This window comes from Gossypium arboreum, chromosome 3, assembly GCF_025698485.1.
Source record: "Gossypium arboreum isolate Shixiya-1 chromosome 3, ASM2569848v2, whole genome shotgun sequence".
Taxonomy (NCBI): Eukaryota; Viridiplantae; Streptophyta; class Magnoliopsida; order Malvales; family Malvaceae; genus Gossypium; species Gossypium arboreum.
This window is the reverse complement of record NC_069072.1, coordinates 132,853,235-132,925,323: the sequence shown is the minus strand read 5'-3', so window position 1 is coordinate 132,925,323 and position 72,089 is coordinate 132,853,235. Positions and strand designations below refer to the sequence as shown.

General features: G+C 35.3%; 1 non-coding gene across 1 annotated transcript; it reads right to left on the bottom strand.

Moving 5' to 3' along the window:
- Positions 1–63,165: 63,165 nt before the first annotated feature.
- Positions 63,166–63,272, bottom strand: LOC128291133 (small nucleolar RNA R71). Its single transcript, XR_008280909.1, has one exon. It is a non-coding gene; the product is annotated as a small nucleolar RNA R71 (small nucleolar RNA).
- Between the last annotated feature and the right edge of the window lie 8,817 nt (positions 63,273–72,089).

The window sequence follows — 72,089 nt, the reverse complement described above, 5'->3', positions numbered from 1 at the left end:
TTTATATTTAAAACTATTTATAATCTTTTTGAACTTATAAATAAAAAGATAATACGTTTGATACACTTAAATCCACATCATTCTACATTGACAACAATATACTTGCCAATTGAATTAATACTTATTTTCCTGACTTTAATAGGAAAAAGAAAATCTAAATTAGCCAAGCTTACGACCTAAAATTTATAAGAATAATTTACTTTTTTTTCTCTCCAATTAGCTTTAAAATATTTAAAATCTAACCTCATAAAAATTAACTTGCAGCAAAATGAAAAGACAAACATCTACAAAAATTAATGTCAATGAAATAAAATCTTAAAAATCAAAAGTCTATAAAGATTGGTGTGACTGTGAAAATTAATTATAAGTACGTAAATAATTATATTCAGTGTGGATTTAGATGGGTGGTAGAGTATGATATGATGAATTTAATTTATTTTTATTTTACATTACAATATTGTTATAGTATTTAATCTCACCACTATTACTATTTTTACAATAATCACATAATAAATATATCGTCTATCTAAACTCACCTTTAATAATATATATATTTGTCTAACTCATTCTTTTCTATCTTTCTTCGTCTCAATCCTGTCTCTTTTAATTATAAAAAAAATTATAGAATGAGAAGGTCAAGACAGCCTAGCAACTTTACCAAAATAGAATGAAAACATCACGATTCATTTGGCAAAAGATCAAAGTTTTTTTTTTTTAAAAATAACCCCTCAATTCTTTTAAAAAAATAATTAAACCTCGATATTTTATTTTACTTAATTGAGACTTTGAATTTTAAAATTACAATTAATTATATTGCCACGGGTAATCTTGTGACCATTCTGTGGGGTCAGGTATGCTTTTTCGATATTCACGGAGGGCATCCAACACTTCTAGATGATAAGGAGTGTATGATTGAGGCCAAGTGTCCCATGGTGCATCGATATCTGGAGGTGGCCATATCTCAATTGGAACAGTTCTGTTGAGTTGGCATAGGAACTTTTGAAGCTCTCGATATTGTGTCTTATCTTTGAAGACTTCATCTTTTAGGGTTTTATGAACCCAAGAGGAGGGGAAGGAATTAAGCTGAGCTGCTTTTTCATATTTGACAAAGTATTGAGGCTTATAGAAAATTATAATGATATAACTTCCATAAGTACCTCTTGACTGGTTGCAGTACTGTTCAATTACCTGGAGCCATTGTGGTAGAGGATGAAACCAGCTGAGAAAAGTAAAGAAGTTTTGATGTTCTGGTTCAATATTTCCTCGGATGGCTTTTTTCAGATAATAAAGAAGGTCAATTGTGTTGAACTGAATGGCGATATGATAAAGATGGGTAAGGTACCATAAAAACCATTTTAATTCATTTGGTTGTTCAACAAACTCGAACCTTATTGGGTGGATGAAAGGATAATCAGGATTGATTCCCCAAGGTTTAAGAACAAGACCTCCAAAATTTTTGAAAACTTGGGTTTGGTATTCGAGCATCATTTCTTTAGCTTTCTGGTGGAAACAGTTTTTTTCTACGAGAGTAATGACCTCTGGTGGGAATTCTGGGTGAAGGTTTGGGGTGACAGTGTAAGGAGTAGGTGATGTGGATGTTGAGGAATAGGGCCTGTACATCATGATGGGTCTGGACCAATAGACTCTTTTATAGGCAAGGACTTTTGGATTTTCTTTGGGCCTGGAGAGTAAATCTGCAAGAATGTTTTGTTTGCCAGGGATGTGCTTAACTTCGAATGAGAATTCAGAAAACCATTCTGCCCATCTAAGAAGCTGTGGATGAGGGACTATTTTTTGTTTGAACTTGAGCATTTTTGGAAATGAGGACATATCCATTTCTATCAGAAATTGATATCCTCGAAGGTGAAATTCAAACTTTGTGATACCTTTTTTGACTGCAAGTATTTCCTTGAATGTAGAGTGATAATGGATTTCTGCATCAGAAAATCTTCCACTCTTGTATCCACAGAGATATCTTTTTCCATCAATCTCTTCAAAGAGAATTGCTCCCCAGTATTTGTCACTGGCATCTGTTTGTAGAATTCTTTTTCCTTCTGAGGGGATCTTCAAAGGAGGTAGATCTTGTGACAGTTCTTTCAATTTCTGAAGGGCTTTTGTTTGTGAGGAGGACCAATGAGGAGGGTCTTTTTTCAGCAATTTTCTTAAGGGATTAGTATATTTAGAAACTTTAGGAATAAAGTCTCTAATATAGTTGACTATCCCAAGAAATTGTTGGACTTGCTTGTAAGACAAATTCTTTTATGGAAATTTGAGAAGCTCTTGAGCAATATGCGGTCCTGGAGAAAACTTGCCTTCTTTGATATCCATTCCTAAGAATTGGATCTCTGACCTGTTGATCTGCATTTTCCTTTCTGATAACATTATGCCATATTTGGAGATGAGGGTGCTGAAGCTTTCAAGGAGCTGTGCATGAGATTCTTCATCCTTACTATAGAGTAAGATGTCATCAATGTAGATGAGAGCATTTTCCATCAGTGGATGAAAGATCTTTATCATGGCCTTTTGGAATAGAGAAGGGGCGGTCTTTAATCCAAATGGCATGACTTTCCACTGAAAGTGTCCATTGGGAATACAGAAACCTGTCTTGGGTCTGTCATCTGGATTGATTCCCAATTGCCAAAATCCTGCTTTGAGGTCAAACTTTGAGAAGATTTTTGCTTTTGCAATACTGGAGAAAAGCAAATCTTTATTTGGAAGAGGGAACTTGTTGTCTTGAAGGAAATGATTAAGAGGCGATAATTTATTACCGTCTTAATTTTCCTCTTTCTTTGTTCTGATCTTTTGTTCACATAAAAAGCTTCACATGCCCATTGAGAATCTGATACTTCAATCAAATCTTGCTGCTGCAGTTCTTGACATTCCTTTGTCGCGAGTAGCAGATGGTCTGGATTCATTCCTTGATGGCTGGCCTTTGTGGGATTGATGTCTTCATTCTTTTTGAATGGAAGTTGGATAAAGAAATCCGGATTTTTCCATAAAGGATTTGGGCATTTTTTCAAGAATTCTGAATGGGATTCTGCACAGGACTGCGCTTTCAGGTTTTGGATAATGGGGATGATTTTTTCAGACTTGATGAGGAATAGTTTTGGGATTTTTACAAAGGGCTGGAACAGGTTTTTGTACCTAATACCTTGAGGCAGGATTCTAAGGTATTGGGCCTTTTTGTAAAGGTCAAAGCCTATTACAATGTCTTTTCCAGGGTGCTTCGATCCTAATACTGTAGTGGTGATACTACAGTTTGGGAAAAACTGTATGGTAATGGGCTTGCTGATTATGCGGGTGATCAAAGGAACATTTGAGGCTGATTCGAAGATTCTTGTGTGAGGCTTCCACCAATTTGTTGGCAAGACGTCTGGATTCATGATTGTTTCAGCTGCTCCAGTGTCTATGAAGGCAATTATAGTAATGGGTTTACTATATTTGTCTAAATAGATTTTTACCGGTATGTGTGGGGCTGAAATTGCTTCATCAATGGATTTGTCAATGGTTCTGCTTTGTACCTTAGCTTGTATCATCAGGGAATCAGAATAATCTGATTCTGAGCAACTAGTTGAATCGTAAACTGGGATGGCACAAATTGTTTTCTCTGATGGTTGGTCTTCAATAGAGCAAACAGATTCAATATCATCATCATCTTGAATCTTTATTCCAGACTTCTTCATTATCTGAGCAATCTTTTTGCCTTTTTGATTCCTCGGACAATTCTTCGAGAAGTGCCCTTTTTGATTGCAAATGTAGCAACGATCTGACTTTGTAGATTTCCTTTTTCTTCTAAGGTATCTCCAACGGGGTTTGATCTTCTTTCTTCTTGAATAATCATGACGCCTCTTGAAGTGTTTCTTCTTTTTCGTCCGACAGTCACAAGCTTTATCAATCTTCTTGTCACCATGGAGATAATCTTTGAATATCATTCTTCTGTTGCAAATGTCTTCCAGGGCAACAAAGACTTCTTGTTGAAGTTCTCCAACTGTTATTTGGAGAATGTCTTTGTTTTGTGTTTGAAGAGCCTGATTGACTGCAACTTGAATTGGATTTGGAAGAGATGAAAGGATTACTGGCTTGAGGTTTGGATTGAGTCCCAAAGCACAGAATAATCTTTCCATTGTTTTGAAATATTTTTCCAAATCTCTTCTGGAATACGAACAGCACTTTCTTTTGTGAAATTCTCTTCTCTTCAATATGAGCAAATCATCAGGATTTCCGACGAAGTGTTGATGGATAATTCTGATGGGTTGTGCCAAATCTTGAAGTACTAGAAATTGCATTTGATTGTGCTGATCAATTGAGTTCCACCAGTCTCTAAGCATTCCTGTGAATCTGGAAACAAATTCCATGAGAATGTTGTAGTTGCTGTCCTCAGTGAGCTTTCGTGTTTCAAGCCAAGAGTGGAATTCTTGGATTCTCTCTGGCCATCTTGATGGTGGTAGATCATCTAAAGTGAACGTGATTCTGCCAATAGAACTTTTTGGTAGATGTCTTTGTGTTGAAGATGAACCTTCTTCTTGCATTTCATCATCACTTGGTTCTTCCACTTTTGTGGTGGTCTGGAGTACTTTTCCCAAATTTTCATTTTCCGATTGGGATGACAATTCCTCAGATTCTTCAGACTCAGATCTGGTTTCTTCTGAACTTGAGTTTTTGTCAGATTCATCAGATTCATCACTGGATTCTTAATCTTGGATGACTGAAATCTTTGGAGTCGAAGATTTTACATAATCCTTTAAGAGTTTTGATAAAGGATTTTGTTTTTCATCTTCTTGGATCATCAAAGATTTTGGAGTTTATTTTGGTGGAGAAGTTGGTGGCGTCTTTTCTTCAGAAACTGGTCTTTTTCCCAGTTTTTTCTGGATTTGTTCTTCCTTCTGGTCACTAGGTTCAGTAACCATTTGCTCGCATAATCACCTTTTCTTTCTTTTTTGCTTCTTTGCTTTTTGATTTCTAGGAAGATTTCATACGTACTTGGTTTAGTACGTTTGGGAGGTTCTGGAAAGTAATCTGTCATATACGTGGGGAGTAGATTTTGTTTTCACGGAAGGAAACAATTCAATTGTTTCTCGTCTTGGTGCGAGTTCAGAATCTTTCCGTCTCTTGGAGAGTCTTGATTTGGTCTTTGAGTTTCGAATTTCTTTTCTCTTTGTGCGGTGAGAAAAGAAATCTTGTCCAGTCTTCTTGGTTGCTTTGCTACTTCATCCGTCTTTTTGTAACAATTTGGATCGGATCTCGATCATCTTTGTGTTGTCATCCATTTTGGATTCAACTTTTGAGATCTTTGAATCAATCTTTTCAAGATGTGATTTTGAGCAATGGCATTTTCGGTTTGCCAATTGAGGGTAGCCTGCAAAGACCGATCTTTGGTGGTGTTCGAGTCTTGGTTTGTATTTTTGACGAAATTTTTGGGGCATGGACATAATTTTCACTTGAGTATTCTTCAAGTGGTGGAAACTCCTTGTCATATGACATTGTCGAGGTTGTTGGTTTAATCATGCAGGCAGTTGGGATTGGGTCTTGTGGTTCAAGAAAATCTGGGTTCTTTTTTACCCATTTGTTTATTTTCTTGTAACATGGTAAGGAGAAAGGTTTTGGTGTTTTGGATTGCTTTTCAGGGGATGGAAAATCTGTCTTAGGAGGAGGAGGAGAAGATGGTTTACAAGGTTCAGGAGGAACCTGTACTTCTGGTAAGGGTTTACAAGCTGAATAATCAACAAAGTAAACATATTTACCATTATCTTCACCGAGTGGACCAATATTTGAATCTCCCGCCATCCATCTTTTGTAGAATTCGTCCTGAGAAGACTTCTTCTTGTTTTTCTTTTTTCCTGGTTTGGATGCTGTCTTGTCCATGGCATCAACATAGGCAGCAAGTCTGTCATCGGTACATAATTCACATGAACAATTTAAAGCCCATGGACAGTGTCCAGTAATGGGGTCTTTAAACATGTAATGAAGCCTTCCTTCTGTAGAGAAGCTTTCTATCAGACTTCTTTCTGGGCCTGGTTCACATAGTGGACAACAGCAATCTGGGTCTTTTTTGTCATGCAGCTGGGCCGGACTTTCAAGTGGCTGCATCATCAGCTGTGTTGAGAAAATGCTTGAATTGGGCTGCTTTGGTTGAAGGTGGCTGTGGTCAAATTTGATTTCAGTGGTTCCATCTCCTTTTGAAGTGATTTGGCTCAGGGTTGATTGGATCGGTTCACTATGTTCATGGAACTGTTCATAGTTTGTGATCCACTTTTCTGGGAGAAGCTTTATGAGTTCTTTTTTGGGAATTTTTCTGGGGACATGGACACAATGAGGTTGGTCATTTGTGTTTACAGAGATAAGCAAGGAATCTTCTGTCCCGTGGTTTGAAAGGTTAAAGGAGTGATCTTGGATGCTATAGACAATCTGGTAATGAAGGGTAGCAGTTATAGCTGAAGCTATTTGTGGAGCTCCTGCTATTTGGACTTGGACCTTTAAAGCACTGGTAAGATTAGGGTCTGCCAGAGCCATGGTGAAGTTTGGAAAGAGAGTTACCATCACCAGTCCAGAGTTTAGTGTTGCTTCAATCGTTGCTATGCAAGCATTTTGGTATTCTAAGTATCTAGAATCCAGTAATGCTACTCTTGCCACAACAGGTTTGCCGGCTGTTCCATGATAATTTAGCGCCAACCGTATAGCACCAAAATGAATATGGGTATAGCCTGCTCGTTTCCATTCAGCTGGAAATTCTGCTGGGATTTCTAGAGCAACGAGCTGTTCAGGAGAAGAGACATATATGGGAAAACTGTCAAACCGTGAGGATTGAACATATTCCCTTACTTGCTTTGAAGAGCCTTTTATCAGCGTTCTGATAGACCTGATTGGAGAGAAGGCTGATTTTCTGTAGGCAGAATAAGGATTTACAACTGGAAGATCTGTGGGTTGTACTTTATCTTCTTCATTTAAGTACTCTATCTCGTACAAGGAGGAAATCTTTTTTGAGGAGTGAGATTTGAAGGGAGATTTTGGTAATGTAACTAAGGAGGAAGAGGTTGAAGGTTTTGTTGTCATATTTGAAAGATGATTTTCTCTAAATCCTTCTAGCTTCTAGATCATTAAAGATGAGTTTATAAGAAAACAGGGCTCTGATACCAATGGCGGGTGTGAGTTAATAGAAGAAACTAGAATCAAGAAGATGTAGCAGGTATGCTATGCCAACACTTAAGCCCTTAATCCACACGGGCATTCCAACAGGCACTGCCTTTTAGCTACAAGATCCTGACTCAAGAATCTTATATTAATCACAACAAGATTGACATCCTTCTGAGTTTTAATATTTCTGATGTGCAGGATCCATTAATAATGGCAAGCACAGAGCATACTCTATTAACGCTCTTTTGATAGCTCATCTAAAACATTCTGAGAAGAAGAGGATTCAGAGAAAATAAGAGGAAACTTAGAAAGACATGATGAGAAAAACAACTAAGGATTTTTATTATTTTCTGCTTCTTATCTTACACAAGAGGACTCATCATCCTTTTATAGCCAAAGGTGATGTAATACGACAAGATAATATTACAGTGGTTTAGATAAGCTTCAGATACTAACAGTCTTAAGATAAGATCATACACGCATGACTCACATATCAAACAAACTATAATTAGACATAAAGTAAAGCAGATCTTCAGCTGTTGGCGTTTGAGTGGGGTAGTTGCGCACTATCCAGAGAATCTTCACTGTTGCACATCATTTCTTCTTCATCTTTTTCATCATTGAGTTCCATTTTTTCTAGGTTGATTTGACTATATTGCCACGGGTAATCTTGTGACCATTCTGTGGGGTCAGGTATGCTTTTTCGATATTCACGGAGGGCATCCAACACTTCTAGATGATAAGGAGTGTATGATTGAGGCCAAGTGTCCCAAAGACATCCACCAAAAAGTTCTATTGGCAGAATCACGTTCACTTTAGATGATCTACCACCATCAAGATGGCCAGAGAGAATCCAAGAATTCCACTCTTGGCTTGAAACACGAAAGCTCACTGAGGACAGCAACTACAACATTCTCATGGAATTTGTTTCCAGATTCACAGGAATGCTTAGAGACTGGTGGAACTCAATTGATCAGCACAATCAAATGCAATTTCTAGTACTTCAAGATTTGGCACAACCCATCAGAATTATCCATCAACACTTCGTCGGAAATCCTGATGATTTGCTCACATTGAAGAGAAGAGAATTTCACAAAAGAAAGTGCTGTTCGTATTTCAGAAGAGATTTGGAAAAACATTTCAAAACAATGGCAAGATTATTCTGTGCTTTGGGACTCAATCCAAACCTCAAGCCAGTAATCCTTTCATCTCTTCCAAATCCAATTCAAGTTGCAGTCAATCAGGCTCTTCAAACACAAAACAAAGACATTCTCCAAATAACAGTTGGAGAACTTCAACAAGAAGTCTTTGTTGCCCTGGAAGACATTTGCAACAGAAGAATGATATTCAGAGATTATCTCCATGGTGACAAGAAGATTGATAAAGCTTGTGATGATTCTCATCTGAAGATCAAATGCCCAAAAGACAATCGTTTTGGAGAATTATTTTTGCCATGTGACATAATATAATTATGTCACATGACAGAAATATGGTGATTTACACTTAAAATCATTAAAAATTTTAAAAAATTATAAAATATTATAAAAATCATAAAATAATAAAATTAAAAAATAAAAAATAAAAATATATAAAAGTGAAAAATTTTAGGTTTTATATTAAAAAAGAATACAAAAAATTAATTAAAAAAAATAAAATTACACCTATATTATTTATGAAGATGAAATATTTTCTACTATAAACATGGATATCACCACGCTGTCAGGTAGCACCACCCTAAACTTCCTTCCACTACTACCATCAATATCAATGAAGCAAAAAAAAAAAAAAAATTTAATTGGTATCACCAACTGGTTAAGCGAAACTTAAAAAATACCAATATTTTTATAAATATGAAACATAAACTATATGAATATATTTTATAGTGGCGTCGCCTAACGCGTTCACAGTACCAGGGTTATTTTATTAAAAAAAAAGGGACATGACGTTTGTTGCGTAAGTGACTAATCGGTCATGGCTACCTATCTTATGTACAACGACTTTTTTTTTTCTATTTTTTTCGTTTTTCTTAATTTACCTGGTACCCTTATTTATGATACTGCCCTCTTCCCACGTACACATACAACTCGAGATTTGAGTGAAGTAAAGTGAAAAAAAGTTTTGTGGTAGGTTATTTTGTGTTAGAGCTTTGGGAGAAAAAAATATTTGTGTTGGAGTTTTAAAAAAATTGTAATAATTTTAAGGTATATTTTTATTGTTTATAATAATAATTAGTATATTATGTTTATATTTTAATTTATTGTTAATTTTAGATTTAATACTTAAGATTATATTTTATTTGTAAAATTTTTGTTTGTGTTCAAGTTTTTGTTTATTATTATTTTTATGTTTGTAATTTATATTTGACTAGATTTGTTATGTTTTTATATATGTTTTTAAATAAAGATACTTAAATTTTGCAAACATACAAACTAAAGTAATTTATTTTAATAATTTTTGTTTAGTTGGTGATTGATATTATTATATGGATATTTTATTTAAATAAAACAAAAATAAAATTATTTACAAAAATGAGTTGTGGTAAATATGATTATGTGGAAGTGTTTATGTTCTAAAATGATATGTTTATTTAATTTTATTTGTGTAAATATCAAAATGGGTTCATTGATTAGAACAACTGATCACATTGCAACGATGATTAATGTTACGGTAAAAAAATTTGCTACTTGCTCTATTCATAGGTATTTTTTAAATTTGTAAGTCAACAAATTTTCTAATTAGCATATTTAACTAATATGGTAATTTGTTATGGACAGGGTGCGTACTGCATCTTGAGAGCATGTGTCCATGGTCCAATCTACCGACCGGACGAGCATACTTTCCCTTATTTGGATGCCACGGGATTTAAAACGGCTATATTGATTAGGATGTTTGAGCTTAGGGTTAACTTGATATTCGCCTCGTTGAGAGGTGGCGCCCAGAGATCCACACATTTCATTAGCCATGTGGGGTGTGCACCATCACCTTAGAAGATGTTGCATTACAACTCAGGCACCTAGTTGGCAGTACTGAGGTCATAGGTTTAAGTAAAGTGATCAAACTTGAGTCGATTTGCTATCAGTTGCTTGGACGATCGACAGGTGATGGTGTTGCTAAGTTTACCAATATGACAATTTCCTAATTAAAGCAAAATTTTGAAACTTTATTGAGTAGTACCTCTGAGTGGGAGAAGATATGTAACACTCCAAACCCGGCATAGATGTTATGGCCGATTCCGGAAGTGCCACATGAAATTGGGTTGAAAACCGTTGCCGTTAAGTTAAACCATACTAGTTCATTAGCCCTTATCACCATTATCAATTTCAAACTCTCATTTTTTTAATTGCTTAGAGGTAAAACTTTTTGTAGCGGAAGCTTTAAAACAAATACACTGTGTTTAGAAAATCGTTCAAGATTTTGGAAAACCTTTGCTTTTAGTAAAATCTGAGTTATATACGTAAAATCACAGTCTAACCCAAATTAAAATAAACAGTTCGTAAAGTCCAAATCACAAAAAATAAATCCCAAATAAACTAGAACATAAAAATTTAATTGTGACTAAAGCCAGTTCGAACATGTGGTCACCAAGGGGCTCCGTAGCACCGATCTGCCTAAGACTGTGGATTATATGTACATAACAAACAGAAAAGAGGTGAGCTTACATAAACTTAGTGTGTAATCCCACAGAATTAAGCATACACAACCAAAAATTAGAATCAATCAGATAAAGATTTGGGCTTAAGCCCATTATAGATACATATACAAATGTGCAAATCAGAATAAAAAATCAAATGTCCTGCCCTTATCCTCTACACACCATCTTCGACCATCCCTACACACCATGTGGGGTTTAAAACACCCAACCAACCCTACACACCATGTTGCACTGATGCGGCACATAACAGATATAATGCAGCCATGCTGCCAGATAATAGGCTTAAACTGCCTTTCAGAACACTTCCTTCAATATACATCATCCCACCCCAATAACAATAATAGATGCAGAAACAGTTATTCAAATCAACATGCTCAACATGCTAATAATCAGATCATAGATAGTTATACAAATCAATAATCAGATATACACAGTACTTTCATGTTCAGTATAGAGTATCAGTCAATCAGATCATACAGTTTAGGGTTTAGTTAGCCTTTACCGATCTTACCGTAGGCTCACGGTCATTCGAGACGACTCGTGCAACCCTAGAAAAAAATTTAGATAAAGGGGCCCACACGCGTAGATTGGCCTTGCCCATGTGGATCACACGGCCTGGCCCAGTTACCACACACCCATGTGGCATGCCCGTGTGGCCCCACACGTCCATTTTGGCCTAACCCATATGGCTCACACGGCCACACTCCGACCATCACACGGTCATGCCTGGCGCACGGCCTGACCTTCATCGATCACACGACCATGTCATCACACACAGCCTACCACACGGCTGTGTGGCATCGATAATGGGGTTTTTTAGCTTTCGCTGAATCCTATTTTTCTGTGTTTCGGGTAGACACCTAGTATCAATAAGATGCAAAAACAGTCCTGAACCTCCAAAAGCCTAAATATTGACCAATATAACACCACATCAGCCATTAAGAACGACACTAAACTGAACTACAATGAATTAAGCAACTCCAAACACTACCAAAAACCTTACTTTCAAATGAAGATCGAAGCTTCTGTTCAATAAGAATACCGATTAGCACCCTTTAGCCTCTTGAACAACACCTAACTAGAAAACAATACATTACTAACCCAATATCGATTCTCATAAATCCAAAACTTCAAGAGGACTTACCTATAGAACCCAACAGCGATGATTCGTAAGACAGAATAGCGAGCAAGAACCAAAAGAACAATGATCAAAAGCGGAAGATTGAAGAAGAAAAATTTTGGGGAAGAATGTAAGAAAATTGCACAGAGAAATTCAGCAGAAGGAAAACAAAAAGAAAATAAAACTAATTGGATTTTTCCCCAACTTCCCACTATTACACAATCTCTACCACCTCAGCATTTGAATTAAATCGAAACTCTATCAGTCAATTGAGCAAAAATAATACCCACGCTCGTGCAGGGATTAGAACACAGGACCTTCAACACACTGACTCCCGTACCATTCGAACCAGCAGGCTCATTCTTATATGATATTACAGACCCTTACATATAAGCCCACTAAATACGGATAATGCTCAGTTCCAAAAATAACCAAAATTGCTAAAGGTAAGGCTTAAACTTGGGACCTCACACACACATCCAGAACACTTAACCACTGAAGCAGATACAAATATTTGTCAAAATTTTACAGAAGCAAACATAAGAAATTTGGGGCATTACAACTCTACCCCCTAAAAGAAATGTCGACCCCGAAATTTACCTGATCAGAACAGATGAGGATACTGCTGATGCATCGAATCCTCAGGTTCCCACATGGACTTCTCAGTACCATGATTCTGCCACAGAACATTCACTAATGGTATAGACTTTCTCTTCAGAACCTTAACATCACGATCAAGAATCTGAACTGATTCCTCCTCAAAGGTCAAATCTGGTCTAACCTCAACCTCCTCAACAGTAACAACATGGAAAGGATCAGACTGATACTGCCTCAACATCGAAACATGGAAGACGTTTGAGGAGGAATCAGTTCAAAATCCAATACGGCCTGATCCTTCCCATGTAGTTATTGTTGAGGATGTTGAGGTTAGACCAGATTTGACCTTTGAGGAGGAATCAGTTCAGATTCTGGATATTGATGTTAAGGTTCTGAGGAGGAAGTCTATACCATTAGTGAAGGTTCTGTGGTAGAATCATAGTACTGAGAAGTCCACATGGGAACCCGAGGATTCGATGCATCGCAAAGATCCTCATCCTGCTCGATCAGTAATTTCGGTCGAAATTTTTAGGGGTAGAGTTATAACGCCCCAAATTTCTTATGTTTGCTTCTGTAAAATTTTGACAAATATTTGTATCTTCTTCAGTGGTTAAGTGTTCTGGGTGTGTGTATGAGATCCCAAGTTCAAGCCTTACTTTTATCAATTTTGGTTATTTTTGGAATTGAGCATTATCCTTATTTAGTGGGCTTATATGTAAGGGTCTGTAATGTCATATAAGAATGAGCCTGCTGGTTCGAATGGTACAGGAGTCAGTATGTTGAAGGTCCTGTGTTCTAATCCCTGCACAAGCTAGCTCAATAAGCAACCAGCCCTATTCACTTCAAATCCAATACGGCCCAATGAACCTAGGGCTCAACTTGCCTTTACGGCCGAATCTCAGAACCTTCTTCCACGGAGAAACCTTAAGAAAGACGGAGTCCCCCACTGAATACTCAATATCCCTCATCGTCAGATCTGCATAAGACTTCTATTTATCAGAAGTCACTTTCAGACAATCCTGAATCAATCAAACCTTATCTTTGGTCTCAGAAACCAACTCAGGACCCAATACTCGTCGCTCACCCAACTCAGTCCAACATAATGGAGTGCGACACTTACGACCATATAGAGCCTTGTAAGGTGCCATCTGAATGCTAGACTGAAGGCTGTTATTGTAGGCAAACTCTACTAGCGGCAGGTAATCCTCCCAACTACCTTGAAAATCGATCACACAACTTCAAAGCATATCCCCAAGTATCTGAATCACCCTCTCAAATTGACCATCAGTCTGAGGATGGAACGCAGTATTGAAGTCCAATCTTGAACCTAGAGCCTCGCGTAATTTCTTCCAGAATTGGGACGTGAAGCGAGGATCCCTATAGGAAATAATCGAGACAGGTACCCCATGCAGTTTAACTATCTAAAAAATATAAAGTTTCACCAACTTCTGTAGAGAAAAATTCGTCTGAACCGGAATAAAGTACGCAGACTTGGTCAATCGATCCACGATGACCCAAACATAATCCTTATTAGTGGGTGTCAAGGGCAACCCACTAACGAAGTCTATCATCACTCATTTCCATTTCCATAAGGGAATCTTGACTGCCTGTAACAAACCTGAAGGCAACTAGTACTCAGCCTTAACTTGCTCACAAGTCAAATAACGAGCAATGTAATCAGTAACCTCACACTTCAAGCCAGCCACCAATATAATTCACGAAGGTTGTGGTATATCTTATTACCACCGGGATGCATAGCATAAGGGCTACTATGCGCCTCTCTCAGAATAAACTACCTCATATTAGAATTGTTCGGCACACAAATTCATCCTCGAAAACATAACACACCGTCACTATTTAACCCAAAATCAGAAGTAGTACCACTCTCAACCTGACGGAACCACACATCTAGAGTCTTAGGCACTAACTGTTTATCTCGAATATGCTAAACCCAAGTCGGTTTAACATGCAACTCGGCTAAAAAACTCCCATCATCAAATAGAATAAGGTGAGCAAACATTACCCTCAAATCAGACATCGCTCTTTGGCTTAGAGCATCGGCTACCACATTAACCTTACCAGGATGATACTCAATGGTCCAGTCATAATCTTTGAGTAGCTCAATCCAACGACGCTGCCTAAGATTTTACTCCTTCTGAGTAAGGAGATACTTAAGACTCTTGTGATCAGTGTAGATGATACTCCTCTCACCATATAGATAATGTCTCTAGATCTTTAAAGCAAAGACCACTTCAGCCAACATGAGATCATGCGTCGGATAGTTTCCTTCGTGTGTCTTAAGCTGACGGGACGCATAAGCCACAACCTTACCATCCTACATCAAAACACAACCCAAACTGACATGTGATGCGTCACTGTACACTACAAACCCCTTTCCAGATTTAGGCTGTATCAGAATAGGATCCTGAGTTAGAACAGACTTGAGCTTTTCAAAGCTCTCTTGTTGTGCATCAGTCCAGACAAAAGGGACACTCTTACGCAGAAGCTTAGTAAGAGGAGTTGCAATCAAAGATGACCCTTCGACAAGCCACCAATAATATCTAGCCAAACTCAGAAATTTATGAATCTTAGACACATTTTCAGGCTGTTTCTAATCAAGCACAGCCTCGATCATTCAAGGATCTACTCGAATCCCCTCAGCAGAAACCACGTGCCCCAGAAAAGTCACTTCACGCAACCAGAACTCACACTTGCTTAGGTTAGCGTAAAGCTGCTTCTCTTGAAGAATTTGAAGCACTATTTTGAAAGTCTCATCATGCTCATCCTCCGTCTTAGAATATACTAGAATATCATCAATGAAAATCGCGACGAACTGATCCAGATAGGGCTGAAACACTCGGTTCATGAGATCCATAAATGCAACCGAAGCAAATATCCAAAAGGCATAACTTGGAACTCATAGTGTCTATAACGAGTCTTGAATGCACTCTTATGAACATCAGCTTCCTTAACATCAACTGATGATACCCTGATCGAAGGTCAATCTTAGAGAATACTGAAGCCCCTCTGAACTGATCAAAAAAGTTGTCAATTCTTGAAAGTGGATACTTATTCTTCACGATCAACTGTCGATAATCCATGCACATCCTCATGCTCCCATCCTTCTTCTTAACGAGTAGAACTGGTGCTCCCCATAGAGACACACTAGGACGAATGAAACCATGGTCTAGAAGCTCTTGCAGTTGAGCCTTAAGCTCAGTAAACTATTTTGGTGTCATACCGTAGGGAGAAATATACACCGGAATTGTACCCAAAAGTAGCTCAATCCCAAACTCAACCTCTCTACTAGGATGCAACCCCGGTAACTCCTCAGGAAAGACATCCAAAAAATCCTTTACTGTTTTGATATTCCCAACAGAAGAGTCCCTAGAGTCAGAAACACTTATGTAAGCCAAGTATGCCTCACACCCTTTTTGGACCAGTTTTTCAGCTACAAGCACGGAGATCATGTTAGATAAATAAACTCGATGCTCTCCGATCATAACCACCTCATCATCCACCTCAGTTCTCAGAACGACCCTCTTACTTGCACAATCCAGACTAACCAGTGCTTGACCAACCAGTCCATACCCAGAATCAGATCAAACTCCCCAAATGGTAACTCCATTAGATTAGTCAGAAATACCGTCTCTTTCACCACTAACTGAACATTCCTATAGAGTTTACTAACCCAAATAGACTGCCCCAGTAGACTGCCCCAACGAACTCAGTACATAACCTCACTAGTAGTGTTCTCCACAGAAATCCCCAACGTTTCAGATACAGTACTAGTTATGTATGAGTGAGTAGACCCTATGTCTATCAAAGCCAAGTAAGGTAAATCAAATATAAAGAACGTACTAGTGATGATGTCAGGAACATCTCTGTCCTCTCGGTGACGTGCAGCATAAACCAAAGTAGGCTGCCTTACCTCGGTATGACCAGCACCTCTGCCCGGTGCTCTTTTTCCATGACCCAAACTATTACCACCCCTAGCCTGTCCACGGCCCCTAGGTGGCTGCTGAACTGCCCTCTGCGGCTACACAAAACTTGAAGCTTGCGTCTGATCTACCTGCTGCGGACAGTCTCTAATACCGTGCTCTAAGGATTCACATCTTAGATAGGCCCCAATTTTCCTCCAACACTCGCTCGAATGGCGCCTACCATAATCACCACAAGGCTGCAACCTAGCTGAAGCAGAAGGAGCCCCCACTCTAACTGGCACATCAGATCTGACCTTTTTCTTAGGCCTCTGCATAGAACTGGAGGGCTCTAAATCCCTCTTGTTCTTACCTCTCTCCCTATCTCTATTCCGGCGCTTCACGTGCTTAACATCTTTGGCGATCTTTACCTTCTCAACCAGAACAAAAAACTCGCGCTCCCTCTGCGGAGCTATCAAAACTCTCAAATTACGTTTCAACCCATCCAAAAAATGAACACACCTCTCATACTCAGATGCCACCATGCCTTGAGCGTAGTGGCTCAACGTTAAGAATTTGACCTTATACTCGACCATAGATCGGTCACCTTGCGCGAGGTTCAAGAACTCATGCCTGCAAGCATCGACGTAGCTAGCTCTCATATACTTGCTCTGAAATGTAGTCTTAAAGAATTCCCAAGTCAGACGATCCAGCTGAGTGCCCTCATTAACTGTCAACCACCACTGGTAAGCCTTATTGAGAAGTAAGGAGATTGCACCCTTCAATTTTGCTCGGGGTACAGTCTAAATCATCCATAATCCTCTTAGTGGCCTCCAACCAATACTCAGCCACATTAGGAGTGACTCTTGTGACACCTATAAACAACTCAGCTCCATTACACTGGATTCACTCAGTTACCGACCCTCGGCCCCTAGATCCAGAATTAGGTCCAGCGACCCTCTCCAATATCCTCAGCACGCTTGGAACAATGCATCGTCCCCAGCTGAACAACTTTAAGACCTCGTCTCAGTAGTAGGTGACATACGTGTCTGACTAGTGTCTAGATTTTGCACTCAGCTCAAACCCCTCTACGGCCTCTGCCACGGCCTCGAGTACCACGTCCGTGAATTCTACGAGCGCTCATTATCTAATTTGGGTTTAACTACATTAAGAGTTTTATGCATCAGTTCAATATTTTTAATAGATATTTTATGTAATAAATATCAAAAGTTCAATAATGTTTTCGAAAGTTTCAGTCTCTGTTAGTTTCACTACAGTTTCAGAGAATACTAACTATCGTGTTTTCAGAGTATGCTATTTACAGTATTTCAAAATAAACTATTTATATTTCAGAATACTTACCGGATCGGCACCGGAAACTAAGTGTACCACGTACTTAATCAGAGTGTTTAAAATCATTTGAAAACGAACTCTTTAAAACCAAATTTTGGAACCCAAAATTCACAGTCCAGTTTTGTAACCTGGCTCTGATACCACTAAATGTAATACTCTAAACCCGGTCTAGACGTTATGACTGACTTCGGATGTGCCACATGAAATGGGGTTCAAAATTGTTGTCGTTAAGTTAAACCATACCAGTTCATTAGCTATTATCGCCATTATCAATTTCAAAACTCTCATTCTTTAAATTGCTTAGAGTTAAAAATTTTTGTAGCGGAAGCTTTAAAACAAATACGCTGTGTTCAGAAAATCGTTCAAGATTTTCGAAAACCTTTGCTTTTAGTAAAACCCAAGTTATATCACGTTTTGCATATATATAAAAAATGTAAAATCGCAGTTTAACCCAAATTAAAATAAACAGCCCGTAAAGTCCAAATTACATAAAATAAACCCCGAATAAACCAGAACATAAAAATGTAATTGTGTCTAAAACCAGTTCGAACATGTGGTCACCGAGGGGCTCTGTAGCACTAATTCGCCTAAGTTTGTGGATTACCTGTACAGAACAAATAAAAAAGTGGCGAGTTTACGTAAAATCAGTGTATAACCCCACAGAATTATGCATACACATAACCAAAAATTAGAATCAGTCAGATATAGATTCGGGCTTAAGCCCATTACAGATACAGATATAGATGCGCAAATTAGAATCAGAAATTAGATATCCTACCCCCATCCTCTATACACCATCTCCGACCATCGCTACACACCATGTGGGGTTTAAAACACCCACCCAACCCTACACACCATGTTGTACCGATGCGGCACATAACAGATATAATGCAGCCATGCTGCCAGATAATAGGCTTAAACTGCCTTTGAGAACACTTCCTCCAATATACATCATCCCACCCCAATAACAATAATAGATAGAGAAACAGTTATGCAAATCAACATGGTCAACATGCTAATAATCAGATCACAAATAGTTATAAAAATCAATAATCAGATATGCACAGTACTATTATGCTCAGTATAGAGTATCAGTTAATCAGATCATACAATTTAGGGTTTAGTTAGCCTTTACCGACCCTACCGTAGGCCCATAGTCATTCAGGATGACTCTTGCAACCCTAGGGAAAAATTCAGATAAAGGGGCCAACACACCTGTGTGGGACACATGCGCAGATTGGCCTTGCCCATGTGGATCACACAGCCTAGCCCAGTTACCTCGCGCCCTTGTGGCCCACACGCCCATTTTGGCCTAGCCTGTATGGCTCAGGCGACCACACTCTGGCCATCACATGGTAGTTTCTTGTGCACGGCTTGGCCTTTATCGATCACACAGTCGTGTCGTCACACATGGCCATGTGGCGTCGACAATGGGGTTTTTCAGCTTTCACCGAATCCTATTTTTTTGCGTTGTGGGTACACACCTAGTGTCGATTCGATGCAAAAACAGTCCTGAGCCTCTAAAAGCCTAAAGATTGACTAATATAACACCACATTAGCCATTAAAAACGATATTAAACCTAACTACAATGAATTAAGCAACTCTAAACACTATTTAAAACCTTACTTTCAAATGAAGAGCGAAGCTTCTGTTTAATAAGAATACTGATTGGCACCCTCCAGCTCCTTGAGCAACACCTAACCAGGAAACAACACATTACTAACCCGATATTGATTCTCATAAATCTAGAACTTCAAGAGGACTTACCTATAGAACCCAACTGCATTTATTCGCAAGATAGAATAGCGAGCAAGAATCAAAAGAACAACGATCAAAAGAGAAAGATTGAAGAAGAAAAATTTTGGGGAAGAATGTAAGAAAATTGCACAGAGAAATTCGAAAAAAGGAAAACAAAAAGAAAATAAAACTAATCAGATTTTTCTGTAACTTCCCACTACTACACAATCTCCACGACTTTAACCTTTGAATTAAATTGAAACTCTATTAGTCAACCAAGAGAAAATAATACCCACGCTCGCGCAGGGATTAGAACACAGGACCTCCAACACACTGATTCCCTTACCACTCGAACTAGCAGGCTCATTCTGATATGATATTACAGGCCGTTACATATAAGCCCATTGAATAAGGATAAGGCTTAATTCCAAAAATAACCAAAATTGCTAAAGGTAAGGCTTGAACTTGGGACCTCACACACACACCTAGAACACTTAACCACTAAAGTAGATACAGATATTTGTCAAAATTTTACAGAAACATACATAAGAAATTTAGGGTGTTACAAGATATGCATTGCTCGGGCATATATGCTAGAGTTGATAGGGGGTACTAATGCCAGACTCATGTAATAATACAGTTCACCTGATGTATTTGCCTTTGTTGGTTGATTTTCAAGTTGTCTGTTCGTAGAGTTGGGGTTTAGCAATATTAGCAACGTTGTACCATGAGCTTTTTTGGGTGACAAAGAACAATATAGAAGATATAGGTGGGTGCTTGCTGTTGGAATATTGAATTTGGAAAATGCAATGAAAAATAAATTTAAGGAAAAACCAGAGTTAAATTTTTTTTTTCAAAACAAGAACTTGGTTGTGTTATCTAAAGTAATAAACATTTAATCAAAATTGTACCTTTTTTATTCATCTAGGATGAATGCTTCAACTGAGTAGTCTTTTCTGCTATCCTCAAGCTCACGTTTGTCGAGTGTAGGCTCACTTTGAATTAGAAAATTTTTCACAAAAATTACCAGTAGGATAATTTCAAAATTTCTCTAAAATTTTGGGGCAATTTGTAAATAAGAAAAATATCTTTAGAAATTTTCTGAAAAACTTTCTTTAAAGAATTTTCTCTCTACAACTTTCTCTTTAATTCAAGTGTGTGTAAATATTGACCAAAAACGCTTTTTATATAGGGAGAGTTTAGAAAGTTTAAGTACAAATTAAACATAATCAATTTAATATTAAATTAATATAATATTTTTCAAGAAAAATATTAGATTAAATTTGTAACCACTTAAACCGAGCCTAGATGTTACAGCCTAATCCAAGCGATTACATGGGCCATAAAAATGGCGAAAACCTTGAGTTGAAAAAAGTGGATCTAATTTTCAAAAATGCGCTTTAGTATTCCCTTTTTATATGTTGTAATAAAAACATTACTTCAAAGGAAGACTTATTTATCATTGTAAATCATTGTTTTGATCATAAAAAATTATTTGATTAATTAAGTTTGCGGAAAGCTGATTTTATTAAGAAAACCATTAAAATGTTTAATCCAAATAAAAGAATCCGTGCAAAAACATTCAATGTCCATAGTTTTAAAAACAAAATATCTCATGCCACAATTTACTAATTTTCCACAAAATAAAATCCAAAATATAATCAAATAGTCCATAAAAGTCCGAAATCGTCTTAAATCCCCATAACCAAGAAACCATTATTCTAAGAGCCTTTCTAATAACTGATTCTGAGTCCTAGTTACGAGGATTACTTGAGACACATGAGTAATATGAGTGAGCTTTAAAAGGTTTAGTGTGAGAACGATACAAAATATATACACATACAACATGACATACATTTCAACACATCGAATAATACATCCAAAATAATATATATACAATTTTCACAAAAATCAATATTACATATAAAAGAACATATCGAGACATGCTTTTGTAATAATGCACATTTTGAATAATTTCCTACCTATCTTTGTTAGACACCAATATCGAGTTCCCCAGATCCATCCAATAACACACCATTTGTGGACAAGCTACCACATCAATGCCGAAAATGACGACATAGCACATTGTGGACAAGCCACCACATAATTGCTGATAAACAACCACATAATTGCAGATAAACAACCACATATCTTCCTTCTTTCCCAAATCCCACCCCATGCATATGATATGACCATTTTCTCATTTTAATCTATTAACATTAACATGTTGTAAACATGCTTTACACATACGATCACATATCACATGGTCATATTCATATTTTCATATTTGCATAACGGAATCATAACGATAACACACAAGACATACATCATATGTCATGAGAAAGAGATCTACACATAGATGAAATTTTCACAAACATCACAATCACATAATATCATCACATCACACAATATACTTTTAAAGAACAACGGATAGGGTTACTTACTTGGGTTTCTCATTGATGGGGTTTTCAACCCTCTTTATGAGTACTTAGTGAACCCGCGCATAAACAATTATTAATATACTAATATAATAAAAATAAACACTTATCGCGTGACATAAGTTAAAGATCTCAAACCTTATTGTAGATCTAAACCTTACGCTCCTTTTGTAGAGGTTTCGCTTGGATCTAGTTCCAATCACAAATCTAATCACACGGATATATCTTTTTAGTCATGATCTAATGAAAAACAAGTCCTTTAATATAAGATCTAATGCAGGAAACCTCACCAATACTTTTCCTTAGTTCAACTATTGGTTTCCCGGAGGGTTGTTGTTCGGTCCTTCATAACACATGGAGATTGAAAGTTAATATTAATAAAGTAATTATAGTTGAGTCATTATTTGAGAAGGAGGGAAAAAAAAAGGAAAGATGATGGTTCCATCACTTTGCATAACTTACACTACTAAATAGCATAACGAAGTCGAAGATGAATCTCGGAGAAAGGTTCAGATGTTTAACGATCTACAAGGGACCATGTGATTGGTGAGATTCGTACACAACTGAAGTGAAAAAAAATAAAGAATGAGTAAAAAAAAAAGGTGAAAGAAATCGAAAATGAGAGAAAAATAGGAGAAAAACCCAAATCATGATGACAATTGGTGTCAGCGATAATGGCAGTGGTTCGGTGGCTGTTCATTACGACGATGGTGACAAAGAAGGTTGGCGACTGGAGGATAAGAAGGAAAGAAGAGGGGTGTAGACTATGGTGAGGTGGTGGTGCAACTAAGGTTTACGGTGGAGGAATAGAAGCAAAGATAAAGAGAAATTGTGGTGGTTGCCAAAAAGAGAGAAAATAGTAGAGGAAAAGAAAATAAAAGAGAAAATGGGAGGAAATGAGGGTGAGGGACGGTTTGAGAGGCTTTTGGGGTGGTCAACACCTTTGTTTTAGCAAGAAAATAGTGTAAGAAAGGAAAGAGAACAAATGAGCAAAAAGAGGGATGTGTCTGGGAGCAAGGAGATTTGAACTAGGAACCTCTAAGATAATTAATAAGGTTCCCACCATTAGGCCTCAACACTTCCTTGTTTTCATTATTGCGCTAAAACATAGGAGATGACAGTATCACTATTGTATAATTAATTGAAAAGTGGGATGTGACAAAATTTAATATTAAATCTTATTAAATTAATAAGATAAACATTAAATTAAATTTGATATTAAGATAATCACTTTAATATTAAATTAATAAAATACTATTAAGATAAATTTTAAATTAAATTAAATATTAAATCTATTAAAATAATAATATTTTTGGAAAGTTAATCTGAAATCAAATTCTCTGATAGAGTCTCAATAAAAGTGTAATTCTACCAAAGACCAACCCCATCAACCATTTTTTGGCCACTGGAATACTGTAATCACAGTCCTCAGTACCCCGAGCTGATTTGGTTTCTGTCGATTTGATCTAGGCCAGTGACGGCTCGACCAGTCTGGTGCTCGGTTTCACATACCAGATTTGTTTGACTAATTTTGGGATCTTGATCTCGATTTTGGGCTCCCAGGCCTAATTTACGATCTTAGGTCCAATTATCAAGTTCAATTACCCATTGGGCCAATTGTTTGACTTGAAAATTAATTTACAAAAATATCATATTAATTTTAATTAATTTTATTAATTTAATTTTACGTGATTAAAATTAATTTTCCCAAAAATGACTTAGGTTTTCCAAATTAATTTTTCAAGAAAATTCTTTAATTAAATTCTCTAGTTGAACAATTCTTACGACTGCCAAATTTAGTTCCACATCAAATAAATCGGCTCAACTAAATTATTTTCAAGGTTGTAGAATTTTCTTCTAATTCAAATGCAATCCGATTGAGCTTTTGTTAAGCTAGCGGAAGGACCAATCGAACATATACAATTAGATTCTAGTAATAACAATTATATCCATGAAGTCAGTCTACAAAAAACTACCATGATTGAAAACTCATTATCGTATACTCTTTACGAAAGCAATTCATCCAACTTCTTTGTCCAGTGACATCGTTATGTGTGTGTTACCCTAATATGATATCTTTGATTCTTTTGAGTTAAATCCATTCACTCAATACAATTCTATTTTATCTCATTGTCACAATTATGTCTTCTTAATGATTAATATGATCACTGTCAACAAATGACTCTGATAAATTGCTCGTTCGAGAACAAGCAGCCCATGGCCACGTTCCATATTTATCAATCCATACAATGCTAATGAGAGGATACCATTAACTTTTTAATTGAGCTAAGAATTCTACTATTGCTAGTAAATTAATTCCATACACAAGTCATGTACCAAACATACTGGCTATCAGCTCGATCATCTTTAGAGCATAAGCCTCCACTTATATCAAAGTACATAAGTTACATACACATGGTTAGTGACTAACTCAGGATTTAGGTAAATCACACCATGAATGTCACAAGTGAATTAGTTAACAAACATTCAGAATTAATTTAGCTTTGGTCCAGTCCAATGTATCATTCTGCCAATAAATACATTTATGTTTCTATTCATGGAGTCAATTGCTCCAATAGCCAAGTCTAGCCATCTCCTCAATTAGAATTATAGACGACATAATAATCCTTCTCAGCATTTGAATAAAATGTTTAATTTGATTATTTTAATTAATTATAGACTCATTTGGATTATCTACTGAAGTAAGTTGTTTTTCTTGCAATGTAAACATATTTAGAGTTCCACTTATCATCAGTTTGAACTTAGACAATTAATGAGCTAATATTTGCGTGTCACAATTTCACTATGCATGCAAAATCTTAAAGATAGAAATACAAAAGATATAACAGTGAAATGTGAAATTTCTTTATTCATCATTCAAATACAGAAAAAAACAATTACATGTTTACTATAATATGGGCACATTTCCCAACACTTGCTACTACTGTAGCCTTGGTGTTGTACATGATGCCATTTCTAGCATCACTAAGCCACCAACAATATATTTACCCATGTGTAAATAGGTAAAATAAAATTTAAAACATTTTATTAAGAATTTTTTTTATGAAAATGTTATCTAACAAGTTTACTTTATTTTCAGAAGGTGTGCTTGTTCAGGGATCAGGAAGCCCAAAACTCTCGTGCACAAACAAATGATAAAGGCATATGCTGAGGATGAGGTAAATTTTTTCAAAATAAAACTATATTCATGTCATGTAATTATTTTAGTTATGTTATTTTACCCATGTCACCAAAATCATATTATTAATTGTGCAATTCATGTCGATGTCATGTGTTGCATCAAACATTGCAGGTGTAATTCCTCAGTGGGCTTACCACCATTTATATGTGTGGTGCATTAATGCCCCCGTGTTGAAATTTTCAACCGTTGAGTGATACAACGGGGATCAGGTTTCACGACAATTTGAGAGGAAGCAAGATGTTCCAAACATTCCAATTTCAACAATGTCCAAAGCATTAATAAGCGGGGAAAATATGCAAAGAATTGGACATTGAAGTATCAACAATGGATTGTAATGTGGAATGCTCAAGTGGATAGGAGGCCTCGATTAGACTCTTGTATGGGGGATTTCATGCCCTTGGTCCACTACCTGTAACACCCCAAACCCGGCCTAGACGATATGACCGGATCCGGTGCGCCACATTGATGCGTTCAAAACGTTCCGTATTACTTAGTTTGGAAAACTTAGTTGGGGTTGTAAAAGATACTTTCTAAAGCAGGTTAAAGTGAATAGAAGCTGTGCACCAGGTAGGAAACCAGGAAGAAGAGGAGGTGAGTCCGTCGGACTGCTTAAGTACCAAGCTCCCTTCGGTTCCAATCCTAGACATGCACACCACCATTGCCACACATTAACGACTCGTATAATTTTGAGAAAACCGTCTGGTTGTGTCTATCTTAAGAAAAGGATTAAGTTTGAAAACGTTTGCTTAGCGGAAGTCTTACTTGTAATCGTGTTATTTTGAAATCCCTTGATGTTTTTGAAAACGCGTCCTAAAGCTAATCCATTTTCCTTAGTTATCATAGTTTTTTTCATCATAATAAAATAAAATAATAAAAATAAAACAAAACTATAAAAAAAATAATTAAAAGGCCTTATTACACTTAAAACCCAAAACCATAAATGAAATTAAAAGGACGTCCAGTTCACCAGAAAGAAACCAGGTTTGTAGAAACATGTGGCCAATCCAAATCCCTCACAGCTCCAAGCCCACTATGGTTGAGGATTACCTGCGGGGATGAAAATAAGGGGTGAGTTTTGGAAAACTCAGTGTGTAATTCAATCCAACCATAGCCTAAATCAGTTCAAACCACAGAGACAGAATAAGTTGGCCTCAGCCCAGAACAAATATCAGAATAAAGCCCATAGGCCCAGAACAGACCAGAACAGATATATCATGCATATCCAACCACATACACCCCCATACCATCCTTTCACCATGTGGGGAGACTACTCGACCCACCCAATGACTACATGCCACGAAATATGTAGCATGGTGCCAGATCTGAAAATGTGACAGAGTCACCGGATCTGAATATTTTGTGGCGGTGCCACCGAATCAGAATATCGTGGCATGGCCACCGTAGCAGAATAATTTGTGGCATAGCCACCGGGCGCTTCCTCCATAATATAACCCATGTCCCCATACAATAGATATACATTCATGGCATGCGTCATACAGATTTAATTCATCATGCTTTTCAGACAAAATTAACCTTAGAGGTATAAAGGTCATTTTGCACACATAGGGGCATAATGGTAATTTTGCATACATAGGGGTATTCTAGTAAATCTAACTATTTCTAAAGTTTTCATGCATATCGTAGCCATTACGTTTAGCCGAAACACTTACCGAAGCGTTCTTCAATTGGGCAGTTGGCCCATTAACCCAATTTTGGCCCATTAAGCCCAAAATATCAAAACGCATAAATCGCGCATCTTGCGGCTTTTATCACCGATTACCAGTAATAATTACCCATACGTCTTACGAGCATTCGCACACTCGCAAGTGCCCAAAATACCGATTTTTCGGTATTTCAGTTTTTCGGCTTTTGCCGATCTAGCCTATGAAAGGGTGTCAGTTACACACCTGTTTTGGGATTTCCTCGACGAGATCCACACGAACTGCCTACAATTGAATCACTTAATATTACTCCAAATATCGAAATAAGATTGAGTATATAGCCCCCTACCACATTCGGCCAAACATGCCTAAAACCCTTATTGCTCTTACCTTACTGCCGAAAGATGGTTAACTCCAAAGATCCGATCGTTCCAACTGTCCAAGCCCTTGAACAACCGCCTCTAAATCACGCTATTACCAAAACAAAATAGTTATTACGACCCCTCAGGGTTACAAGTCCAAATCGACAACCTCCCTAACTTTTAGGGATTTCGGCTTTTCTTAAAATATGTAAGAAGACTAAGTTTTGGAGAAGACTTACCACCGATTCCTTAGTGAATGATTCCAATGAGTTTCCCACTCGATCCCGATGTAGATCTAAGCCCTTAGATGATAACAAAATTCGAGCTTTCAGTGACTCCAGTATTCGACCAAGTCCCTTTTAATGTGGGGTTTTCGGCTTTTTGCAACTTGTGTTTAGAAAGGTAAAACGAGAGGGTTTTGCTATGGTCTTGTTGTCAAAACTTGAGGTTTTAAAAGGCTGGTGAATCGGCCACAAATGATGAAGAGAAGAGATGTGGTTTTGGTTAAAAGAAATCGGCACAAAAAGAATCAAGCTTTCGGGATTTCGGCTTTTGAATATAAGGCTTAAGAACAATGATAAGAACGTAGAGATGAATAGAATAATGGAAGGATTCGGCTATGGGGAAAGAAGAAGGAAGATAGATGGAGAGAAAAAGAAAAGAAAAGAAAGGAAAAGAAGGAAGAATGGTCAGAAAAGAAAAAACGGCACAACACTTCCAAATGCCAAATTTATACCTAGCTTTTGACCTAGCCGAAATTTTCCCCCCTAAAGAAACCCTTGGCTGGCCACCTCTTGCTCCTCAAGAGTCCAAAATTTGGCCAACACAGCTCACCCCAATCAGCTCCTATATTTCCTCCCTTATCTCTATCCTTATTCAATCCTCTTACCCTCTTAAACTCTTCCTGACAGACTTTTATTTTAGTTCCATCACTTCCCTTTCCTGTACATAAAAATTAATCACTTAATTTGCTGTCATTGTGACTTGGACCTGGGTCCTCCCCAAGCTTCCACACGCCACTACATCCTTCCCAGTGGCGTCACATGCCAGTTTACCACTTGCTTCCTTGTGATCCATTTTTCACAAATAATTCCTAAAAGCCCAATTTATCAGAACCCCTTTCTCTTATGGAATTAAAATTAATTAAAACTATCGGGTTTTATCCTAAGCTTGGGCCTTCTAGAGGCCCACTATCATAATTAATCCTACACATAACAAACAGAACACAGAATTTTAAATTTTACAACCTTACAGAATTCCCGGAAATTTGGGGCGTTACACTACCAATGTTGGTACATAGAAAATGAGTTGTCGTATTTGTTCAGTGGCCAGTTGATGGTAGCCACTAGGCACATGTACCAATGAGGGAATTAACAAAGTGAATTGAGTTGATCCCATCATCACCGAAGACAAAGGCCTCCTACTCCCAAGCCCTACCTACGAGGACACAAACACGATCGAAGAGTAGTTCTTATCATCTGAAGTTGCAGAATCTCAGGTCTACATCAGAATTCCAAGGCTACTCCTATTGCTTGGAGATGCTCAATTACAATTTTGATTAACATTAACCGGGTTCATCAATGATGGTTGATATGTTTAGCTTTGCGCCTCAATACTCCAAACCTCTTTATAAAAATTTTGGGACATACAATTTTTCAAGTTACTTCGAATCACGTCAAGGTTCGTCGATGGATGATGAAAACGCAGGTTCATGTGAGGAGAACATTAAGCTCCCGATTGACCGTCACAACCCAAATGTCAATGGAGGACACAACAATGTTTCACCCCAAGAAAAACTCCATCCAACTATTAATTTAATACATGTAAATTGTGAAGTAACTTTACCATTTTTTTAATAAAATTTATTTGTAATAATTCACAAAGTTTCTTTTTTTTTCCTTTATTTTTAAGTTATTGTATGATGCATCCCAATCTCTATACAACTGTTCCAGTGCCATCTGTTTAGCCCATCATGTTTTCTTCTATGACACTCTGTATTAAAACTGTGATTGTATATCGGCAATTAAGATCAATGCAGGAATGGTGGGCAAGTCTTTCACCAGTGGCATGATGCAGTTATAGATTGATTTCACATCAAATTTCCAATTGTCTTGCATCATCTGTGCAGCAGTGCATGCATAAGAACCTACATATTTCTGAATCTCCTACAGTTGCCACTTTTGCATCAATACAGCTCGTACCACTAGTTGCAACCTTTTGTAGATCTCAAACACTCCCCAATATATAATGTCAGTTTAGATACAATGATTTTGTAGTCCATCGACACTTTCATGCAATACTTCTTGATGAAAAATACACATTCCACCTTATTTGCAAATTTTTGACCTACGACCAACACTTCTGATTCAGAATTTGGTCCCAACCTCGAGCAGATATTATATTTGGGTATTTAGAGAACTCAAATGCAAGCATAACATTAGGATCTACACTCAGTATGTGGGCTAAAGGATCATTCCGTATAATAATGCCACAAGTCAGATTCCTGAGTTAAAGTGCATATACACTATCATCATCACTTGTACCTTCCTTGTTAATATCATCCGGGACTTCATAGAAATTGGGGTCACTAAAATATTCACATTAATGATTAGTACCAACATCATTATCGGGTCCTTCCTTACCATCTGCATTGGTACCAATCGCCAATGGATGTATATGTAAACGTGAACCTAAATTAGGGTTGTTATAGACAATCAGAACATTGTGTAGATTGCAGCCCCATGTCTATGTCGCTCCATTATCATATAGTTCTACCAACCCAACATTCAGATCAAACCTGTGTATAGAAGATCGCCTATCAATAGAGGCTCTTAGAACCTCTGTATACATATATTAACACCATATTGTTAATTTAATAGAGTGACATTTTGAACAGGCTCAACATCTTCTAACTCAGTGAACAACTCAACTGGTTCAATGTTCCTAGATGAGTAATACAGTGCAATCATAATCTCCACGTCATCATCCTCTACAAGTTTCATCTTCCTATATTTGCACTATAACACCCTCGACAAATCCTAAGAGTTTCAACTAAGTTGAAGATGTTACATTCGATCACTGAAGTGATCCTTGAAAACCACTTGTTAGTTTTATAAGGAAATTCATTATTTTTAAGCCGATTTCATTTAATGGTTCAATTTTTTTTTATTATTCTTATGGTGCTTTGAAAACGTTTAAGGTTTTTGGAAAAAGGATTGTGAGCCCATAATTTTTTGAAACAGTGAAAAATATTTATAATAGTAATAGCATGTGATTTAAAAAAAAATAAAATCAGGTTATGCTTTAGATAAAAAAAATAACTAAATAGTTCCAATCCTACGATATAAGAGCATAAATAATTAGTAGTTACAACCACGGGCGAAGCCAGAAAATTTTTTTAGGGGGGCCGGATGAAATTTTAATTTTTTATAGTTTATATTTTTATAATTTGTAAAGGATTAAATTAAATTTTTATAATTTTAGGGGGGCCAAAGTGAAATTTACCTTTACTAATTTAAAATTTTTAAAAAATTTCAAGGGCCTAAAATGAAATTTTCCATTTTAGGGGGGCCGGGGCCCATGCTAGCCCCCGCTGGCTACGCCCCTGGTTACAATGCTAAAAAAAATGATTAAAGAAAACTTGAAAGGAAGCTTATAAATAAATAAAAATGTACGTCTAGTCCGAGTCCCTCTGATGCCATTTGAGTTCTAATTTTCTGTGTTGCCTGAGAGGGAAAGAAAGGGGAAGTGAGCTTACAACGGCTTAGTGTGAGACTAAATTCTAAATTATTACAAATAATTGACAATAATAATGCATATATATAAAGCTTTGTAGTAAACAAAGCATTCTTCATGAAACATATAATAAATCAATGAATAATAATTATATATGATGCAATTTGTAACACCCCCTAACCCGTATCTGTCGCTGAATTAGGGTTACGGAGTATTACTTAACGATTGGAAACAAATAACATCATAATAATTAACTACTTTAAACAAATCATAAGCCAATCAAACACATGCATTCTGCCCCTAAATTGAGCCTTCGAGGCCCTAAAAATAACATAGAAATAATTTGGGACCAATATGAAATAGTTTGGAATGTTTAAGAAAAAGACGTAAAATTTGACAAAACAGGGGTCACACGGCCATGTGCCTCACATGGCTGAGATACACGCCTGTGTCTCAGGCCATGTAACAATCAAACTAGGGACACACGGCCATGTCCCAACTCGTGTCCTCACCCGTATAACTCCTTGAGTAGGGTCACACGGTCATGTCACTCTCTGAGTTGCTCCACACACACGTGTGCCAGGCCATGTAACTTACTGACTTGCACCCTAAAGAATTCATCAGATGACACATGGTTGTGTTGCCATGCCGTGTGTCTCACAGGGCTGAGCCACACGCCCGTGTCTTAGGCTGTGTGGACCCAAAATTAACCTAGAATCAAACCATATCATGTTTAACTTCTCAAACCATCCATGCACATATTAAAGGGACCTAAACTTCACCTAAACACACATCAAATGCCATTTCAAGATCCTATTACAACAACCAATATGCCACAGCATATATACCAAAACAAAACATAACAAAAAAAGCCAACTTTACCATATTTCAATCATCATAACCTAGTTCAACCTCTTACCAAAACATATCACAAATAACCATGGGAAAACCAATTCCAAACCATCATTTACATGCCAAAAGTGCCATATATATACAAAGATTTAAGGATGGTCTAAATGACCTAACTTTAAACAATCACTAAAGGTTCATCAAGATCAACCTTACACTTCACAGGTATGATCATACAATTCACCATTTTCATATTCACAAAACATCATAATACCAAAGACCTCTCCTATTACATGCCACTTTGACCAACTTGAAACAAGTACAAAATAAACAAAATAACTACCAAGGTATAGCTGATAGTGTGTGAGCTTCCAAGCCAATCCAATTGATGCAACAATTCCAAGAGTCTTACAAAAATCAAATTAAACAAATAAGCATGAAGAAGGTTTAGTAAGTTCAATAAATCAAATCATTTACTATAAATCTCCAAGTTTCCAAGGGAAATTAGCATTTGTTTCACCGTTAATAAGACTGAATAAGATCGGCACTAAGTCTGCTAGGTACTAAGCTTGAAGAACAGTACGGTTCAACATTTACAAGTCAATACATAACATAATTTAAAGATTAATTCACTAACAAGGAATTGAATTCAATTATACATATACATAAAACGAACTTACCAGACTAGTTTGCAGTAATCGCAAAGACACAGGATCTAAAACAATCTTTTCTTTTCCACAATCATCAACACATTTGTGATCTAAAACAATAGTTTCATTCAATTGAATACTTATAAACTTCAATTTTATCCAAAATTCATATTTATGAAAAATTACAAAATTGCCCTAACATTTTTTTTACAATTTAGTCCTTAAACTCATAACTTGCAATTTAACCATTTTCACCAAAATCGAATTTTACTAAAGATACAAACAACCCTAAAAGAATCCATTATTACCAACATTTCACAACTAAACCATGGACTTACACTTTAAACAATTTAATCCCTATTTCTAAAATTCATCAAAAATCAGTGAACAAAACATGTTTATCTTACAACAAAGATTAATAATCTACCAACTAACATCAAAACACACTCAAGAATATCCATGTTAAGTCCCTCAACCTTTAACAGTTTTTTAAATTAACCCCCGGGCTAGCTAGATGACACTAAAATGGATTCGAAAACATAAAAATCACTAAGAACGGAACTCGGAATCACTTACATGCAAGAACAAACTTAACCAAACCTTCAAAGCTCAAAAATGTTATCTTTCTCTTCAAAAATTAGCGGGGAAGAAGACTGGAAAAAGATGAATCAAAATTTGTTTTATTTAATTTATGTTTTAAATATTCAATTACCATTTTAACCTTAAAAACTATCAAAATTTCATTTAAACCATGTCCATGAATATCCACTAACCCATTGAATGGCATATTTACTATTCAAGTCCATTTACACCATTAGAATTCAACTTTTACACCTTTTGTGATTTAGTACTTTTTACTTTATTAACTATGTAAACTTCAAAATTTCTTAACGAAATTTTAATACGACATTAATATAATCCCATAGATGCTAAATAAATAATAATTCACTAGTCAGAATTGTGGTCCCAAAACCACTATTTTTGACACCATTGAAAATAGTTGTTACAACTTTTCCCTCTAAAAAAATTTTCATCCCCGAAAATCTTACCAAAAAATAGGTTTCTAGTTTTGTGATTTCATCAATTCTTCTATCTCACGTAGCTTCTTCAACCCCATGACGATTCTATAAGACTTTAACCAACTGTAGTTTTTTGTTTCAGTGTTCCTTTACCTCACATGCTAAAATCTTGATTGGTTCCTCAGAATATGACAGATCAGGCTGAATATCCACCTTACTAGAAACTATTATATGTGAAGGATCTGATCTATATTGCCTTCGCATTAAAACATGAAAAATATTATGAATCTTTTCAAGCTCTGGGGGTAGAGCTAACCTGTAAGCTACATGACCAATTCTTTCAATGATTTCATATGACCTTATAAATCTCAGACTCAACTTTCTCTTTTTCCCGAAACAGAGTACCTTCTTCCACGGTGAGATATTTAAGAATACTTAATCCCAAACAACAAACTTTATGTCTTTTCGTTTTAGATCAACATATGACTTTTGACGATCCGGCGCTGCCTTTAAACAATCCTGAATCACACAGACTTTGTCTTTAGTATCACGAATCAAGTCTATACCAATTAGCTTGGATTCACTCAACTTTGACCAATACAACTGTGTTTTGCATTTTACTCTGTACAGGGCGTCAAATGATGCCATTTTAATACTGGATTGATAAATGTTATTATATGCAAATTCTACAAGTGGTAAATATCTTTTCCAGCTACCTTCGAAGTCTAGAACACAACAATATAACATACCTTCCAGAATTTGAACTACTCGTTTTGGTTTCCCATCTGTCTGAGGATGATATGCTATACTAAAATTAAGTTTAGTGCAAGAGCCTCATGAAGCTTACCCCAAAATCTTGAGGTGAATCTTGGATCTCTGTTAGAAATAATGAAACTCCGTACAATCTGAAAATCTCAGATACAAACAACTCTACTAACTTTTTTAGTGAATAATCAATACATACCAGAATGAAATGAGTTGGTTTCATAAGTCTATCAACTAACCCAGATAGAGTCCTTTTTCCTCAGTGTTATAGGCAAACCTGATACAAAATCCATCATGACTCTCTCCCATTTCCACTTAGGAATAGATATAGGTTGTAATAATCCTGATGGTACTTGATGTTCAGCTTTTGCCTGTTGGTAAACCAGACATTTAGTCACAAATTCTGAAATCTCACGTTTCATACCTGGCCACCAATACATTTTCTTCAAGTCATTCAACATCTTCGTACTACCTGGATGTATCGAGTATGTGCTGCTATTATCTCGTTTTAACCCATAACTATCAGGAACAAACAACCGGCTATTAAAATTCATCATACCATTATCACTTACAGTGAATCCAACAGTCGAATCACTCTGGACCAGCTATCGTTTGGCTACCAACTTTGGGTCATCATTTTGCAAATCCCGAATTCACTGAAAAAATAACAGCCTAGCCCTAAGCTTAGCTATAATAGAACCATCACCTTTCAAGGATAAATATGCATTCAATGCCCTTAAAACAAATAATGAATTACAACTTAAAGCATCTACAACGAAATTTGCCTTCCCAGGATATACTCACTCACAAGGTCATAGCCTTTTAATAGTTCCAACCACCACCGCTGTCTCAAATTCAATTCCTTTTGTGTCATCAAGTACTTCAAACTTTTATGGTCTATAAATATGTGACACTTTTCACCGTAAAGGTAATGGATCCAAATTTTCAGAGCAAAAATAATGGTGGCTAACTCCAAGTCATGCGTCGGGTAATTTCTTTCATGAAGTTTGAACTGATGAGAAGCGTAAACTAAAACTTTTCCAGCTTGCATTAGTACACATCCCAATCTACTAAATGAAGCATCACCATAAACAATAAAATTGTTTCCAGAATCAAGCTGTGTCAAAACTAGAGCTTCTGTCAACATTCACTTTAACTGTTCAAAACTTTAATGACACTCATCTGACCAAACAAACTGAACATTCTTCTATAGTAACTTGGTCATCGGCGAGGCTATAATAGAAATTTTTTTAACCATAGTAACCTACCAGTCCCAAGAAACTACATACTTCAGAGACATTCTTTAAAGCTTTCCAATTTAATATGGTAGAGATCTTACTCGGATCCACACGTATATCTTCCGTGGAAACCACGGACCAAGGAATCCAACTTCCTATAGCGAAAACTCATATTTACCGAATTTTGCATACAACAGCTTTTCACGCAAGGCCTATAGTATTGTTCTCAAATGTTGAGCGTGTCAGTATCTATTTTGGAGTAGATTAGTATATCATCAATAAACACCACCACAAATCTATCTAACTAAGGTTGAAAAACCCTGTTCATCAAATCCATAAAAGCTGTTGGGGTATTTGTCAACCCAAAAGGCATTACCAAGAATTCATAATATCTATATCGTGTCCAAAAGGCAATCTTTAGTACATCACAATCTTTTACCCGTATCTTATAATATCCTGATCTAAAATGTATATTTAAAAATACCGCCGCATCTTTCAATTGATCGAAAAATTTATTAATACGAGGCAATGTATATTTTTTCTTTACTGTTACTTTATTCAGCTATCGATAGTCTATACATAATCTCATCGAACCATCTTTATTTTTCACAAATAATACTGGAACTCCCCAATGAGATATACTCAGCCGAATGAAACCTTTGTCTAATAATTCTTGCAATTATGCTTTAAGTCCTTTTAGCTCAGTCGATGCCATTCTATACGATAGAATCAATATCAGTGTAGTCTAGGGCATTAGATCAATTATAATTTCAACTTCTCACTCTAGCGGCAATCCCGATAAATCTTCAGGAAATACGTCTGAGAATTCACATTCTATTGGTACTTGATCCACCTTCTTCTCTAGTACTCTGGTGTCTAGAATGTAAGCTACAAATGCATCACAACCTTTCCAAACTAGTTTCTATGCTTTCACTGCTGAGATCATTCTCAAAATACTATTGGTTTTATCAAATCTAAAAGATATTATCTCACCATCAGAACATCTCAAATCAACCATTTTTCATTGAAAATTAATCACCGCGTCATGCAGATTCAACTAGTCCATTCTGAAAATGACGTCAAACTTATTAAAAGGTAGAAGCATTAAGTCGGTGGGAAAGTTGTAACCTTGAATTTTCAGTAAACATTGCTTGCAAACTAAGTCAACTATAACATTGTAACCTTTGACGACACAATTAGTGGAATCAATAAGTAAATTATTTTTTATTACTAACGTAGTGTATATATATGAGTGTGTTGACCCTGGGTCAATTAATGTATATACACTAACATTAAAAAGATAAAAGGTACCATCAATGACGTTAGGAGCTGAAGTCTCATCTAATACATGGATAGCATAGGTTTTGGCAGGAGCTCTAGCTTCAGGTCTATTTGACTTGTCTTTAACTCCATTTTGATTAACTCCAGCTGAATTGCTATTTCCAGGTTGCCGACCCCATGTAGAAGTAGTCACAGATTTTTTATTTTGATATTTATTAGGCTCATTTCATTTCGGGCAATCCTTTTTAAAGTGATCAGGGAATCTACAAATAAAACATGTCCTGTCATTAACCCTGCATACTCTAAAATGATATTGACCACATTGTTTGCACTCAGTCCTATTGGTATTTCGCACACTACCTATACTTTCTACTGAAGAAGTTGGAACTTTCTTGCCACTCTATTTTGAAAAATCCCTTCCATGAGATTCTGATGGTTTTGAGGATCTATCATTGAATTCCATTGGCTTCTTTTGCAGAGAACCAAAGAAAGTTTTAGACCCAATGCATTTTCTAAAATCGCAGGATTTCGCCTCATTTTGTCTTTTGTTAGCACAAATTTCTTCCATCTTTTGGCCTTAATCAGACAGAATCACAAACTCCTGAATCTCCATGGCTCCAACTACATTTTGATTTCATCATTTAATCTATCTTCAGAATGTATACATGTCTTCTTCTAAAGGTACAATCTCACAAGCATATTTACTAAGCTGTACAAACTGTCTCTTATACTCGACCACTGTTCTATTCCCTTGTTTCAGTTCAAGAAATTTTTTCTTCTTTCTCTCCAAGCATCATTTGCTAATATACTTCTTACACAACACAGATTTTAAAAAATCCTAGTTAACTCTTACCTTTAGTACCACTGACGTTAACGTGGACTACCACTGAAAAGCCTCTTCTTTTAATAATGACCCTGTGTACCATAAACAGTTCTCTAAAGAACACATTATTTCATGAAACACTCTCAGAGTATGCTTTAACCAATACTCGGCCTTAGTTGGATCATCACACATATTACCACAAAATTCCATGCCATATTTTCTAACTTTATTGATAGTAATTCTCGGAACAGTTTATGGAGTTGAACTTTGAGGATGTAGACAACCAGTTTTTTGAGCTATTGAATTTATCTTTAAATTATGCCTCATACATATCATGCATCATGTGGAGAAAGGCATTAGGTGCCATATCTCCAGGCTCTTGTAATCCGGGCTCATTTCAAAACTACCATCATCAGTAGTTGGAATAAAACTTTCAACCTCATCAGAATCTACTCGATTTGATTCGGATGTCATCCTTTATCTATATAAACATTTGAAGAATAATCAAAAGCCACCACACTATCATTGGTTAACAAGTGGCATGTTTTCTAGACTCTATACTGCATACCACTAAATGTAACACCCTAACTTGTATCTGTCAATGGATTAGAGTTACGGAGTATTACTGTAAAAATTGAAACAAATAACATCATAATAATTAACTACTTTAAACAAATAATAATCCAATCAAACACATGCATTTTGTCCCTAAATCGAGCCTTCGAGGCCCTAAAAATAAGAGAGACAATTTGGGACCAATATGAAACAATTTGGAAAGTTTAAGAAAAAGTTGCAAAATTTGACAAAATAGGGGTCACACGTTCGTGTGCCTCACATGAATGAGACACACGCCTGTGTCTTAGGTTGTGTAACGATTGAACTAGGGACACATAGTCATGTCCCAACTCGTGTCCTCACCTGTGTAACTCTTTGAGTAGAGTCCCATGGCTGTGTCACTCTCTGAGTCGCTCCACACGCACGTGTGCCAGACCATGTAACTCACTTACTTGCACCCTACAAAATTCATCAAATGACATATGGCCGTGTCGCTAGGCCATGTGTCTCACATGGCCATGTCATCAGACCGTGTGTCTCACACGACTGAGCCATACGCATGTGTCTTAGGTTGTGTGGAACCAAAATTCACATAGAATCAAACCATATCAATACCATATCATATTGAACTTCTCAAACCATTCATCCACACATTAAAGGGACTTAAACTTCACCTAAACAACCAAAACAACCAATATGTCATTCAAAGGCACCACAATAATTGAACTTCTCAAACCATTCATCCACACATTAAAGGGACTTAAACTTCACCTAAACAACCAAAACAACCAATATGTCATTCAAAGGCACCACAATATATATACCAAAACAAAACATACCAAAACAAGCCAACTTTACCATATTTTAATCATTATAACCTAGTTCAACCTTTTACCAAAACACATTACAAATAACCATTAAAAGACCAATTCCGAGCCATCATTTACATACCAAAAGTGCCATATATATACAAGTATTTAAGGATAGTCTAAATGACCTAACTTTAAACAAGCACTAAAGGTTCATCAAGATCAAACTTAAACTTCACAAGTATGATCATAGAATTCACCATTTTCACATTCACAAAACATCATAATACCAAAGACTTCTCCTATTACATGCCACTTTGACCAACTTGAAACAAGTACAAAATAACTTCCAAGGTATAGATGATAGTGTGTGAGCTTCAAAGCTAATGCAATCGATGTAATGATTCCAAGTGTCATACAAAAATCAAATTAAACAAATAAGCACGAAGAAGCTTTAGTAAGTTCAATAAATCAACTCATTTACTATAAATCTCCAAGTTTCCAAGGGACATTAGCATTTGCCTCACTAATAATAAGACTGAATAACACCGGCACTAATCCTACTAGGCACTAAGCCTGAATAACACCGGCACTAAGTTTGCTATGCACTAAGCCTAAATAACACCGACACTAAGCCTGCTAGGCACTAAGCTTGAGTAACAGTATGGTTCAATATTTACATGTCAATACATAACAAAATTTAAAGATTAAGTCACTAACAGGGAATTGAATTCAATTATACATAAATATAAAACGAACTTACCGGACTAGTTTGCAGTAATAGCAAAGACATAGAGGCTACTCTGAAATCTTTTCTTTTTAACTATCATCAACACGTTCATGATCTAAAATAATAGTTTCATTGAATTTAATACTTATCAACTTTAATTTAATCCAAAATTCATATTTATGAAAAATTACAAAATTGCCCTAACATTTTTTTTACAATTTAGTCCTTAAATTCATAACTTGCAATATAACCATTTTAACTAAAATAGAATTTTACTAATGATACAAAGAACGTTGAAACAATCCATTATTACTAACATTTCACAACAAAACCATGGATTTACACTTTGAACAATTTAACCCCTATTTCTAAAAGTTATCAAAAATCACTTAACAAAACATGTTTGCCTTACAAAAAAGATTAATAATCTACCAATCAACATCAAAACACACTCAAGAACATCCATTGTAAGTCCCTCAACCTTTAACAGTTTTGCAAATTAACCATCGGGCTAGCTAGATTAAGCTAAAATAGATTCAAAAACATAAAAATCACTATGAATGAAACTCGGAATCACTTACACGCAAGAAAAAACTTAACCGAATTGTCAAAGCTCAAAAATGGCTATTTTCTCTTCAAAAATCGATGGGGAAGAAGACTAGAAAAAGATGAACAAAAAGTTGTTTTATTTAATTTATGTTTTAAATATTCAATTACCATTTTAACTTTAAAAAACTATCAAAATTTCATTTACCATTCAAGTCCATTTACTTTCCTTTCCATAGCCATTTAACCCTTTTAACTAATAAATTTCAACTTTTACGCATTTAACCCTTTTAACTAATAAATTTCAACTTTTACGCCTTTTACAATTTAGTCCTTTTTACTTAATTAACTATGTAAACTTCAAAATTTCTTAATGATATTTTAATGCGACCTTAATATAATCCCATAGATGCTAAATAAATAATAAAATAATAATTCTCTCATCAAAATTGTGGTCTCAAAACCACTGTTTCTAACACCATTAAAAATGGGTTGTTACACAATTTATGTTTTAAGTTCCCACTCATCCATCTTATCCGCCCTCAAGCATTGCTTGACACACCCACTACAATAACTATCCATCCCAGGTTTGATTTCTAGTGAAAATGGTCGTTCACTTGTCACTTGTGACGGTGACTTTTACTTCAACAACTTACCATCCTGGTTGCCCGGTTCTGATGGCTTTTTAAATTATCATCCCAGTTTGGTCCGGTTTTGACGGTGTTCTTAAACTATCATCCCGTCTTGTCCAATTTAGATGAAATTGCTGCCTATTTTGTGCATTTCTAACTTTTGGTATGGACTTAATTTTCCACTATCTCCTACAGAACTCCTCCATCCTCCATACTCGATTTCATGTAATTATGCACTTATACTTAGCATGTTTTATGTTTTTTTTTATCAATATTTCATATTGGCATAATATGACATGTGTTCATGCATACATTCATCTCAACATCACACAAATATATAATTGGTGCAAGTAAATAAAAACACAGTGTCACATGTACAGGATATTTATGTGAATTAATAGTCTAATTATTTAACACATTTACAGGTTCACATGCTCATATAGGCTCGCATGTACCTAGGGTTCGTTTGACATATAGGCTTGCATGCACCTAGGGTTTGCATGCTTATAGGCTTTCATAATCCTGGGGTGTGCAAACATACAGGCTTGCATAATCCTGGGGTTCGCATATATACAGTCTCACATAATTCTAGGATTCACATACATACAGGCTCGCATAGTCCTATGGTTTGTATACATATAGGCTCATATAGTCCTATATGGTTTTATATATGGGTGCACTTAACTGGAGCTCGCACTTAAGGCTTGCACCTACAGGGATCACATGCAAGGGGGTTCACATTCAAATGGGGGTTCGCTCAAGCTAGGGCTCGCACATGGGTTCACACACTATCTTGTGCATGGCCTCGTGCAATCAGGGGGTTTCTCCTAAGGTTCTCCTTTATTAGTTCTATGCTTTCTATTTGATTCAATTATACACAAATATTTAGTTTTAGATCCCACACCTAGTTTTGAAGACTTAAAAACCTTTAGTTTGGAGAGGAGATTAAAGATCCACTTGAGGAATGATTTTGAAAATATTTGACTCATTTGGCTTTGAAAGTTTGAATTGGGAGAGAAAATGTTTATGGGTTTTTTCTTGAGAATTTGCTAGGTATAGTCTAGGGTTTGTTTTGAAATTAGCTATTTATAAAACTTATTTTTCCTAATTGTAATAGGTTTTACAAACTCATATAGAATTAGGACTTATTTTAAAATAGGGACTAAATTAAAAAAAAAGAGAGTAGTTTTTGGGCTAGGTTGTTTTTAAAATTTTGTCACTTTTGGGAGGAAGAAATAAGGAAATAAAAATATTTTGGTTAAATGCTTACTAAGGAGTTCAAACTTGGAACCTATAGGTAAGTTAAAGTCTTACCACTTAAACTAACAAGCTCACTCTTGTTGATTCTTTAAAAATATATATAATTTTAAGACATTCTAATTCTTTTTCCCTATTTTTAAAGAAAATAAATAACAATCTAAATTTTTATCCCATTTCTTCTAGGCTTACTTTTGAAATGTGACATGCACAGTTTTGACGAAACTGGAAATTTATAGAATAGTTTAGACATCCTCCTCCCACCACGTCGAGCAATTTTTGCACCAATCTTTTGTTTCATTTCATCGAGTTTTACACTCTTGTTAAACCTCATTCCTATTTGATGGCGTTGTTCATATATACAACTAAGTGTTTTTTCTAAAATTAACTCACGAAAATGGACGTATCTGAAGAATTGGTAATTCATCTTGATATTACATCCATAAAATAAATAATAAATAATAAATAATAAATAATAGTTTCTATTAAAACAATTTATACCATTTTAAAGTAAAAACGGTCTTTATCAAGCAATATAACTTATATCTCATACTATTAATTATTAATATATAGTCATAAAATCATACATAATAGTAAAATAAATTAAAAAATATAAAAATAATTACAAACTAGCATTATCAATTCAAACTTGATTTCTAAGGTCTAAAAGGAAAATAAAATATTGTTGATATTCAATTTTAATTTGTAACAACTTTTCTCTCTCTCCCCTATTTAGTTTTAAAAAACTTCTCTCTCTCCTATTTAGTTTTAAAAAACTTTCTTTTCTCCCCTTCTGTAAACAAACACTTTATTTTCTCTTTCGTTTGGTTAAGCCATCGAATATTTTTTTTTTGTCGAGGAAGGGACTATATAAAGAGTGTTAGTGTCGCCTGGCAGTGTATCAACACTTATTAACAATCAATTTTTTTAAAGAAAACTTTCAAACTGGTGTCATCTTCTTACATTAGGTTTTTTTTTCTTTCTCAACTTTTTTTTCCTATCAAGCCCATTTAAAAAAAAAATCCACTGATGCCGTTAATGTGTCAAGCGACACGACTATAAAAAATATAAAATTTTTGTTTCAACTCTTTTTTTTCCTCATTGGCAGGCTTTTTTTAAAATAAAATAACAATGATGTTGTCAATGTGCCAAGTGGCCCCATTATAGTTTTTATTTTGTATTCGTATAATTTATATTTCATATTTACAAAAAGTTGATATTTTTTGGGTTCCACTCGACCAGTTGGTGGCATTGATTAAAAAAAATATTTTTTTGTTTTATCTAGATTGATGATAACAAGGGGAGGAAATCTAGGGTGATGCCACTTGACAATATGTAGACACGTATGTTTACCATAGAAAACACCCCACTTTCTCAAATAATTTGGATGTAATAACTTTTTGTAATTAATTTTTATTTTATTTTAATAAAAAACTCAACTTTTGCACTTATATATATTTATATATATATTAATTTTAAATATTTTTATTTTTATAATCTTTTATGATTTTCTATAATTTTCTATAATTGTTTTTAAATTTCAATTGGTTTTACTTTTAATGATTTTAAGTGTAAAACACCGTATTTTACCATGGGACATAATTATAGAGTATTATGAGATGCAAATTAAGGTAGGAAAGTAGGTTAAGAATGCAAATGACAACTGAATGTATATAAAATTATAAATATTTTTAATCTTTTATTTTTTTGTAATTTTATATAACTTTTTGTACTTTCTATATTTTATAACAATTCTAATAATTTTTTATATTTTAAAATTTTCATAATTTTTAATTCATACCATTTTTAATTTTTTAATTTTCATAATTTTCATAATTTATATATATTTTGGTTATTTATAACAATTTTATAATTTTTGAACTTTTATATTATTCTTCTGTAATTTTTAATATTTTTATGATTTTTATGATTTTTAATAGTTTTTAATAATTTTAAATATAAAACTCTAGATTTCATTACGTGGCATAATCTTTACGTACTACGTGACGAAACAATTTCAAAAATGACAATAATTGCGCTTTAAAACTTAATGGTGAAAAAACTATTTGATTCTAGAAGTTCAAAGATTTAGTTGGATATATAGAAAAACTGAACTGATTATTTTAGAAAAATTGAAGAGTCCCTTTAGACTTAAAAGACAGCCTAACTACCAAGGTCGTGAATTCCGCCATGAATTGAAGAAAAATCAAGGAGAAGATTGTCGAATAGGAGCACCGTAGTTTAAGACAGCCTAACCACCACCAACACAATTAAAGCCTGTCACACTGGGCTAAAAATAGAAAATTGAGTTTAACTATAATAATAATTACCTTATTAATTTTTAAAAAGTAGGAATTTAAGTTAATATTTAATTGTGAGAAAAATTATTGGTTTAGAGAAAATCACATTTTATTTAACAATAAAAATGTCTCTGATAATTTTCAAATAATATAAAAAATATGTATTCCTATGCATTGCGGGGAAAGAATCGGTAGACTTTGTAAGACCACGACTGATCTTGAGAGGAGTGGATGGAAAAAAGAGCATGTCATAGCAATGGAGAATTCTAAGAATCCTTTTTTTTCGGATCATTCCAAAAAACCGTTTTTAAATTTTTGGTGCGGAACAAAAAAAATAAATTGAATTCAAAGTTGGGTCGAGTGAATAAATGGATAGAGCTCTACGGCCCCAATTATAGGCAAACAAAAAGTAACGAGCTTCTGTTCTCAATTTGAATGATTACCTGATCTAATTAAACGTTAAAAATAAATTAGTACCTAATGTGGTAAAGGTTTTTTCTCATGAGTAAATTATCGATTTTTTTATGAGTCCTAATTATTAGGCATTCCCTTTATAGGTTAGCCATGAATGTGATATTAAATCGAAATATCGTTTCATTGTTTTTTTTTAATGAAAAATTCTAAAATTTTGTTTGTGAAAATTTTATAGTTCAACATTTCAACGAAATCATAAGTTGTGTCAAGTTTGTCGCTGTCATCATTTTTGCTTTCCAAAAAGCAATTTTAATTTTAATTTTTTGAAAAAAAAAGACATACCCATTTAATAACATTACAGTTTAAATGCAACATAAATTAAATAGCAAAGTTTAAATGGATAGAATTTATACCCTGAGATTTCAAGGATTACTTTTCGTCCAAGCTATCCACATATGTCATTGAACTCGCTTTACTGAAATGCAAACAGATAAAAACTTAAATGAAAAAAACTTAAAATTACAATGACTTAAAGTGGAATTTATCCACAATATGGTTCAGGGACTAAGGTTGCAGTTTCCCCTTTCTTCATTGGCTTCTTTATCTTTTTTATAAAATTAACTCAAAAATTTTATTAATTATGTAAATGACTTATTTTTTGATTAAACACGTCAATGACCTAAAATCTATAGTGAAAGTTAGTGGAACTAAAGAGTTTGACGCTACCAACATACCATATCAACAACTATAATAAAAAAATCAATTTTTTGGTGGAGCAATGCAGAATAATGCCACCTATATAAATACCAAAGAAATACAACAAATTTTGAACAAATAGGGGGCTTTAAAAAAAATTCATTTTTCTGGTAGACACAACTAATTTTGCACCACCAGTTTCAAATGTCTACTTTTATGTCTTCTTTTTTTTTGTTTATTATTTGTTTTATAATATTTTGAATGTATATTTTAAACGCTTTTTTAAATTTTATTTATATTTAAATTTTTTAAAATAATATTTTATTTGGGATATAAGAGAGTATTTTAATAAAATTTAATTTGTATATTGATTTAATCCAATTTATTTATAAAATTATTAAAATACAAATTAAATTAAATTTTATTATTTAATAATTTTATAAAAATACTTAATAAAATTTAATTTGTATCCAACTTATTTATACAAATTATTTAATTTGTATAAAATTAAAATTTATTTTATAAAGTTATTTTATCTTTTATATGATAAATCAATAAAAATTAATTATAATGGGGTTTGAACCCCAAAACACCATACATAATAAACAATTAATTTTATTATTATAACCGAAACATTAATTAATCTTAATATATTTTTAATAAATATTTTTTCACCTATATGTGTCATAAAACCATTCTTAATAATTAGTTTTCATTAAATTTAAATATATATTATTTATTAATTTTAATTTTAAATTAGAATGACACATATTTAAATTTAATGAAAGTTCATTGACACATGTATTTGATTTGAATTTAAGATAAAGGGATAATATTTCAAAATTCTTAAAATAACAAGGATTGGGGCATAAATTAAATCTATTCATCTTAAGAAAACATATAAATAATTTAAAATTAAAGAAACAAGAGACAACATTGGAAGTTGGTGGAGCCAAATTATTTAGCTCCACCAAAAAAGGGTTATTTAGCTCCAATTTTTCAGAAATAACAATATTTCCATGGTATTTATACAGGTGGCGCCATTCTACATGGCTCCATAAAAAATAATTTTTTTATCTCGGATGCTGATGTGGCATGTTGCTACTAACTTTTACTGTATATTTTAGATCATTTATGTGTTTAAACAAAAAAATGAGTTATTTACGTAATTAATAAAAAATTTAAGGTTACCTTTATAAAAAAGCCGTATTTCTTTTTTAGTTCTTCAACGCAGCCTCCCCTCCGCACATCAAAAGTAAAGATTTTATTAAATGACGTGGGCTCCGCAATTGTATTATTGCTCACGAAAAATGTGACAAAGGATCTCTTTCTCACATATATTCTATCTCTATTTGTTTGTTTTTCCTTTCTCGTTTTTCTCATCTTTTTTGGTGTTTTTGTTTTGATTAAATTATTTGGCTAATCACTATTGTATAAAAGCCATACTGGTACTTTTAAGTTATTCGAATTCAATTTAAAAAAATTAAGCTTAACTGGGTAATTATTTGGCTAATCAATAGTTTGAGCTATTAATCGAGCTAAATTTGAACTTAGTAATACTTTACTTGAAGGGTTTGCAAGCCTTTTCGAGCCTTTCTGTAACATCCCAGAATTTGGAGTTAGAAAGATTTTGGTTTGCAAATAAGTCAATGGTTTTGTGTAGATTTTTACGTTTGTCTTTGCAATTTAGGGTGGGTGTGTCAGTTTACCTTTGGGTCTCGGGTTTGAGTCCTCCTGTGTGTTAAAGAGGAATTGGTTTTATTATAGTTTTGGTTTAAGTTTTGTGTTGTTTCAAAGTTTCAAAAAATTATTTATTTTTATTTTAATTTGAAAATAGGAAGTTATCCCAAAATTTTTTTCATGTTCTTTCCCATTATTCTTCATGTTCTCCCTCTTCTATTTTCTTCTGTTTTCCTTAATTTTCAGTTTTTGCTTGTTTTCTCTTTGCTTCTTCCATTTCTACATTTTTTTTTGATGGTCAAGGGAGATTGTTCTCGTATTTTTTGTCTAATTAGATATTGAACCAAGTAGGTTTTGTCTATTATGATTAAGGAAAGATTTGATTCATTTCTTTTATGTTGTTTAATTGAAGTTCTTATAGTTTTGTTGTATGTGAAATTGAGTTTCAGAACAATTTTGTGGAGGTGAACCAATTAGCTCTTGATGCTTGAGATCGTGATTATCAGGTGTGTTTTTGAACTATTAGAGGTTATGAACTAGTTTGTTGTCGAATTACGTGATTTCTAGCCTGATTTGGTGTGGTTTTATGACCACACAGGTAGCCACACAGGCGTGTGTTGCACATGGGCGAACCATACGGTCGTGTGTTGTTGTGGAAATTAGGGTATTTTTGAGTCAAACAGGCTAGCCACATGGCCATGTGACCTCTGTTTGGGGATTTTATTATTTTTCACATGGGCGTGTTTCTCAGCCGCACGGGCGTGTGAGATAGCCACATGGTCGTGTCTCCTCTGTTTTCTAAATTTTGTACAATTGCACAGTGAGTTACAGGGGCCGGCCACACAACCATGTAACTTTGTCACACGGGCGTGTGTCTCAGCCACACGACCGTGTGCCTCTGTCACACAGACGTGTCACTCTTCACATGGCCATGTAGACCCCTCACACTGTCTAGACTCTTTCACACGACCGTGTGGCCCTGTTTAGTAGATTTTGTTCTATGTTGGGAAACGGACTCATTTTAGTTCCTATGTATTCTCACCCTTGTTTAAGCCTCTGTAATTGTGTTTGGGACTCGGTATAGGTTGGATTCATGTATGTATTTGTACTTATGGGTGTAAGTTTAGTTGACTGGAAGAAAAGTATTGATGTCATATAGTGAATGAGCTTGAGTTATTTTCTTGTCATCATTACGTAATAAATGTAGCCAGTATTATTGATTCTAAACTTGTTCGATTGAATACGAACCACTGTTTCTATGAGTCAATCAGTGAGTTGTGTACATTTATGCATTTGCATAAAAATATGGGATTTTTGTTGTGAAGAGAAGGAAGATTGATTTTGCAGTTTAACTGCAATATTTTCGTACCATGGTTTACCACGTAATATTATACATATGTCAACTCAGCTACGCATTTTTTTTCGAGTGGCTTAGTTCCACATTTTTGGTATGTAAGGTGGATGGGCTTATCATGGTTTAATATGGTGTGCAGGGTGGACGGGCTTAGTTCCCTAATGTGGTGTGCAAGGTGGACGAAGTGGTGTTCGGTTGGTTGGGTGGGTTTTAATTTGTTGCATTCATTTTCATAGCTGAGTATAAGTTTGTCTGCAAGGATAGTAGCATTACTGCAAAGTAATCTAAATAGTTTGACATGATTAGGTAATTGGTATGTTAAGAATATTATTATGTTATGTTTGGCAATGACACTTTTTATATGTTTGATTTTTGGATAGAGATTTTCATACTTTATCTGCAAGATTCCTTTTAAAATACATATTTTAGTACTCCGATGTTTTCCTTTATTTCTACTTCGGTCTCACACTGAGCTTATGTAGCTCATCCCCTTAGTTTCCTCCATTTTCAGGTTAGCTTTGAGCTTGGAGGTTGGACTCAGCAAACTAGTGGTCTCAAAATTTTAAAGAGTTTGGTTTGTTTTAATAATGTTTATTAAAATTCTGTTTATTATTTTCAGTTGATTTTAAGGAAGTTTATATAAACTGTGGTACGGGTTTTGTGTTTGAATTTTTTGTTAGATTTTGTGTTTTCGGTTTTGTACATATTTTTTTTGAAAATTTCACGCATGGTTTATCGACTAGTTTTTTTTTTTTTTGCAACTGTTCTAAAGTTGGCATGATTTTTTGAGAAATGGCCTAAGGATTTTGTCAAAAAGTAAACAACATGTTTTCTGCTGCATCACTAGTTTAGGATTTTGGTTGACGTAAATTAAACACTATTCGTAAAGCGTAGGTTTATTTTTTACTAAATTTTGTTAAACATGTAAAAAGATTGACTTTTTAACAGAAATTTGGAATTCAATCATGTGACCTCTGAAATCTGACCAAAACTTCTGGGTCAGATTTTGGGGTGTTACATATAATAGTATCGAGCTAGGTTTACTAAAACTCGGCATGTGTTTTTAAGTGTTCGCATATGTGTGTGTTAAAAATATTTTTGACAAAACATACCACAGTGTTTATAAAATGTTTTGTGTTTTGAAAATGTGTGCAAAAATAAAATGTCTGAGACTCTAATGCTGGTCCGTGGAAAACTCTGAGATTGTAATATTAGTTCTATAAGATTAGAACTGTAATGTTTAAATTTTTATTTTTTTGGTTGGTTTTGAAATTGAAGATCTTTTAAGTTTAGTTACGTGGTTCAATATGGATTCCGGTGACAAGCAAAATTGTGAGGATCAACCTAGTGTGACTCTTGAAGAGTCATCGGTTCTCTGGGACGTGTGTCTGCTCAGGAGCCGGAATCACTATGGTTACACCAGCTATGGGTGGCGATAATCCAAAGGTTAGCACTAAGGCGTTGACTCGGTTAGTAAGGGAAGTCTTGGAGGAAGTTTTCAAGTCTAGTTTGGAAAGAACCAGGGATATGGTTCAGGGTAGGTGTGTGGAGAGTGGAAAGAAGAGAGATCATAGTCCTTTGAGTTCAGAGCCTCGATCTGAGAAGCGTGCCAAATCTCATCAGGATGTCGGTAAAGGTAATGTGGAAGGTTCTAGTAGTGGCGCGGACGTGTTGGTTTGTTGGCATTGTAAGAAGCATCATCCAGGCGAATGTTGGAAAAAGTCGAGAGCATGTTTCAAATGCGGGTCGATGGATCATTAGATTAGGGAGTGCCCTCGTCAAAATTGAGACATGTATGGTTGTAGGATACTTTGATTGCTGAGTTTTTATGCCTTGGTTGTGACTGGGTTGTTGGTTGATATTGTGGTGATCGCATGGTAACTAAATAGACTATAAGTGTAAAGCTAGGAATTTGTTGGATAGTGTTATGTGTGTGTAATAGAAAAGTTATTTGATTTAGTTTGTGGTTGAGTGAGTTTGGTGGTGTGTGTGAGATTTTTATGTTAGCATGTTATGATATCGCCTCGAGATTATAGTGCGCAGTGGAAGCGTGGTAGTGAGTTTTATGTTTAGGAGACTGTTTGAATAGTTGGAAATTTCGGGGATGAAATTTCTTTAAGTAGGTGTGAGATTTAACATCCCAAAATTTGGGGTTAGAAGGATTTAGGCTCGTAAATAAGTCAATGGTTCCATGTATATTGTTACATTTTTCTTTACAATTTGGAGTAGAATGAGCCTGCTGGTTCAGTGGTAGTGGGTGTGTTAGTTTACCTTTGGGTCTCGGAGTTTACCTTTGGGTCTCGGGTTCAAAACCTTCTGTGTGTTAAAGTGGAATTGGTTTTATTCTAGTTTTGGCTTAAGTTTTGTTTTGTTTTAAATTTATAAAAATTTATTTATTTTATTTTATTTTAATTTGAAAAATAAGAAGCTATCCCAAAATTTTAATTTGAAAATAAGAAGTTATCCCAAAATTGCTTTCATGTTCTTTCCTATTATTCTTCACATTCTCCCTCTTTTATTTTCTTCTGTTTTCCTTAATTTTCAATTTTTACTTATTTTCCCTTTGCTTCTTCTGTTTCTACATTTTTTTTTGTTTTCGCCTGATGGTCAAGGGTGATTGTTCTCATGTTTCTATCAATTGGATGTTGAATCTGTAACACCCCTAACTTGTATCCGACGCTAGAACAAGATTAACAAGATTACGGAGCATTACTGGACTTATAGATTAAACAATCATACAATTTGAATTCATTTCTCATTCAATTTTAAAACCATTCAAATTTATTCATATCGTCCCTAATACGAGCCCTCGAGGCCTTAAATATACATTAAAAGTGGTTCGGGACTAAATCGAGTACTCAAGGAATTTTTAGAAAAACATTGAAATTTTTCAAAGTTCAGAGGACACACGCTCGTATGGCCAGGCTGTGTGTATCACACGACCAAGAGACACGCCCGTGTCTCAGGCTGTGTGGGCATTCAAAATGGGGACACATGGATCTATCCCAGCCTGTGTCTGACCCCGTGTAACTCACGAACTTGGGTTACACGACCAACCCACATTCCTGTGTGCCAGGCCGTGTACCCTTCAAAATGGCCTTACACGCCCATGTGAAAGGCTGTGTGCTAGGCCGTGTGAAAATTGGAGGGTATACTGACTTGTGCCACACAACCAAGCCACACACCCATGTGCTAGGCCGTATGAAGCTACTGACTTGATTTCTATAGAAGTATCAGGCGACACACGGCCGTGTCACCTGGCCGTGTTTCACACATGGCTGAGACACACGCCCATGTTTCTACCTGTGTGGACAAAAATAGGCCATTTTCCAAGCCACATTTCTCACCCAATTTGGTACCAACCAAAGTTCAACAATGTACATACAACTACGACATAAATAGGTATTCAAAACAAACCAATATCAAGTTCATAACATGTTATAATATCACACACAAGCATGACTCTCATAGGTACCTCAAAAGACAATTTATAACATGCCAAAATATGCTTCCAAAATATACCTAAATGGTCAAACAGATATATGAGACATTGTGCCTAAAACTTAGCATGCATACCATATCTCAATTTCAACTATTTGGTACCCTAAGTACAAATTCACAACAAGACATTCACATAGCAACTATACACCACATATCATAAGGCCATTTACACCTATTTACATATCAGAACATATACCATTTTCAAGCCAAATCAAATGACTAAACACACAACAAAATATATAGGTTATCATTAGGCAAAATGACTATGCATTCCATTTAACTAAAATATGTAGTCAAAGTACCAAAATAAGCATTTGATAGTGTGAGGCAATCTCCAAAAACTTCCAATTCGAACAAGCTTCCGAATCACTATAAAACACGAAAAATAAAATAGAGTAAGCAATTAAGCTTAGTAAGTTCATATAACTAAAATACATCTTACCATTCATCCACAATTTAGATAAGCAAAATTAAGACATAAATTAACCCCATTTGGCCTAAAGCCTAACACATAATTCAAAATCATGTTAGCCATGTATTTATATACCAATTAAGAATCACTTCCCATATTTCACATGAATACCTGTACTAGTTCGTATCAAACTCGTATAACCTCGTATCATCACTGTACCTGTTGAACCATTTGAAATATTATCAGATACTCGGGTATCTTGCACACTAAGAGCCAATAAGTGGTCAAAACCACTATTATTTCATATCTCATATTGATGCTCACTCTCGAGCCATAATTGGGTCTGCTCACACAAGCTGTCAGTCAAGACGTAGCTACATGGTGTTGCTCACACAAGCTGTCAGTCAAGACGTAGCTACATAGTGCTGCTCACACAAGTTGTCAGTCAAGACGTATCAACACGATGCTGCTCACACAAGTTGTCAGTCAAGACATATCAACACGATGCTGCTCACACAAGCTACAAAGTAACTGCAACACATGCTAGAAACTTAGCCACCGGTAGGACGTGTGAGACCAGCACCCAAAACACGGTAACCCCTAATTACATGTCATTTGTATCTTATCTATTCCTAAGGTTCAACTGGGATCCTTACGTCGTCAAATCTTCTTCGAGTATTTCTGTGGAGTCGTATTATCACAATTTTAATAATAAAGCATTTAAAACACATATAATTTAATGACATACGAACTTACCTCGAATTAATACGGAAAATATCGACTGATTAATCCACTACTTTATTTTTCCCCCGATCTAATTCCGAACGTGGCTTTTTTATCTATATAATCAAATTTAACTAATTTAATCTTTATTTTATTCAATTCAATCCAAAATTCGTGTTAGGAAAAATTACTATTTTGCCCCTATACTTTTAACTTCTTTACAATTTAGTCCCTAGGCTCGTAAAATGAAATTCATGGAATTTCATCTACAGCTAAGCCTAGCCAAATTTGCTATATGCTTATAGCAGCCCATACATTCCACAAATTCACATATTTAACACACAATTTTCACATTTCTCAATTTAACCCTAATTGATCATTTCATCAAAACTCACTTAACAATAGTTGTTTAATTAACAATAAGGACTCATTTTCTTCCATTAATATTCAAGAACAAATAAAATGATCTCATAGAAATACCCTAAAATTTCAACCATATTGCAAATTAGTCCCCTATTTAGCTAAATTGAGCTACAACAATTCCAAAAATATAAAAATCAACAAAAACAGGACAAAGAATCACTTACATGCGAGGAATTTTCTTAAGCAAAATTTTCAAGCTTCCATGGCTCCTCTATGCTGAAATTTTTAGTTGGTATAAGAGTGGAGAAGATGAGTATTTTGTTTTATTTTATTTTTATCTTTAATTGGCTAATTAAGTAATTACCCTTACCTAACATTAAAAATTTCATAAATACCATGCCATGCGCATCCATTAACTCAATTACACAATTTTTAGCCTGATTCTGTATGGTTTCGTGACCACACGGGTAGCCACACGGGCTTCTGCCACACATGGGTAGACCACACGGCCGTGTGTCGCGATGGAAATTAAGGTATTTTTAAGTCACATGGTCTGGGGTGTGCCACACGTGTAACACCCCTCCCTCGTATTCAATGTCAGAATAGGGTTACGGAGCATTACCGGACTAAAAACACATATAACTGTACTATTTTCATATACTAAAAACACATATAACTGTACTATTTTCATACATTCGATTAAATCATACAATCAACATTTAATTACAATCAATTTGTCCCTTATAATAGCCTACAAGGCCTTAAACATGCTTTAGAAGTGGTTCGGGACTAAACCAATAACATATGAAAGTTTTGGAAGCTTAGGAAAATTTCAAACATACAGGGGTCACACGCCCGTGTGCCTTGTACGGCTACAGACATGCCCGTGTGAAAATAGGGCATACATACTAACTTGCATCACACGGCCGAAGACACGCCCAAGTGCTAGGCCTTGTGAAAACTAGAGAGTATACTGACTTGGGTTACATGGCCAATCACACGCTCGTGTGTCTATCCCGTGTGCCCTTTGAAGTGGCCACACATGATCATGTACAAGGCCATGTGCTAGGCTATGCCAATCCTGTAGGGTATACTGACTTATGCAACACGGCCAAGTCACACGCCCGTGTGCTAGGTCGTGTGCCAAATAGGGGGTATACTAACTTGTACCACACGGCCGGTCACACGCCCGTGTGTGAGACCATGTGTAGCGTATTGACTTCAATTTAATTCAACACCAGGGGAAACACGACCGTGTAAAATGACCGCGTGTATCACACTGGTGTGTGTCTGCCCGTGTGGATAAAAATAGGTTATTTGCAAAGCCATTTTGCCACCCTATTTTCACCTACATGCACAAGCATATATTGCAACATTTTATAACCCAATAGGCAGCCATTCCACAACATTCCATACACAAATTATACCAATTCATCATAGTATTCAAATAATCAACTAATACCATACACTTTCCATTCATAAGCTTACCACATAACAAGACACATTTGCAAAATTCCATTCCATATAATACCTACCAAAACATACCAAAACATACCAAAACATAATATCAAGTTTAGCCAAATCACATGACTTAGACTTATCACAACATGAACCAAAATCACCATCTCAAGTGAACATAACTATCATCTTTATAACTAGCCTATACATGCCATATTTACTTATATCCATAAGTTCAAAAGTACCAATCGGCAACTTGATAGTGTGATGCGTAACTCCGACTTGTCTTAAACGAGTGAGCTATCGAACCTCTATAAAACATGGAAAAAGAAATAGAGTAAGCTTTATAGCTTAGTAAGCCCATTCAATTCAAAATTAAACTTACCATTTATACAATTAAGGCAATAAATAAAATATACTCAACTCAATTTCCAAATGCCTAAACACAAACATTCATCAACAAGTTAGCTATATAAGTACATGTAACCATCCATTATTTCAATTCAATACTCAATACATTGCATTATACCAATTTCTTATATCATGTACAAAATTAGTAACATTTCATTCTCAATCATATAAACAATAATCCATATGCAAACAATAGCTAGTCCATATAAATAGTATTTCATCCATATAAACAGTATTTATGCCCGTTGAACCTATTAGAATATCAAGGGATACTTGGGTAATATACATTACATATAAATTAGTAATCCGTCAATTCATTATCATTTTCTGCTCTTTCGAGCTATGAACAGTAAGCTCCTCCTAAGCTGATGGACAGTAAGCTCTATTGAACTGAAACGGTAAGCTATGACGAGCTAAAAACAATAAACTCTTATGAGCTGAAACAGTAAGCTCTAACGAGCTGAAAACAGTAAGCTCTTATGAGCTGATTTATTGGTAAGCTCATTCGAGCTATGGTGAGTCTGCAACACATGCAAGGTCTCGACCAAAATGGTAACCCTAGTGACATGTTACTCGTATCCTACAAATTCATACCTATCAAACGGGGCTCTGTAACTATCAGTCTATATCAATAAGATATTCATATTCCAAGTATATCAATTAATCAATTATATACATACATTTTAAATAATTACAAGTATTTAATAATTTGATTCTAATTATATGAACTTACCTCGTATAGCTCGGATAACAAATATCGGCTATTCGTCCACTTTTCTTTTTCCCTGATCTAATTCTGATCTCTGCTTATCTTGATCTATCTATTATCAAATTCAGTACATTTAGTATTCAATCTATTCAATTTATCCCATAATTCATATTTTGGCAAATTTACACATTTGGCCCTAAACTTTCACCTTTTTTACAATTTAGTCTTTATCACATAAAATTGCAAATTCAAGCAATTTAGTATAACCCAAGCTTAGCCAAATTTTAATAGAGTCCCTAACAGCCCATATCTTTTATTTATTCACACTTTTACCTACATAATTTTACATTTTTACAAATTAATCCCATTTTTGACATTTTTGACATTTTTGTCAAAAATCATTTTACAAAACTAGTTTAACTATCAACAAATATTCAAAATCCATCATCAACCATCAAATTACTCAAACATTCAATAATGGTACCATGTTAAATCTTTAACCATTTTGAAATCTAAGGTACGGGCTAACTAGTATACGAAGTAACGATCTCAAAAACGTAAATATCATTAAAAATCGAGTCAAAATGACTTACCAGTTTTTGCTTTCAAATGACCGAACCCTAGAAATATTTCTATGGTTTCTTCTTCCTTGAATTTTTGGCTAAAGAAGATGAGTCTGAAGCCTTAATTTGTTTTTATTTTATTTAACTTAAATTATTACACAATTACCATAATAACCTTTAATAAAACCTTAATAAAAAAACATAAGTCATGGACATAAATGTCCACTAACCTTAATCATGGTCTAATTTCAACATAAGGACTCCCACAATTTAATTTTATAGCTATTTAATACTTTTAACTATTAGAACTCAAATTTTATACTTTACGTGATTTAGTCCTTTTTACCGAATTAAGCATTCAAACAGTAAAATTTCTTTATGAAACTTTTAAACTATAATTCTATCATGCTATAAACTTTAATAAAATAATAAAATAAATATTTTGACCTAAGATTTGTGGTCCCGAAACCAGTGTTCCAATTTGACTCAAAAATGGGTTGTTACAATTCTCCCCCTTAGGGATTTTCGTCCCAGAAAATCTTACCAGTAAATAGGTTAGGATGCCATTTTTGCATAGCTTCCTCGGGTTCCCACGTAGCTTCCTCAAGCCCGTGTTTATGCTAAAGAGCCTTCACTAAGGCTATGCGTTTATTTCTCAATTCTTTGATTTCATGAGCTAAAGTCTTGATCGATTCTTCGCTATACGTCAAATCAGTCTGTATCTCAACATCTACCGGAGAAATTACATGTGACCTATCAGATTTGTATCAATGTAGCATAGAAACGTGAAAGACATTATGAATCTTTTCAAGTTTTGATGGTAAAGCTAGGTGATATGCTACAGGCCCTATTCTCTCAATGATCTCATGTGGTCCGATAAATCATGGTCTCAATTTTCCTTTACGGTCGAATCAAAGAACCTTTTTCCAAGGTGACACCTTTTAAAAACACTCGGTCCCCGACTTGAAACTCAATTTCTTTACGTTTCAAATTCGCATATGATTTTTATCGATTTGAAGCTGCTTTTAAACTGTCGCTAATTTTTTTCACTTTTTCTTCAGTTTCTCTGATCAGTTCAACCCTTTGAATCTTTCTCTCACTTAGTTCACTCCAATATAGCGGAGTTCGACATTTGCGACCATATAAAGCTTCGTACGGTGCCATCTTTATACTCGTTTGAAAATTCTTATTATATGCAAATTCTATCAACGGTAAGTATTTTCCCCTACTGTCATCAAACTCTAAAATACAACATCTCAACATGTCTTCAAGAATCTGAATAACTCTCTCGATTTAACCGTCAGTCTGAGGATGAAAAGCAGTATTGAAATTCAATTTTGTACCTAGAGCTTCTTGCAATTTCTTCTAGAATCGCGACGTAAATCTCAGATCTTTATCAGAAATAAGAGATAGGGGTTGTAACGCCCCAAAATTTCTAATTTCTAATATATCAGAATGGGCCTGCTGGTCTGGTGGTTAAGCGAAGAGTTAGTGTATAGAAGGTCCTGTGTTCGAGTCCCTGCGCAAGCAGGGGAATTAGTTTTTGTTTGAGGCATGTGGCGTGGTGGAGTTCAAATTAAACTGGACTACTGAGTAGTTGTGTTTTAGTGGGTTAATAGGGAGTGTTTTTAGGAGATAATTAGGAAGTAGTTATCAAAATAAGATTTTCTTCTTATCAGTTTTCTATTTTCCTTTTTCCCAACAAATTTTATAACGTTAGACTTTTGTTTCTCTGCCATTTCTTCTCCCTTCTTGTTCACTTTTGGTTTTTGTTCCCCTTTGGCCGAATCTCGTTTCTTCTCTTTCCCTTCTCTTTTCGTTTTCTTGATCGGTTCATCTCTTGTATTATAGTCAAAATTCTCTTCTCTTTTCCCTACTCTTTTCGTTTCTGTATTTTTTGTGAGTCATCTCTTTGGATGCAACTTTCAAATTCATCTATTTCAGTAAGTGGAATTTTTCCCCTTAGTTATCGTATTTCGATTAGGCAATTAACAAAGGGATCATTTTACTCTCGTTTAGGTGTTGTTCAAAGGTTTTAAGTGGATATTCCAGTGTGTAGAGACGACTGGCTGTCGAATTTGTCGTGGTAAGTTTTCAAATCATCATTGGTTTAGTTTCTCGAGTTTTATGTTAGGGATATTTGGCTTGATTGATGAATCAAGTGATTAATCGAGGGATATATTGGTCAAATACAGGTTTTTAAAGGCTTGGGGTTACTTTGCACAACGAATCGATACCAGGTGTGTACCCGAAACACATAAAACAAGATTCAACAAAAAGTTAAAATTGCTTGCTATCGAGAAATAAGATAAATAAGAGAAAATGATGTGAAAAATTATAGATAAAGGAAATAAGGACGTTATAAAATTAGAAATAAACATTTTGCACTAAAATAGTTTTGGATAGTAGCCGTAGTCTAACTTTGAAAAATCATCAAAAATATTGGAAATTGAGTTAGAGGTTTAATAAAATATGAAATTAAATTTTATTGAGTCTAGTTTTTCATAGAAGAAATAGTGTAAGAAATGGAATTGTAAATTATGAGATATAATTAATTTTGTGAGACAAGGTTAGAATGATTTCAAGTTCCCCTGTTCTGACTTTGGAAAATCATCAAAAATTGTAAGAAAATAATTAAAGGCTTAAATGTATAAGTTTTAATCCTTAATGAGTCTATTTGCAAGAGAAACAAACGAAAACATCATCCAAATTTCATACTAAGAGATAAATAATTTTTAGTAAGGAGGGGTTGAAGCTGTCAAACAGCAAAATATGGATAAATTTGAAGATTTTACTGTACTTATTTGATAAACTATAAATTATGAAAAATTTATGGTAGAAAGGTATTTGAGTCTAGTTTCAAAAACATCAAGTTTCTCTTAATTTGGAATTCTGTAGCTCAAGATATAAATAATTTAGTGACAATGACTCAAGTAGACTGCTTTGAATGAACATATAAGTAAATAGTGAAAACATATATGAATATTTAGCTAGCATGGGTTACATTAAAAATGAATCAGACGGACAAGGCCAATTTGGGCTGTGTAGGCCACACGGGCATGTGAGCCCATATTTGTGAAAAGTTCTCCAAGTTTGCACGGGTCACCCAAGTCGACTGTGGACCTACTGAAGGGTCGATAAGCCCTACTTAGACTCCTATATGAGTAATCTGTTTGTCTGATTTTTGTATCGAGCATGAATTATGATATCTAAATGTATGTACTGTAATTGCATAATAGCATGAAATCTTTTGTATGTTGCATTGCATCGAGGTGGGTTATTGTTATTTGGAGGAAATGTACGAAAGGCTATTAAGCCTGTTATCTGGTAGCTTTGCTGCAAATTTCTGATTATGTGTCGCATTTCGGTACAGCATGGTGTGTAGGGATGGACGGAGATGGTGTGTAGAGGCTGGTGGGTAGGATTTTGATTTTCTACTATTGCATATTGTATTTGAGATGGGCCAAGGCCCAAACTGAATCTGTAATGGGCTCAGGCCTCGGACTGTAATTGATTATTTTCTGATGTGTATCTGTATGTATGTTTTCTGTGGGGATTACACACTGAGTTTGCAAAAATTCACCCCTTTTCTATTTAATCTATACATGTAATCCCCAAACTTAGGCGGATCAGTGCAGTAGAGGGCTCGACGGTGACCACCACTGCTGAACTGCTTTATTACAGCTTTTGATTTTATATTATCTTTGGGTATTTATTATTGTAATGTTGGGACTTTGGACTGTTTAGTTTAAATTTGGATTTTATACTGTTTTTATGTATTTTTAAATCGTAACTCAACAAAACACGGTTTTTTTTCTAAAAATTAAGATTTTCGGTTTCGTAAAATAATTAGTTTCAAAAGCTTTTGCTTAAAAGACATGGTTTGAGGCAAATCAGCTAGTTCATGTTTTTTCGAATTAAAAAAAAGCTAATTAACTGGAACAGTTTTAACTTGTCAATCTCTATTTCAAACCCCATCCCATGTGACATCGCTAGATTCAACCATAACGTCTAGGCCGGGTTTGGAGTGTTACAGGGGTACTTCGTGCAATCGAAAAATCTCAGAAATGTACAATTCAGGTAATCTATCAAGTGAGTAATCTGTAGGTACTTGTATGAAATGAGCAGATTTCGTTAGTCGATCAATGACAACTAATATAGAATCTTTCTTTTTCGGAGTTAAGGGCAATCCCGACACAAAATCCATTGTAACTCTATCCCATTTCCACTCAGGAATCATCATATGTTGTAGTAAACCAGATGATACTTGATGTTCAGCTTTAACTTGTTGACAAATCAAATATTTAGAAACAAACTCTGAAATATCTCGTTTCATTCCCTACCACCAGTAAAACTATTTCAAATCGTTGAACATTTTGGTACTTTCTAGATGAACAGATAAGCAACTATGGTATGCTTCGTTCAAAATCTCCTGAATGAGTTTTGAATTTCTCAGAACGCTGATAAACCGTAATTTATACATATTTCTATCCCACGCTCAGCACATTTTATGGATGATTTCTCCTCAGATTTGGTGAATTCGATGCTCTTAATGCCTTAATTTCATGTTTTATACTCAGGACAGCATAGGAGGATAAAAAGAGCGAGAAACGGACCTAAAATGGAAAAAATGGGCCAACGTACGAAATTAACATGGCCTGGACTTCCTCACACGGGCAGACCACACGGCCGTGTTAAATTGGCAAACTTGAAGCATGATTTACACGGGTACAACACATGCCTGTGCCTATCTAACAGGCTCAACCACAGCCTGAAGTAATCGAACACGGGCGTGTCCCTGTCGAGCCCAAGCAGAGGCCACTTTTGAGGGCTCTTAGGCATTCCAAAGCCTATAAATACACCTAAAAGAGGGGAAGAGGGGACACGCAGTTTAGGAAGGAAGGAATTACTCGAAGAAAGCCGATTGATCCATTTCAGAAGCTGAATTTATCATCAAGACTAAAGATCTCTCAATTTCCCTTCAGGAGTTTTGGGTTTTCTTTATGTTTTGTATCTCTTATTATTTTGATATGTTCTCCTTTTTAGTTATGAACTAAATCCCCTAAATGCCTAAGGGGAATGAAACCTAAGACGAATCTTGTTATTATTATCTGAACCGTATGATAAATATTTCACTTGTTCTTAATTATGTATTCTTAATTCTTGTTTTAATATTTAAAGATATTGACTCAAGTTAATGCTCTTATTCACAGGAGGAATAGACCCTGTCTAAGAGTAAATTTGTCATAATTAAGCGGAGTTGATTACGCCCCTAGAGATAGGGTGACAAGATTTTGCCGGATTAGGGTGAAACCTAATAAGGGGATCCATAGATCAAGTTAATGCAACCTTAAGGTGTTAATTAGAAAGAGATTTCAATTATTCAATCTAGGGTTAGACCTTGTTAGTCTCGAGAGAGATAATAATATAACTTAGGGATCTCTACGGAACAAGTTAAATGAATAAATCGTCCAATTCAGAGTCAAATAACAAGTGAAGTCTAGTTGGATTTTTCCTTAGGTATTATCTTAATCAATCGAGTTTTCGAAAAAGTATTTTCCCCAAATTTCTTTCTCTGTGATTTCTTAGCTTAATTAATTAGTTAGATAAACAAAACCCTTTTATTTGTTTAGGCTAGATAATAAAAAGAAAGTTAATACTAGTACTTTTAGTTCCTTTGGTTTCAACAATCCGGTCTTGCTAAAACTATACTACTGTTCGATAGGTACACTTGCCTCCATCATGATAATAGTTAGTTTCAAGAACGACTCATTATAAATATTTAAAACATGTCATGAATATCACATATCAAGTTTTTGGCACCGTTGCCGGGGAACTAAGATATTAGGAACGCTCGATTTTTATTACTTTAGCCATTTAATTGTACTACAATTTAGAATTTTTACTAATTTCTCTTTTCCCTTATTCTCCTATAGATTATGACTAGAAGAAACCCGTTGGGACCATTACTTTTTGATAGTGAGATCGATCGCACAGTTCACAGAAACCAAAGAGAAATAAGGTGAAGCTTAAGATACACAGAGGACGAGCAAGAGGACGATATTCAAACCACAATTGAGGAGATGGCCAAAAATCAGGAAAACCTGAATCCTCCTACAATTGTTGTTAATCCAGTAAATCAGAATCCTGCTCCATGCACTATGTATGATTATGCTAAACCTACTTTAACAAGAATTGAATCGAGTATAGCTAGACCTGCTATTGCTGCAAATAATTTTGAACTGAAACCTAACACAATTCAAATGATACAACAGTTTGTTCAGTTTGATGATTTGCAGGACGAGGATCCAAATACTCATTTGACAAATTTCCTAGAGTTTTGTGATACATTTAAATCAATGGCGTTTCTGACAATACCATACGTCTTCAGTTGTTTCCCTTTTCATTGCGAAACAAGGCTAAATAGTGGTTGAACTCGTTACTACGAGGGTCAATTACTACTTGGGAACAAATGACCGAAAAATTTTATTAAAATATTTTTCGCTAGCTAAAACGCTAAATTACGTAATGATATCTCTTCTTTTGTGAAGATGGATTTAGAAACACTCTACGATGCATGGGAGAGATACAAGGACCTCTTGAGACGATGCCCTCACCATGGGTTAGCACTCTGGCTACAGGTTCAAATGTTTCATAATGACCTGAACCCCTCGACTAGACAAATGGTTGACGCAGCCGCTGGTTGAACTATCAATAATAAAACACCTAAAGAAGCTTACGAATTTATTAAAGAGATGTCACTAAATAACTATCAGTGGTAAGTCATAAGGACTAGGCCAACTAAAACAGCAGGCGTTTATAACGTCGATTCAGTTACTATACTGTCAAATCAGGTAGAACTTCTAAATAAAAAGATTGATGGTTTACTTGGTTCTACGCAAGTTCATCCACTAATGCAATGTGAAGCAAGTGGAGGTGGATCAAGCAATTCAGAATATCAACCCTATGGCTACAACACGGAGAACGAGCAATTAAATTACATGGGTAATAATCCTCGATCTCAAAATAATCCTTATACCAATACTCATAATGCAGTTTGCAAGAACCACCCAAATTTCTCCTGGGGTAGTCAAGGGAATCAAAGGCCACAGAATCCTTCGAGTTTTCAACAACCACCATATCAATAGGAAAAGAAATCAAACCTTGAGGAGATGCTATCTAAATTTATCTTGGTGTTAGAAACTCATTTCCAGAATACTGAGACAGCACTTAAGAATCAACAAGCATCGATCTAAGGGCTTGAACTCAGATAGGCCAGCTGTCCAAACTAATCTTCGAATGACCACAAGGTAGCTTGCCAAGTAATACTAAACCCAACCCAAGGGAATAGCTCAACACAATTAATGTTCAAAGTGAAGAAGGATTCGTTGAGACTGAGCCAAAACTGAGGCAAGAAACTATAGCGAGCAGAGGTCAAGTTGAGGTAAATCACAATGAAAACAAAACGGTGAATGTAGAATTTAAACCTCGTGTGCCGTACCCTAACACGATAAGAAAAGACTGCTCAGATGAACAATTTGGTAAATTCATCAAACTCTTAAAAAAATTACACATTAACTTACTGTTTATTGAAGCACTATCACAGATGGCAAATGGAATGAAATTTTTAAAGGAGCTTTTAGCAAATAAGCGGAGGTTGGACGAGGCGTCACATGTGAAGCTAAATGCAGTCTGCTCAGCTATTCTACAGAATAAGCTACCCAACAAATTAAAAGATCCAGGGAGTTTTACAATTCCTTGCTTAATTGGTAGTTCAAATGTTAATAATGCATTAGCTGATTTAGGGGCTAGTATTAACGTCATGCCTTACAAAATTTTCAAACAATTGGGTCATGGGAAACCCAAACAGACTAGGATGAGCATTCAATTAGTAGATAAAACTATAAGATTTCCTAGGGGTATTATTGAAGATATACTGGTTAAAATCGATAAATTTATATTTCCTGTTGACTTCATTGTTCTAGACATAGAAGAGGATAGCAACACTCCTTTGATTTTAGGAAGGACCTTTTTAGCAACTGCTAGAACGATTATTGATGTTGGCACAGGTAAGCTCACACTTCGTGTGGGGGCTGAAACACTCATCCTTCAAGCTCGCAATTTTGGCAACATATCGAAAATTAAAGGTGATTGTTTTAACTATTCTACTAAAACTGATAGTATGATGCAACCTACTTTGCAGGAAATGAGTTTGAAGGAAGTACATGAGCCATTTTCAAGCAATATTGGAAGACCTATTCATGAAGAACGTAGGCTACAAATTGAGGAGCTAGATGAATGGCGGACACATAAACTGAGAACACACGATAAACCAAAACTATTCAAGAATGAGCTCAAAACCTTTCCAAATCAACTTAAGGTTGGAGATAAAGTCTTATTAGATGTCACAAATCCTCACATTGTCACTACAAAACTGAATGAAGAAAGCCCTCTTACGGTACTTAGTATTTTCTCATTCTGTATAGTCGAGGTAAGTCATCCCAAATTCGGCACTTTTAAGGTAAACAACACCCGTATAAAACCTTATTTTGATAAGATTGATAACAGGAATGAGGAGTATAAACTCCTCGAACCACCATGACTATTGAATGGGAAGGTAAGTCGAGCTTAGACTATAAATAAGCGCTTCTCGGGAGGCAACCCGAGCACTAACTATATTAACTTCTTTAAATTTTTGTATTTAACACCTGACTTACTAACGGAGCTCTTGAATACAGGTTTACCACACAAACACGGCCAAGCACATGGGCGTGCCTAGGACCGTGAGCAAACAAGACAAAAACCTTTTCCCTCAACACTGGGCTGCGATAAGTGGCCACGACCGTGTGACATGACCGTGGGTGAAAATGTCAAAACAACACGGGCATGCGACATGTCCGTGCCCCACCCCGTGGTCGACACTGTAAAAAAAACACGGGTGTGTGCATTGGTACACGGGCATGGGAGAAGCGAATCACATCGCACACGGTCGTGTGACACAATCATGCAGCCACACGGCCTAGACACATGGGCGTGTCTTCAGGCAATATGACAACCTCTCAACTCACGACAAACACGGGTTGGACACATACCACACCGGGGTGCGATACAGCCGTGCCACTTTTAAAAATTAGATTATCTCTTTTATTTTATTTTATTTTATCTTTGTTTTGATTCTTATCTATTTGAATCTCATCTATTCTTAAAACACGACTTATCTTTATAATTAATATCAGATTACTCCCTTAATTCTCCTTTTATCCCTCAGAATCATGTTTGCTCTCCAACTTTATTTCTAATACTTGTTCTCGGTAATCAAGGAATCCATCCATAAATCAGGAAGTTTCACTTCTCTCCCTATCTTATGATCGTATATTTATTTTTCAATTTATCTTTGTATATTGAGGCCAATGTACATCTTAAGTGTGGGGGGTCATTTATATTGTGATTTTCTCATGCGATTTTCTCATATCATTATTAGAATGAATTCCGATTGGTTTATAATGTTTATGGATATATCTTGAATTAAAACATAGGCATTCATGCATTGATTATTTAAACTTTAAAACATTAGAGAATTAAGCATGATAAGTTGATTATTAAGAATTTAAAATTTTAGGTTGTTTCCCCAAGTTTAGGTATTATCTTGAATTGAAATCCATAAGTTTAAACATAAAAAAAACCATAATTTTTGTGAGATTTTGAGCCTTTAGAGCATCTATTATTTACTTTATGCTCACTTTTATTATTGCTTCGAGTGCGTTGATATTGAACTGTTATTCTAGAACTTGCTTGGTTATGCATATCAAAACCACACTAATTGATTTGAAATGTCAAAATGATAGAGGCACTTAGGATTAACCTACTCATGCAATGAAAAGCCTACCTTCACAATTAACCCTTAGTAAATCCCGTTGAGCCTAACAAGCCATTCCTTGATGTATCCCTAATATTAACCTATAACACATTATTTTTGAAATCCCCTCAATCAACTTGATCCCTATTTTTGTCGAGATTTGATTTGAATAAATTGCTTAACTATGTTCCTTCTAGTCTATGTTATTTTAATGACTTGTTCTTAAAAAAATATATATTCATATATATTAGTAGTAATTCGTTATTTATGAGCTTAAAGTTTGTAATTCCACATCATATGAAGAAGAGCTCAATTCTAGTATCTTTTATCAATTTCAAGTTTTTTTCTAGTAGGTAATTTTTCAAATGAATCTCGATTCTAACCTTTTCTTTTATCTTGTAACAACACCCCTAACCAAAGCCACGTTACAACCCTATAAAAACCTTTTGATTGATGTATCATCTTAATATATAGGGGTGGAGATTTGATTTTCATGCAAGCCTATGGTAATAACTTTTCATACTGGCTAATGAGTGCTTAATTTATTATCCTTAAACACCTCAAGTGATTTGAGAGAACCCTTAGTGAGGATGTTAAACTTGTGATATTTTGAATTAAAGGTGATCACTGAGATGAAGAGGGAACACCTATATTTTTGTGATAAAATGTTCAACTTGGAATGTTTGAAACTTTGATGTTCTTTCAGTTGAATTTTCAATATATGATTATTTATGGGTTATTTTGAGATATTATTGATAGGGATTATAAATTGAGAAGAATTTATTTTGATTATGAGTTGAGGATTTTGCTTGAGGACAAGCAAATGCTTAAGTGTGGAGGTATTTGATAAATCGTATATTTTATGGATGATGTCTCCTTAGATTTGGTGAATTCGATACTCCTAATGCCTTAATTTCATGTTTTATACTCAGGATAGCATAGAAGGATAAAAAGAGCAAAAAATGAACCTAAAACAGAAAAAAATGGGCTAACGTACGAAATCAACATGGCCTGGACTTCCTCACATGGGTAGACCACAAGGTCATGTTAAATGGGCAGACTTGAAGCACGATTTACACTAGTACAACACACACCCGTGCCTATCTAAGAGGCTTGACCACGGCCTGAAGTAATCGAACACGGGCATGTCACACGGGCGTGTCCCTGTTGAGCCCAAGTAGAGTACTATTCTGAAAAGGCCACTTTTGAGGGCTCTTAGACATTCCAAAGCCTATAAATACACCCTAGAAGAGGGGAAGATGGGACACGCAGGTTAGAAAGGAAGGAATTACTTGAAGAAAGCCGATTGATCCATCTTAGAAGCTGGATTTATCATCAAAACTAAAGATCTCTCCTCAATTTTCGTTCAGGAGCTTTGGGTTTTCTTTATGTTTTGCATCTATTATTATTCTGAGATGTTCTTCTTTTTAGTTATGAACTAAATCCCCTAAATACCTAAGGGGAATGAAATCTAAGACGAATCTTGTTATTATTATCTGAATCGTATGATAAATATTTGACTTGTTCTTAATTATGTGTTCTTAATTCTTGTTTTAATATTTTAGGATATTGACTCAAGTTAATGCTCTTATTCAGAGGAGGAATAGACCCTGTCTAAGAGTAAATTTGTCATAATTAAGCGGAGTTGATTGCGCGCCTAGAGATAGGGTGATAAGATTTTGCCAGATTAGAGTGAAACCTAATAAGGGGATCCATAGATCGAGTTAATGCAACCTTAGAGTGTTAATTAGAAAGAGATTTCAATTATTCAATCTAGGGTTAGGCATTGTTAGTCTCGAGAGAGATAATAATATAACTTAGGGATTTCTACGGAACAAGTTAAATGAATAAATAGACCGATTCAAAGACAAATAACAAGTGAAGTCTAGGTGGATTTTTCCTTAGGTATTATTTTAATCAATCGAGTTTTCCAAAAAGTATTTTCCCCAAATTTCTTCCTCTGTGATTTCTTAGCTTAATTAATTAGTTAGATAAACAAAAACCTTTTATTTCTTTAGGCTAGATAATAAAAAGAAAGTTAATACTAGTACTTTTAGTTCCTTTGAGTTTGACAATCCAGTCTTGCTAAAACTATACTACTGTTCGATAGATATGCTTGCCTTCATCGTGAAAATAGTTAGTTTCAAGAATGATTCATTATAAATATTTAAAACCTGTCACGAATATCACGTATCAAACGCAAATTCTATTCTGGAACCTTAAACAATCATCGGCTCCAATCTGAAACTCTGAATTGGGGATAGTCTCACATTGAATTCTTTTAACTTGCAATTCATGGTCATCTTTCTAAGCTTCATAGATTTATTGAAGAAATACTGATTTAGCTTTTAATTTAGTTAAAATAGACCCATGATTACAAATCATCAACGGGGTATTCATTGCTAGTAATGCAAACAAAGATTTTCGACTCATGGCATCAGCAACAACATTAGCTTTTCCCGGGTGATAATCAATCACAAATTCATAATCTTTTAATAACTTAAGCCATCTTCATTGTCGCAGATTCAAATCTTTTTGTGACATCAGATATTTTAAGCTTTTGTGATCCGTATAAATATGGCATTTCTCAACCATATAAGTAATGTCGCCAAATTTTCAATGTGAACACAATTGCAGCCAACTCTAAGTCATGCGTCAGATAATTCTTTTCATGTGGTTTCAATTGTCGAGAAGCATAAGATATAATTTTTCCTTCTTGCATCAAAACACATCCCAGATCATTTAATGATGTGTCGCTATCAATCACAAACTCTTTCCCTGATTCCAAATGAGCCAAAACTGGTGCTTTAGTTAATAGTACTTTCAACTACTCAAAACTCTGCTGACATTTTTCTAACCATTCAAATTTCACATCTTTTTGAAGCAGTCGTGTCATCGGTGTCACAATCATCGAGAATCCTTTCACAAATCTTCAGTAATAGCCCGCTAAACCCAGAAAACTACGAACCTCAAACACATTTCTCGGAGGTTTCCAATCAACAATAGTAGAAATCTTACTTGGGTCAACTCTAATACCGTTAGCTGAAACAATATGCCCCAGAAATCCAACCTCATGGAGCCAAAACTCACATTTGCTGAACTTTACAAATAATTACTTATCATGTAGAGTTTGTAACACAACTCTCAAGTGCTTGGTATGTTCAGATTCATCTCGCGAATAGATCAGAATGTCGTCAATGAATACAACAACAAACCTGTCTAAATATGGTCTGAATATCCGATTCATTAAGTTCATAAAAATTGCAGGAGCATTAGTTAATACAAAAGGCATAACTAGGAATTCATAATGTCCGTACCTTGTTCTGAACATGGTTTTTGGCACATCCGACTCTTTAACTCGCAACTGATAAAACCTGATCTCAAATCAATCTTTGAAAATATTGTAGCCCCTTTCAACTGATCAAATAAATTATCAATCCATGGTAGAGGGCATTTATTCTTTACAGTCACTTTATTCAGCTGTTTGTAGTCGATACACATTCTCATCATGCAATCTTTCTTTTTCACAAACAATACCGGTGCACCCCTGGTTGAATAACTTGGTCGTACAAAACCTCTGTCTGTCAATTCTTGTAACTGAGCTTTCAATTCTTTTAATTCTATTGGAGCCATTCTGTACGAAGCTATCGATATCGGTGTTGTTCCCAGTACTAATTCAATACCAAATTCGACTTCTCTGATCGGTGGCAAGCCCAGTAATTCGTTTGGAAATACATCCAAAAACTCACAAACTACACGTACAGATTCAATCTTTGATTCAGACACCTTAGTATCCAATATGTGTGCAAAATATGCATCATAGCCCTTTTTCATGTATTTCTGAGCTACCACTGACGATATCACAGTAGGTAATTCACTCGAATCATCAGACTCAATCCAAAGAATTTCACCGTGTTGACATTTCAATTCGATGATCTTTCGTCTACAATTCACTATGACATCATGTATAGTTAGCCAATCCATATCTACAATCACATCAAACTCATCGAATGGTAGAAGCATTAAATCAGCCCAAAAACAGTAACCTTGAGTCATCAAAGGATAATTCTTACAAATTTTATCAACTAAAGCAGACTTGTCTAAGTGGTTCGATACTTTAATTACAAACTCTGTAAACTCGACATGTAAACTCTTTTTAGATACTAAATTTATATAGATATATGAATGGGTTGATCCAGGATCTATCAAAGCAACTATATCAGTATCAAAAAGATAAAAAGTACCGGTAATAACGTCTGGTGATGATGCCTCCTCCCGTACACGGATAGCTTAAGCTCTGGCAGGTATGTAACATCCTAATTTTCGGGTTTATCGATTTTCAATATTTTGTAAAGATTTTTAAAATTTTGTATTTGGATGTGGAATTAGTATTTTGAGTAGGTAAATGGGCTTATAGAAGGCCCATGAGTTGGCCAAAACCCAGTTGAATTTTTGGAATTTTAGACTTAGGAGTTAGGGGTTCTGGCTAAGTGGCCTTAAGTGGAGTGATGGGTAAATTGCATCACAAAAAGAGCCTTGGTTAAGTGGCAAGGGTGACGCCACTAGGCTCCTAGAAAAGTGGCGTGTGGAGCTTTGGGAAGGCAAGGGATCGATTCCCTGTGTTGGCAAATAGATGCATTTTTTTTTTTAGTGCAGGAGGGGTAAGTGTTGGAGTTTAGGTGGATTCTACTAAAGGAGAGTTGGATCAGTTTAAATGCTTGGATTAAGGAGGGATAAGGGGAGAGATTTAAGGGATTTGGATGAGGCTAGGAGTTGGCCGAATTATGGGAATTGAAGAGGAAAAATCGGCAGGGGGCTATGTTGTTAGTATTTCGGCACTTAGGGTATTGAGTGGTGCCGTTTTTCTTCTGCTTTAACACCTTAGGGTTGTTTTTCCTCTCTTTTTTCCTCTCTAGCCGAAACTACCACCTCCCCTATTCCTCTTCTTCTATTTTTTCTTTCTTCTTCTTCAAAACTATTCATCATACTGCTATTCATCAATACTTTGGCGAATCCATAAAAGCCGAAATCCTGTGATCATTGCTTGTGCCGATTTCTTCAAAGCCGTGTTCTCCTATGTTCTTTTGTTTTTATTAATTTGCAATTATCTTTTCTTAATCCTAGATCTCGACCGTAATTCTACTTCAAGGTTGTAGCCCACATTATCATCTTCTTCATCACACAAAAGCCGAAAAACCATAGATTTGGGGGCTTATAGCCGAAACTTCAAGACTTTGGGGAATCGAGTTCTACCATCGTTTGATAGATAAATCTACACTAGATTGCGTGGAAATTAAGTGGGAGTAAGGGGTAAGTACGTATCTTCTCAGATCTGTTCTTATTTTGCAAAGTTAAGAAAAGCCGAAGTCCTTAAAATTAGGGAGGCTGTCGATTTGGGCATATGGCTCTAAGAGTCTTTAACTGATGTTTTCTTTCGGTGACTAGAGTCTTCTTAAGCGTTGAATCTAAGGCGTGGTTCATTGGAGCAATCGGATTCGGAGCTAACTATCAATTTTGGCAAAAAGGTAAGGTTTCAAAGGTTTTTAGGGATATGGTTCGATCATGGATAAGTAAAGTTTTGGGGGT